Source organism: Vanessa tameamea, chromosome 4 (genome assembly GCF_037043105.1).
Source record: "Vanessa tameamea isolate UH-Manoa-2023 chromosome 4, ilVanTame1 primary haplotype, whole genome shotgun sequence".
NCBI lineage: Eukaryota > Metazoa > Arthropoda > Insecta > Lepidoptera > Nymphalidae > Vanessa > Vanessa tameamea.
Window position 1 is genome coordinate 13051251 of NC_087312.1, and position 64079 is coordinate 13115329.

At 31.8% G+C, this 64079-nt stretch overlaps 2 protein-coding genes across 2 annotated transcripts; one reads left to right on the forward strand and one right to left on the reverse strand.

Annotated features, from left to right (window-relative positions):
• Positions 1–24277: 24277 nt before the first annotated feature.
• LOC113395811 (transcription factor sox-2-like) lies at positions 24278–25272 on the reverse strand. Its single transcript, XM_026633503.2, has one exon. The coding sequence runs from the start codon at positions 25052–25054 to the stop codon at positions 24386–24388; it is 669 nt and encodes a 222-aa protein (XP_026489288.1). The 5' UTR covers positions 25055–25272; the 3' UTR covers positions 24278–24385.
• Positions 25273–37844: 12572 nt separating this feature from the next.
• LOC113395810 (transcription factor Sox-14-like) lies at positions 37845–54693 on the forward strand. Its single transcript, XM_026633502.2, has 3 exons — positions 37845–38293; positions 53610–53910; positions 54250–54693. The coding sequence occupies exons 1-3, from the start codon at positions 38091–38093 to the stop codon at positions 54412–54414; spliced, it is 669 nt and encodes a 222-aa protein (XP_026489287.1). The 5' UTR covers positions 37845–38090; the 3' UTR covers positions 54415–54693.
• Positions 54694–64079: the final 9386 nt, after the last annotated feature.

A 64079-nucleotide genomic window follows, 5' to 3' on the forward strand; every position in this document is an offset into this window, starting at 1 on the left:
TCATTGAATTGTATTCCGTTTCCATACCGACAAAGCATAGTTAGTTTTCTTAGTAATGAAATATAAACAATGTTCCATTTTTAAAAATGAGCCGTCATTTAATCCGTATGCTACCTTCAACAAATTCAATGACAAAATTGGTATTATCAGCAGCGACATAAATATGTGTACCGTTCAATCACTGTTCGCGTCCTTTAACATACAAAAATAATATTATAATGTTTATAAGTGCTTGTTTACATTAACTTATGATATTGCTTAGACCCGGCCCGTCTTAATACAGATTAAAAAGAGATTACAAATAATAATGGTCAAGTCTTGAACAACAGGTGAGGCGCTCCAGGTTTCTTAAAAATCTTTTGTTTTATGCTAGAACATTGCTTGCACCCGAGCGCTTATTTTACTTAAGTCGGGGCTGACCTTGGTCATGCTTATATTTTTAGACAAAACAACACCTCGATAGATATTCTACCAAATAACAGTATTACTTTAGCTTCCGTATTAAAGTATGAAAGATTTAGAAATATCGATGATGAGAATCTTCAACCATTAATGAACTGATATAAGATTTTAGGTATAAATATATAAACCGCGATCTTGCTGTCTCCGGTGATATTCTCACGCATACATAAGCGGGACATCCCCCAACATAAATTTGAGTAACATGGTGTAATAATGTAATATATATTTAAACTTTTATTTCGAGACTAGTCCATATAGTGCTTGTAAAACATTTTTTTTCTTAAAAATCTAGTCTTACTACAATTACGAAATTTAACAACAAAACAATTACATCTTTACTTTACAATTTTTAAAATACATTACAATAATAAATAATTATAAATTTTAAAACAATAATATTGATCAATAATATATTTTAAAATAATTAAATTTGACATTTTTTTTTAACATTATATTAATTTGAATTAAGCAATTATTTAATTTAAAACACACCATCGTTAAAACAAAGCGATGAATTACAATAATTCTTAATTAGTTAAAATAAAGCCTGCGCTCTAAACGATCTCCATAAAAGGTGATGAATTGGACGAGCAATTTGGCATTCATAATCATAGCTGTTGCTGCTATTTTGCAAATCAAATCAAATCAAATGAAATCAAAATATGCGTTACTCTTTTGAATCTTGCCATTTAACATGATTAAAATTAAATTTAAAGCTATCGCTTGTGTGAATTAGAAATAGAGCCGAGATGGTCCAGTGGTTAGAACGCGTGCATCTTAATCGATGATATCGGGTTCAAACCCAGGCAAGCACCACTGAATTTTCATGTGCTTAATTTGTGTTTATAATTCATCTCGTGCTCGGCGGTGAAGGAAAACATCGTGAGGAAACCTGCATGTGTCTAATTTCAACGAAATTCTGCCACATGTGTATTCCACCAATCCGCAATCCACTTCTCCTCAAATGGAGAGGAGGCCTTAGCCCAGCAGTGGGAAATTTACAGGCTGCTAATGTCTATGTGTGAATTCTACCGAGAAGAACTGGCATGAAACTCAGTAGTTACTCTTCTCCGACAACTAATAACATCGATTACTAAATACAACAATTGATACTTTACTACTAAGAAACCGTATTAATGTAAATAAATTGAACATGCGCCGACATTTATACAAATAACTTGCAATTTCATGACTGTGGCTGCAAATGTCCCAAATCATATTTGCACCTCGGTCTCATACAAAAAATCGACGCTTAAAGACGATATCCAAGTGACGGATATTCATTTTCTCTAAAATAAACATTAAAATCAAAGATGCGACAGTACCGGAACCTCGTTAAAGGAAAGCCTTTATTCCCATCGCGTGATATGTTATAAACTGTTCAGACAATATAATTACCCAGCCAAAGCAGCAATTCTTACCAACTTCACTGGGATTTTTGTCCGAACTTTCTAATTAACCCGCGAGCAAAATGAGTGTGAGCCACACATAAACAACACCGAGGGTGACAAGAAATGTTACTAGTACTTCCTTTAATTATATAAAACTATTTCTTGTCGAGCTAAACTAACTCCTATTCCCATCGCATAGAAACCAAACAGTGTTTTCGAAAAATATTCCACGCAGAACTGACGAAACTCCACATATTTTCAAAATGAACTCTAGTTAATGTGTTTTAAGGTTGATATTTCAATATGATTAGTTTCAAAGTTGCATAGGGTTGTCACAAACAAGTTCATTATGCACTTAGACAATTAGTGTACGCCCGAGGCCGATTCGTCATTGTAGACCCTGGGCCCTTCCGTTGTACCTTCCTAGACCCTACCACCTATTTGATTATGCTCATTAGGGGATGAGAAGCCCTGGGTATGAAAGACGCGTCAGAAATAGGAAGTCTATAGATAGGGCGTGACGCGGCCTTTTTAATTTTAATGTAAGAAAAATAAAAACACAAGAGTTTATGGAATTTTTTATGTGAAGAAATAATGTAACTATTTAGTATTGAACGAAAGATCATACAAATATGTATATATTTTTTTAGTTACATATTATATAACACCGTTTTATATTATTTTATATTATTAACGTTTAAAATGCATTCAATGCAAACATTGCATGTTTTAGCTTAGTAAATGATTCAAAATTATCTAACTTTTGAAATTCAAAAAAGATTATGTAGATTTCTTAGAAAACATTTGACTAAGGTTATTACAAATGTACTAAATTTTCATTTTAAAGGCCGCTGTAACCAAAATATAGTTGCATAAATCTAGTGTCAACATTTCCAACAGCATATCACAAGTTCCAATTTTCTAACCCGTATTAAAATGCACGCTCGGTGCACATCCGTCCTCCGTCGTATCTATCCATGCAAAATCCGGATATAACCGGCCCCGGATCCACCCGAAACCGGTTATAACCGGACAAATCCGGTTAACGGATCAATGCAAATAGCTTCGGACAGGCTGATGTATGCGGTCGTGTCGCAACGTGGAGATGCTGATATTTGTAACTTAAACTGTTATATTTAACGATAAAACGTACGTGTCAAGATTTAGTTTTATTTTTTCTATATTTTCTCATACATATTTCTTTATAATGGTATTGTTATTTAAATACATCTAAGTTGTATGATTATTACAAATAATTTTACCTTTATTCGTACAATCGCCTTAGGAACTTAGTATCCTTCTTAAACTGAAATCAAACTTTCGAAAAGAAAAGACCTTTGATTTAAATGCAATCAAAGCACATTCAAACATAAATAAAATCATACATTACATAGTCTCAGTATATAAATTATATTCCAACATCAAAAAATAAGCAATGAAGCAACAGAACAATTCAAAGTTTTTCATTCAACGTCAAGCGGTCACAAACAAAAGGTTAATAACAGGGTTTAAACCTACAATCTCATCTGGCGTTTCCCACCACCCAAACCCGCCCCCGTGCTAATCACAGTGTAATATGTGACGTATTTATGGCAACAAATCGAACTGCTGTTGACACAATACAGCGTGTTCGCGACAAAATTGCCTGTTTTCACACGCGACACCTCGGATTATGAGGTGACGCGTTTACATTGTTATAAGATACGATAAAACTTGTAAACGACATTGAAAAGTAATGCTAGCGGTTGTATCGGGTCATTAGCCTAAATTTATTTGCAAAGACAATTAAAATTAAACTTGCGAACATAGCAAATAGTTAAATATTATATCATAGTTAAAACTATAGTCATTATTATTTTGACGAAGGCAAAAAAGTAACGGCCACAGAAACACTCATACTGAGTATACCTATTTATAAAATATATTTATTATATTCAATCATGTACAGTTTTATCAGCACTCTTAAATCAGCCGTTTACAAATGTTTATTGTTAATTAAACCACTGCTTATAATTTTCGGATTCACACAATGGACGCGTGCTTCACAAATCGCTATGAAACAAATTGGTGTACATGTGATCGCAGTATTACGAGTCACGATTAGCTAATTTATAATCAACTTCATATGCGTCAGTTGCTCTTGTACCTTATCTTTATGACATAACAGATCCTTATTCTAAACTGAAATGACAGATCATTACTTAAAATCCCCCAAAAAACCGATACATTTTATGAATTCGACAAACAAAGTGAATTTGAAATTAGAACATTCGAATGTATGACCAATATAATAAATTAATATTTATTGTCTTTAATATATTGTTGTGTTTTCGATAAATAACCTAGTATCCAAAGATATGTACGTGCAACATATCGGCCTGCGAAGGAACGGATTGGACCGGTTCGGAACAAAACAGTAGCGAAGTAATCCCTTATCAACGGCATCTCGGATTAAATACAAAGTTTACAAACAGAGCAGAACAAAAACGAGTCTGTTATCAGATCGCCTTGTTAATAGGAATTGTTAACAAAGGGTTTGAAAAACAATAGCCAAGTCGAGTACAGTTCTCATGCCGATGTTAGGGGAAGCCACTCGACTCGAGTGCTCATACTGCCTGTGTAATCGATATTTATTATAATCGATACCTCTAATGATATTAGCGTTAACGATACATTAACATTCCACGAGGGATAAATTGATTGGATTGCATTTTGTCTTAGAATATTGAAAAAAAAATATGGAAAACAAAATCAAGATTTTTGTAATAATGTATGTGGCGTAAAATATCTTCGATCTCATATTGTATTATTAAAAAAAAAAATCGATTTCAATTTACATTTTATTGGTGAAAATGTTAATAAAATTGTTCAATCAAAATATTGTGCTATTTATTATAAAATTAGAACAGAATGTATTTAAGTTAGTCGAGATTACTCAATCAGCAGAACACATCATTAACAGAAGGTAACAAGTAGGTACATACAGAAAAAATTTGAATGACCACGGCAGATACCAATTCATAATTTCAAATTGTTCGTTTAATAATTAATTATAAAATTTTCACAAGTTCAAAACAAGGTTATATAACGTCTAAACAAGACGTTAAATTAGCGTGACGCTAATACTTGTTGACTTTCAGACAGGAAGTAGGTATTATATTATTTAATTATATTTGATTGACAACTTTAGATTTCAAATGTTGGAAAAGAGTAACTACTGAGTTTCTTGCTGGTAGCGATGCATCTAATCCAATTCTATTAAATCAGAAAGCATTTTTAGATTTTAATTGATTTTATTTCACTATGCCTATGTTCATGACGTATCCAACTGTACGTAGTGAAGGAATGTTCCAGAATTAGCTTGAATTTCAAGTTGTAGACATTTTACAGACTGATTCGTTGTATAAAATTATATCAATAAGTTCAGCTTCAAGTTATGGCTGGTTTTAAAATTATTCATATTGAATGATCAAATCTTTAACGATTGTATGTGAGAGTCAAATGGCGAATTTTGAACCATAAAAAAATTGATTAAATAAATCAAATTTTTTAGCTCTCTCCAAAAAAAGTGCCATGTAATTTCAAAGGCCTAATATTGATGGCTGATGATTTTTATATTTAGGTATAGGTATATCAAACGATCTGCTAAAATTCAAAACTAAGAAATGACTTGGACATTGTAAATAAAATAATTTTAAACAAAATGAACGCATCGGAAGCGAAGTGACAGAGAAAATGAAACGTAGGTAATACGAAAACCGGACAGTTTGACATTACGTCCAGATAACAACTCGCCAATTGTATATCCAGTGGCTGAACTGTTGGATGAAAGTCCTTATCTACTCTTTTAATGAAATGTATACTTTTACATCTATAGTATTTTATTATTCTATAGTTTTATCATACATCGAGATGTCATACTGACAGTAGCCACGTCCTTTCGATACAGTCATTCTATGATACCTTTATGTTTCGTAATTTCTTATACCAATTTGTTTTAGTTATTATTATGTTAACACCAAAAGTTTCTAGCTACCTTCTAGCTTAACTTAATTCATACACTATTAATGAGCAATTATATAGATATTTTCAACCACGAAGTTGCGTTCCTTTTCCGTTAAATTATTTTATTGGCGTGCATTAATGTGCGTACAAGATGTCTCAGTGTGTGTTAGACAACTAAGAGTACAGACAGCAAAGAAATACAAATTAGAAATTTGTAGATATATATAAATTACTGATACCAGACCGAACCAATACCACCAAATAAAATGTAAGTCTTGTTTTAATCGATCTGATATTGAAGATGTTATTTTTATTTGTTTCTAGTATATTTTTTATTGATTTCACCGCTACAAGAATATGCAAGAAAAATCAGCTGCATACAACATTTTTTTGCCATTTTCTTTTTACCCATTGAACTATTTGACCGATAAATTACCGAGAAGACCAATTTTTATAAAGTTTAAGTTGTCGTGCATATATTAAAATTCTACTGGCAATAAAGTCCAGTGCAAGGCCTTCAGAGTAGATACTCTAAGGACGCAATGAGCCAGTGTAATAACAATCACAAGACGCGTAACTGTTTGCAAAATTTTAGCGCAAAGTGCACCTGACTCTAATAACCTTTATATTTGCCGACAATTTATTTACATATGTAATAATGTATATCTATCTCCCTCACATTGCAATTGGAAAATGATTGCACGTTACCTTCTTGAAAATAAAACAGCAATAAATACCAAAACTCATCACGGTCAACTGACTGAAGGATCGTCACACAGGGTGCAAATCGAATCATCTCGCTTAATTGAGCGCTAATTCGTACTCGGAAAGCCGTCGAAACCGTGGGAGCCAGAAATCGTGGGGGCCAAATTTTCTTTAGAACAAGGACAAATTATTCGACGTCTAAAGAAGTCGCTAATACACGTAGTATTTGATAGACATCTTACAGGTAAGAAAAAATGCATCGTATTTCTAAAATGAGACCGTTTTTGAATCATTTTTAATGATTAAATTAAACTTAAGTATCCACAGGTTCCGAATGCATATTATACCGAGAAGGACTGGCAAGAAACTCAGTAGTTACTCTTTTTTTTTTTTTTTAATACAGTGAGTGCATGATTACTTATCATCTATATAATCCTTTAGCGAGTAATATTTCTTAATCAAAGTTTTCTTAACATGTGATTGTTATTTATTAATTGGAAAATTTTAATAACAAATATAAAAGATAATTATTAATTAAATGTAAATTTATTATTATTTCCTTTTAGCAAGAATGTGAAATTGTCTTACCTTACCCAAATACATACACACCCCAGTCCAAACGGCTCCCTCTAGCGATTTTACCAAAACATCACCCCATGAGAAACCGCGGGCACTACTCGGTACTTGAAGATGTAATCGCGCCTTTTTTGTTTTCTCTTTTTGAATTTCGATTCCAATTGTTTTTCTATGCAATACCGGCCAGTATTTGTAAAGTTTTTTCTAAAAGGGTCCTCAAGTGATTTTCAAGTGTCGAGGATATTCAACCTCTTTGCTATTAATATTTTTACTTTTGCGGTACAAAACGTAATTACCGATTGTGTTAACGAAAGCGTTCTTTAATTTGAAATGTAATGGATTCCATTAACATTTTGAATGGCTTTCTTGAGAACCAAGAGAAAATGAAGTCAGAACTCGAATGTAAAATCATAAATGATTGTTAATAAAAATATAAGTATAACATTACATTTATTATTTATATTTATGTTCACTCATAGCAACGCTTGAATGTGAAAATTACAACATGACGTATTGTCGAGTAATTCTAAAGATTTATATTTATATATAAGTATGAGTTATTATACCTTAACTCTTTTTGGGTAGCGACAATTTACCATCAGATTTGATACCATCAGATAGCCAATTCGCTTATCTTCACATAAAAAAACAGCCAAATATGAGTAAATATCGAACAGATTTTTTATTCGCTTGGTGGTAGGGCTTTGTGCAAGCTCGTCAGGTACGTATCACCCACTCATCATATATATGTCTCAATGCCTATGGGCGATGGCGACCACTTACCATAAGGTGGCCGATTTATCCTTCCGCCTGCCTAATCCCTAAAAAAAATATCATGTTGGAGACAATTTTTTTCAAAACCATGTCCAAGGTTGATACCTTATCAGCTTAATTGTCTTGTTGCAAACAAAAAATAAATTTCTTCAATAATTTTCAAAAAACACAAGCTTATGTATCACATTTATTACTTTAAAAACTTTATCTTAATAATTTATAAAGTATCATAATTTAATGTTTGCTTAGTAATACGATGTTTAAAGGTTTTTATATTACATAAACTAACGCCTGCCAAAAGTTATAAAGCAATAAGTTGCACGAAATCGCTAAGCTATTATGAATCTTATACTATTATTTTCTACTCTGAGAATATTTATAACGAATATTTTAAGCTGATTTAATGTCACAGAAAACATATGTATTTTTTAAATAAAAAGATAATTAGATAGGAAATTGGGAGTTTAGTGAGAGTTATATATAAAGTTCATATATTTTTCTAATTACAAGTATTATTACAATTGTTTCTTTTCATTATTTAGATACTTAATGCTCGAATTTTTATGCCATCTGTAATAATTGTTATTTTTATTGGTACAGCAAGTAAATCCAGCCCGTTAATGTCTCACTTTTGAGGAAAAGGTTCGGAGGTTACTCAATCGAGCTGTTCTAAAGCGGGTTGGTAGTTGACACAGATGTTTTCCTTAAAATATTGTGGTTGAAGTGAATCCTTGCCCGGGTTTGAACTCAGAATCATTGGTTGAGATTCATCACGACTCTTTTTATATTAGTATCTTCTTAATTATAATTATGTAACACATAATAAAATTACTAGGCATCTATTAAAATGTATTATTATTGCAAATAAAAATCAAAAAATAAAACAATGAATATTATACTCTTATCCTTTGAACCTAAACAGACCTATTAGAATTAGAGTAACACTGATTCCGATTCTGATTCATATGATGTCCTCTCGATCGATTTCGGCCACGTCAACTCATGAGAGAACAGCCAACAAATCAGGACATTTTATAGTGCACAAGTGTGTGCACAAACCCAGTGTGAGGGAAATGAGAAAAATGCAATAACTTTTCATCGGGCCCACCTGGAGCTTAAGAGAAAATAAAAATAAGTTGAACAAATAAATATCCGACGTCCTATCAGAATTTAATAAGAAAAAAAAAGATTATTTTTACTCAATCTTCTGACATCTTTGATCTTTTAATATTTTTTTTTATTTATCAAATCTTAAGCAAGAATTTAAAGTTAACGTTGATTAGAATGTAGCAACTAATTCCGAAAATGTTTTTAAAGGGGTTTTAAAAAAATAAAAATAGGGATAAATATTGACAATGGCGAGGCGCACCCGGATTTATTTTTCAACAAAACTCGAAAAGACGCTTTATATTCATTCATCCATTATGACATACAAACGTATTAAAATGTTTGATGCGAAATTGAACTTTATAGCGTTTGTATTAAGGTGATGTTGTTTAGGAAACGCGGCAGTGTCAACAATGACCGCTTTCAGTGGGCGGATGCAGGTTTTTTGACAAATGACCAGCTACGATTTGTCTCGCGTAGGGCAGATTTGACAAAGATTATAAAACAGACAACCCTATAATAAATAATAATACCCAGTAATTAAAATAGTAATATCACCAAAAATATTTATTAACCATAAGATGCATTTGTAGAAGATATATATTTAAAAAAAATATATTCATACGTTTCAAATACATATTATATATCCTTGTTTTGCAGTCGGCTTAAAACCAGCTGTTCCCCACGTCTCCGTGAGATGTTAGCACAGGTGGATAAAAAATAATTATTTAAAGTAAAGAAAAGTGACCGCCAGTTATAGCAAGGCTGCTCAGAGGATTTTTTCACTTAAAGATTTTTATTATTGATCCCACCACATTTACTGTATGCATTTAGAATATGAATATATTCTAATATTATCTTGTACTAGCTTTTATCTTGCTTTTAAAAATCTCTGAACAATGTTTGCCCTTGCTAACTTGGTGTCACAGTAACACAAACAACAGAAGCATCACCTATTATCACATATTATATTTCATTTATGAAGAAATTTTTCCTTTTTTTTTAAGGTATATTAAAGTATTTTAAACCCTAATAACTAACTGTACATTAATGGAAAATTAACCCCTAAATACGCAATCATTCGTATTATATTTGGCCCTATTAATTTTTACTGACTGTACACATCTGAATCACCAATCTTTGCCAAGGGCGGGCCGGTCATAAAGTATGTTATGATATTATATCACTTTCCTGACAAAGCTACGTGTGCGCCACCATTTCCGCCGTCTAATGCTTCCCCAGCATTAATATAATACTTTGCGAGGATTATTTTCATTTCTGCCCTTTTCGTAGCCCTTTTATGCTTGTATTAAATGTTGAGAAGTTATTTCGGTTTTTTTTTCGGATATTGTTTTGGATATTAGTCAGTATTTTTAGAAAAAAAAAGGCTAAAACATAAATATAAATGAAATGTGCACGAACATTGGTACACTTTATTACTTCATTCTCGGATAGAACAACACAACAAGACAGAGATCAGGTCCAAGAACGTTTTAACGTACTCTTGGAAGCACATAAATGTGCACCAGTACTACTTTAACACTCTGGACTATATACATACATCATACCTTCTATTCTTAATAATGTACTTAAATTAACAATGTAATATAATTTACTATCTGAATAAATTACAATTAATTAAAAAGCGACAATATTACTCTTTCCTACAATAGAAGGCACTCAAGAAAAACGTAATAAATTTTCAATACACTAAGTAAAACTTTATAACCCGACAATGAGCCATTTAGCCGCTAACTATGGAATAAAACCTTCATTAATGTGAAACGCTTTAGAGCCAATCCCATTCATTCGGTCTCGATCACTTAGCGTTGGTGCGAGTGAATGGAACGAGACAAAGTCGCTAACTCAATCGCGGTAACTCTCCTAAGGACATTGCTGCATTTACTTGATAATAATTTTATTGATGCTTAAAAATATGATTTAATAAGCGAATATTTTCAAATAATAGTTTATTATAAGCTCCAATTTATTAGTTACAAATGAAAATAATTGCAAATAGAGTAACGACTGAGCCTTTTGCTGGTTCTTCTCAGTAAACTCTACATTTTGAACCGGTAATATTTCAAAATGAATTAATCTTCTAAAATGAAGACCAAAAGTAAGCTAGTGAGAGTATATTTTTGATTTTGATTAAGAAAAAAAGGAAGAATAATCTTGTCAAGTACCAAAGACTTGAGAAGTACAAATTAGTTAGTTATACTTTGATTTACAGTATATTTATTTATCCGTATTAGGTGCGGGGTGGATTCATTTATCAATTATTTTACCGACATTCTGTTATACTGTGATATGAAGTAATTTCCTACAAACTTACTTAAGGTAAGTAGATTTATAGATGCAAGTGGTCAACATCTTGGACCCCGTAGTTATAGTTATTCTGAATATTTGATCTATAGGCAAAATATAGGACACATACCATGCAATGGGCTAGTTATTTATAAATCTTAAATGGAAAACCATTCTCAAGTAATAAACATACACGACGTACGGTTTCGTATAAATTAAATGTCAAAATGATTATTACCAATGTTCAAGACTATTCGATCTCGCTACAGTTCTTACTAGCAGCTTAAATCTTCGTTTAACGTCTCTATAAATTGACCAAGGAAGGAGCCGGGGAGGATTTGCATTTTCACAAGCGATCTAGTGTTATTTAATACCCTTTGTGCGGACGTTGTTAACTTGCAAAGTATGTATATTCTTTTGTAAGATATTATAAGAGTCCGTCAAGTTTTTCGAATAAGGTTCAATGCAAATGGGACGGCTAGAGACCTCATAGCTGACCTTTGCTGTTCATTAAAGTCCGGTTAATATATTGAAAATTAGATCTACGAATAGCAGAAGTGTCCAATTGACGTTTACATCTTTATATTATAATAATAATAAAGCTTTATTTAATTCCACATTCCAGATTCTGATTAATAAACGAGTATAAGTAAAATTCTTTTTAACTAATTTCAATATGCATTTTGTTCAGATTAAATTAATTCATTTTGGTAATTATTTTGTCGTGGCTTATATGGAAACCCTCACGTAAAATCCTCCTCCAAGAACTTCCTTTATATTACAAAAAAAAACGTGATTCATAGCTTTTCATTGTGTATTAATTAAAGCTTGTAAAAACACCTCGTAGACAATTTTACCAGCCGATACAAAACCAATCGTTTCTTGAATTTAGAAGCATAAGTTAGACCCAGTTAACCTATACGTAATTTCGATAAAAGTAAAGTTTATCTGTTATCGAAATTAGTAAACAAAACATATTAGAAATTCGGTTTGAATATGAGCAATAAAATCCAACTGAAATGAATATTTTATAATGAATCGCTTATTTAGTAATTGTAACCAGATTGCGTATTGGACATAGCTATTTAAAAGGAAGACTTACAACAATATATCAAAATGTGGACTGCAGTGCAACATACAGAATAGTAAGAACTCATTTCATAAAATTTGATACGATATTATGATCTGTGTATTGATTAAATATTATATTACCTTCGGACATTTCATATCTATTACTCTAAAAAGGTATAAATCTTTGCCACTTCAAAGTTACATTTTCTATTCGATCACAGATATATCAGCGATTCATTCGCATAGCGGTCGAATAAAATTACAAAACTGCTACGAATCAATGGTATAAACAATGAAGTTTCAAATAGATCATCACTATAACGAAACTGCCTAAGTCATCATCCTCCTGCCTTTACCCCAATTTTACTTGGGGTCGGCGCAGCATGTCTTCTTCTTCCATACGTCTCTGTCGGACGTCATCTCACTAGTAACATTCTTTCTAACCATATCGTCTTTCACACAATCCATCCATCGTTTCTTGGGTCGTCCCCTACCTCTATATCCATCCACATCCATTCTCAAAACCTTTCTCACAACATGGTCCTCATTCCTCCGCATAACATGCCCATACCAAGACAGCCGGTTTCCAGACAGCTTCTCTGTTACCGGTGCCACTTTCAAACTTCCTCTTATGTACTCATTCCTTACTCTATCCATTCGCGTAACACCACACATTCCTCTTAGCATTCTCATCTCCGCCACATGTAATTGTCTTTCAGTCATCCCTTTTATAGCCCAACACTCTGATTCATATAGAACAGCAGGTCTGACCATGGTCTTATAGATCTTCCCCTTAAGTTTAAGGGGAATACGGGGGTCACAAATTGTTACCGTAACCTGCCGCCATTTCATCCACCCTGTCTTAATCCTGTGCTTCACCGTTTGATCTATTTCGCCATCGCCTTGAATGAGTGAACCGAGACATATGACAATAAAATATATTTTAGCAAATAACATTTAAGAAGTACCATTACCGACAAACATATAAAAGCACTCAGCGTTTTAGCAAACATAATAAGATCACTCGCATTTACATAAAACAACCATCAAAGACAATTTGTCACTAATATACGAAATAAAGTTAACATAAATGCGTAAAGAATATTTCCCCTACACAAAAGACACAAAAGGATAAATATCCCACACAAGAAACATACGATAGAGATGAACGAAATTAATTGTGTACGGAAATATATTACCGGCGTGAAATGATTCGGAACTTATGTTCGAGGCGAGTGTCCATATTTGCCTTTGTTTATATTAGTGGAACCAACGATCTCGCATTCCTAGGACATGTACTATGTTCATTTTACATTTTCTATATCAAAGTGAAAGTCAAAAATCTTTCTTCGATATAGAACTGTTACACTTGCTTATTGGTAGTCAAAAATCTACCACAGATTCGGAAATTAACACTTTGGATCTGAGAAGAACTGGCGAAAGAAACTCAGCGGGATTTATTTTTTAAATATCATTTTTACAATTATTGTTTTCATACAATAACTATAAATATATTTTCGTTATTTGAAACAGCCTGGAAGCAATCATCTCATTCTCAAGATGTGCAATCAACTAACGAAGTCATTAGTGTTGTAATATCCTTTGGCAAACAAACCCTCTTTAACGATTCTTTATATCTTGGAAGTCCCGGTTTAATTAAGTAAAGAAAAGTGAAACCTATTTACATCCTTATTATCTATAAAAAGTTAATTTTTTAACGTCACATAAGACGTTTTATTCGAATTCGATTTAATAATTTACATCAAAAAGTATTCTTTTGTATAAATAACATTCTAGCTTAGATAATTAGGTAATAGAAATTAAATTGTGTGAGCCATACAATTGTTTATAATTTAAAATCATGGACGTGCAAATAGGCCACCTTATGGTAAATAATAATCATTCCTTACATTACACTGGGTCACCCATCCTTTAAACCGGAACACAGCAATTATTACGTTAATATATTACACAAAGCCACATCAAAAAAAGTTATATATATAAATATACATAAATACCATCTAAAAACATATTACTAAGTATAACATGAATTAGTATTTATTATCCAAAATTAATAAATATTTGCGTATTTCCTCTTAATTTTTATAAAAAATTCTAATATATCGTTTTCAATCCCCCCCGGTCTTGATTTTCAACACCAGTTCATGGCAACCCCGATTGAAATGAAGTGCGTGTAACAGAAGTTATGTTTATTATAACTCAGAGGGTCTTGATCACTTAAGGCCACTTTGTTGACCAGATTTATGCGTGTTTATCCTCTAAATGTACTAGATTGACTTTAATTTGATAAGCTGGTTTATATAGAAAAAAACATGTGTTTGTTTGTCCCACATTTGTTCCTATACCATTCATCCGATTTAGTTTAAAATTTTTAAGGTTGTTGTTAACGCTAGTGTAATGATTATACTTACCTATTTTTTAAATACCTACCCTATATTTTATTTAAAATAAAATTTTACTCAATTTTGTTCAATTACGCGATGTAATATAAATACTGTCCCACTGCTCCTAAAGACATTTTCATCCGACAAATTTCCTCACAATGTTTATACTACATCCGAATAAGAACTAAACACCTACATTCATATATCTTTAAAAATATATATATTCTTAAATATGTCTTTACTTTTCTTTAAATAAATATATCTTTATATAAGGAACTTCGACTCAGCGGTATTTACGAACTTTATGATCCGCATTCTAATCAATAGACCATTTTATTTCACGTTATTTTTTATATTAAATAGGTAGGCCCACGAGCAAATAGTCGACCTGATGTAAAGTTGTCATGACCGCTAATAGACACTTTCGCTATAAGAAATATTAACTGTTCCTTACATCGCCAATGCGCTACCATCCTTCGGTACTATGATGTTATGTCTCTTGTAGCTAAACTGACTCAATCAACCTTCACTCACATGACAATATAAAGTATAGATGTTTGCACATATCTGATGAGTGGGTTGTACCTACCCAATTGGGCTTACGCAAAGCTGACATCAAGTAGTTGATACCAGTTAATATAAATAATATATATAATCTTTTATATATGTATATCTATCAATAAATCATAAAATCAAAACAATTCACTTAGTGAAAAAAATAAAGAATTGATTTTTAACACCCCAAATCTTTATCGCGCCTACAAACAAACAATTAAATTAAACCGGCCTAGTGGCAGATGTTCAAATATTACGAACTAAGTCAATACTTGAATCGATCAGAGCTCCATTAACAAATGTATTCAATTAGCCCTGTGTTATTCAACGCCGTTTTATTCATAACTCCATGGGAAACACCATAAATTAATGCATTTCATTTCATTAGTATTGTATAAAACTTTTCGTTATAGTTAATAGTAAGATGAGCAAATGATATCCAGATGGGAACTTATTTATGAAGATCATCCAACAATCATAGTTTTAGTGTGTAAACAAACAAACGAAAAAATTAAAAAAAAAATTAATTTCGCGTCTATTAATAGGACATTACGACATGATAAAATATTTTTTTAAGGCTTTAGCTCTAAGAATTTAAGCTACTGAGATACAAAAAAAAAAAAAAAATAAATTTCAGAAGACAAATAATGCCTAAATTAAAAAGAAAAAGCTACATATGTTTTATTCAATTTGGTTTAGAATAGATAGCAAGTTTATTTGGATAATTAGTATTTAATTCAAATCTCAGTTTAATATATTTTATTCTATGAAGGCACAGATTATTTCGCCAACGTCACGAAGGATGGAGAAGACACGAAGGAGAATAATTAATAATATTAATCGTGAACCGAGAAAATGTGACGTCTCAAAGATATTTTAATACGATTATGAGCGATATATAATTCCTGGTTAAATTGATATTCTTTACACGAGTTAGCAGCAATACTTAGTATTATCGTGTTCCGGTTTATAAGTTGAGTGAGCCAGTGTAACTACAGGTACAAGGGACATAACATCTTAGTTCCTAAAGTTGTTGACTCATTAGCGATGTAAGGAATAGTTAATATTTAACATCAGGTGGCGCATTTGCTCGTCCGCCTACCTTACGTCTTTGACGATTTCGGTCGATTTCCCACAAAAAGTTCTTTTTTTTCTTCAGTTTGATGTAACATACTATATAACGCTACAGCACAACCACTTAAATACCGGTCAACAAATATAATCATTTGTATTAATACAGTAAACACGAACAGAAAAATGTCTGCTGGGTTTAAGTAGATGAAGTCATTATTAACAAGTTCAACGACCCCTTGTTTAGAAGTTACTTTCGATCTAAAAGTTTCTAATTATAACACTACACAAAAATGCTTTTTGTAATCCTACTGAAGTCTTTATCTGTTACTTTTTATATACCTAGTTCACAAATGAGTTTTATTTCAAGCCCGACGCCACGGTCTTAAATAGAACTAAAAAAAATACAAACGTTCTTTACTTAAACAATAAAAAAAAAACATTTTATAATCGAATCGCGTTAAATCGAAAGAAAGACGTCTGTTTTAGTACTTTAAATAAACTGAAGAAAATGGATAATAATTTCTGATTTCCATCTAAACATAGTACTATATTATATATATGTACCGCCTTTAAAATGTATATGACAAATATTATAATAATATAGACACACATTAAATTAAATAATGATGTGTTGCGTCAAGTTGATATTTACGTCATTCATATAGTTCATACTTTTAATGAATTTCATGAACAAGTCGAGTTACCGAGTATATCATTAAGAAAAGAAAACAAACTCATTCAAAAACAAACTCTCACCATATACTATTTAGCTGTTTGGTTTCATCCGCATGGATTATATAATTATGTCTGTTTCATTAAGTTTGCCATATTAGATTATGTTTATGGTAAGAAACACTTACTCAATTTAATTCAACTTAAAATGATCTTCATTTTTATAACTTAAATACATCTTCAACTATTGGGTTTTTATAGAAATGGTAGGTCACTACCCGTAGACGTCTACGATGCATGACCAATGCACCACGAACCTTGGGATCCCTTATGCCTACACTGGCATACTCACCCTTCACTAGGGAACGCGATAATACTTAGTATTATAAGTATTGCTGTTTGGCGGTGGAATATCTCATAAGTGGATGGTACCTACTAAGACAGGCTTGCACAAAGCCCTAATGATTGATGATTGATGATTCGTTTCATTTTATTAATATTTCATTGAGAAATGTGCCCTTCTTTTCTTACTATAAAGTTCTAATATAAGTGCGTATTTATATTGAGATTTAGGTACTTCCGTATTAAGTGTTTGATAACAATATGATAGTTAAACTATTGGCAATGATTTGAACAGAAATTGTTGTCACGGCAACATCCCAACAGTCTTTGCTAAAATACTTAAATTATAAGTGTACATATAATTTATTAATCAAACTTGTTCTAAATTGAATTTTTATTTAGAACATTCTATGTACAAAGAGGTCACTACGGTTTTACTATTTCTCATGACAACCATAAAACACAAATACTACGTCTTTATCTATTGTATATTTACATCTTCTCTATTTCATTTTTATTTTACGGTTATGAAAAATACACGCGTGATTTAAAATTTCAAAGTATTTCCACTTGAATTAAACGTACTATCCTAGGGAATATTTTCATTCTAGACCATTAAAAGTGTTTTTTTTATCCACGAAATATTTATAAAAGTGTCAACAAAGGCCTGCTCGAATGGAACCGTATACGTTTTTCAACCTTTAAAACGATACGGAGGTAAGTCGTTAAGTCGACAAATGCACAAGTATGGCGTGTAACAGGCAAAGTTAGATCTACTCGTGTCCAAATGCCGTGACGTGACGCTTAGGTTTTAACCTAGGTTTTACGCAACTAGATAAGCGATAAAAAATATAAATAATCCAAATAATACAAAAACATCTATCCAAAGTCTTTTAAATGAAGAACTAGACCAGATTGGCGTATCGGTCAATAGTCGTTTTGGCTTTAAAGAAAGTGTTTACGAGACTATAAGTATTACAAAAGTTTTAGTGTTTCTTTACTGATTTTTACAAACTTTAAAACAAAGTATTGTTACTTATCTGTATGTTACTGGGCATCTGGTTTTAATTATCAAGTAATTATCTAGACATTATTCAAACATATTTTTTTGTAATATCTAGATTGAGTTTTATACTGTATCAACTAGTATAAGCCAGAAAATTGTCCTAGAAACCAGAAGAACGGGGTAAAATATTTTGCCAGGTATTCGTACGTTTACATTAAGACGCATATTAGTTTTTACGTCAGGCGTACGAGAGAAATTTCGTGCCCAAGATCTTTGAAATCAAATCTCTTGAAGTGTTTGGTGAATATACCTGAGTGAGATCATAGAGCTTCAGATCGAGGTCAATCTTCGTCAAGCCCGTTCATCGCCGTGATGTTATAAATGCAAAATATAGTATCGAGACAACAAATTATGCTTCATCTACTGATGAAAACACGTGAATTATTTTAAACAATATTAAAGTAATTTTAATACATGAGTTAGTTGAAAACCGTTTTTGCTTAAGTCTTGTTACATTATAAAAAAACAGAATAAATCTTTGAAATGTTCTGGTCTTACTTCTTCATTGGACATTTATATTTCAGAATCTTTCGACGGTAAAAATAAAAAACTCAAAAGCACTAAACTAAGCACTACAATACTTCCAGTTTATCTTCTATACATCTTCGCACGTCCCATTTTCCGCATACAACTTTCGGCCCATTTGCAACTTGCTTGAACGTACATAGATATCAGGAAGACAACTTTAACATTTACACCGAGAACCCGAAAATCATCGTATCCCTTTGCGATAAGGCTTAAAATCGTCTGAATTAAATATCACGAGTGAAATCATCATTTGGTTCCACCATACGCAGGAAAAAGCTGGATTCTCTATGCGATTCATCCATCATTCATTCTTCGTGTTCGGTGTGAAAGACGCCGTGACGATTATGACGTTCGCTTAGGTGTGACAACTATTGCTTGCCAACGAGGTCGCTCTTATGCGATTGTGATAAACACTATTTTAGTATGCTCAACGGAGTCACTTGATTTGTAGTACTTTAGACACTTTTGTGTGTACACGGAACTGGAAACATAACTTCTAGGGTGCTGTTTTTGTAGAATCGTCTTTTGTTGTTTGTTTTAAGGGTCAAAATCGGATGCATTTTAGTGCAGTAAAGCTATTTTGTAATTCGAAATAAGACGTAACTAAGCTTTGATAATACTCCAGTTATTCGACGGAATTGTATTTGGATGTTCACGCGTCCGCGATATGGCTTAGGTGACTGTTAATACGGTTGATTATCGCTGAGCAGCGCTTTTCAAGGGATGTAGGGTAAATGTAGACAGTTGTGTAGTCTTTGTTCCCCTCGGTGATGATTCAGTACCAGCAATACGTGATAGAGACGCGCTAGAGAACCTGGGATGTGTTTTGACAGCTTTATCTTATAAATCAAAATGAGCAAACCATAATTATAAATCACAATTATATTTGTATCACTTATGATCAATATTTAGGGCACTACGATTTGTTACGATATAATTTGTTTGATTCCTGTTTAAGACAATTTCTGTACAATTTTGTACGTTTATTAATATCTTGATATTGCTTTAATTCTCAAAGTATTCACTGAAAATGTTTTAAAATATTTTTTTTCTTAGCAATTAAAATTGTATTATAAATACATAATATAATTTTATATAGGTATGTATAAATAGGCTAAGGTAGCTAGAATAGTTCATTTTCTCCAGTTTGTCAACCAATTTTCTTTATTTTTGTGTTGCTTTTATATCGATTTAAAAAAGAGTAAAACTTGAGTTCGGTACATACAAATTCATATAATATGGTTTTCTCAAACTTCCAATAATAGTTATGATCGAATTTCTACTACTGAGTTAACACTGTAATTATGCGAAAGATATATCTATGTTATTGTTATGTTTAAGTGTAAAAGGTATTTGTATGCGCAAACACATGAATCAAAACTATTAAATTCATTTCAATTATTGCTGTATTATTAACATACAATACAATATTCTAAAAGCACAGGTGACCATTTTACGAGGACGTTAAAATACTTCTCTCATCCTCCTGCCCTTATCCCAATTTTACTTGGGGTCGGCGCGGCATGTCTTCTTCTTCCATACTTCTCTGTCGGACGTCATCTCTCAAGTAACATTCTTTCTAACCATATCGTCTTTCACACAATCCATCCATCGTTTCTTTGGTCGTCCCCTACCTCTATATCCATCCACATCCATTCTCAAAACCTTTCTCTCAACATGGTCCTCATTCCTCAAAATGCTTCTCTATTATTATTATAGTATTAATAACTCCCAGAAGTTTTTACTTCATATATTATACATTATTGAATAAATATTTGTCCACTTTTCACTTTGAAATAAACTTTAAATTAACAAAGCAAAGAAAACAAATATTATAGACGGGTTAACTGTTGCTCTAAGTGTTTTAATTATTTCTACTGGAGTATGGTTTCATTCATTTATTTAAGGTCTCAATACAGTACTGGTGGCGAATATAGTGCTGTTATTACCACCTTCAAGCATTAAATAAACGGATGATATATTTTGACGTGCAGCAATAAGGTTTTATAATGAGTTCTTATTTGATATTGTATTATTTAAATATCTACTTAATACAAGGCTTTAATACAGGCTTAGTTCAATGCTGAGGAATTCCTTATGAAACATAGGCTAGCACTACGATATATATATAATAAATGTATATAATATTTATTTAATAATAAAATATTAAAATTAAAATAATAAAATATAATAAATATATATAATAAATGGAAAATATAAGTTTGTATGGATATTCGTTATTTTTGATATTTGAAATATAATTCGAAACAAATCGGTATTAAGGCTTCCGTTAATGAGATAAGGTAGATCTTACAGCGCTTTAGAAAATTCTTCCCTTACGAGTGTAAAATTAGTATGGACGTGTATTACCAATAAACTCTAATACTTAAGTAAATTCGTTCGGTTTCCAAAAAAATATTTCCGACGGGATGTCGGATCATATTATACCATTAATAAGATTATGTTTCATGTTGCGCTATTCAAAAATTAGCTTTAGTAACATAGCATGAAGGTAACGTAATTTTAGTATAAACCAAACAAATCAGTAGGTATTTCTTTTTCTTACTTACGTAACATTAATTATCATACAATTTTATGACGTAAGATGTAAGAGAGCTTAGTGAATAGAACACGAATTATAAGCGACGACGTCAAATTTAAATCCTTGATAATTCATACGGTGCTCTGAGAACATTGACAAATTTATATCCGCAGTTTGTTGTAATGTTATAATGTTGTAATATGCTCCATGACCGAGCAGCAGTAGGCCAGTATGGACTGTTATCATATGCTATATTAAATAATATTGTAATGCCAATTATATAACTAAGTATATAATGATTTAAAAAGAAAACTTCATAACAATTTATCAATCGAAATGATATCGAACTTATCTCAAAAAACTTATCCTTTGTATATAAATGTTTTGCTATAAGTGTAAAAGGTCGTATGTGAATATGAAGTCCTAATTACTAACTGAAAAGAAAAAAACAATCTCATTTTTCCTTTAAAGTACTCAATTAATACATACGACCTTTTACGACAGAAGGGATGTAGCGTCGGCTTCAATGTAGACATACATTTAACTGGCTTCATTTAATCCATGTTAAATGTGCTTGTTTTGCCTATAAATTATAGGCCAAAGCATGCATTTATAGCATAAGGCTATTGAATACAAAAGCAATTTTTCAAATTTGTCAGGTAGATTCAAAAAACCAAACGTAATAGAACGTAGAATCGTAGTAACAACTCTATGTATGATATCCAAAGACTTAACGATAAGACGGTCTATTAGAAAAACAATTTCGGTTTTCATAAAGAGCTGTAGGTCGAAGGGAAGCGTGACAATTTAATTAAACCCCATTTCTCGCTCACGAATTCGCAAACACGTTTGTGTGAAATCCAATCTTGGTAATTAAAGATTTTCATTCACGTGTCGATTCGCTTGTCGCCTATCGTTATTTATTAACTAGGCAATTAATTATTATTTAATAACAATAATATACGAACTGATTTATTATTCGATATATTAAATTTTATATTATATATTTAATAATGTTATGCGGAGGAATGAGGACCATGTTGTGAGAAAGGTTTTGAGAATGGATGTGGATGGATATAGAGGTAGGGGACGACCCAAGAAACGATGGATGGATTGTGTGAAAGACGATATGGTTAGAAAGAATGTTACTTGTGAGATGACGTCCGACAGAGAAGTATGGAAGAAGAAGACATGCCGCGCCGACCCCAAGTAAAATTGGGATAAGGGCAGGAGGATGATGAGGATGATGATTATATATTTAATGATCACCTATAAATTTAATATATATTATAATATGAATAAATAATTGACATATATAATAACCACATCATTATTTTACCAAAATTGGGTCCGATATCGGTTATTTTAAAAGTAACAGTTAAATGGGCTTAGAATACAAATAGTTTATTAGTAATTTGCATCAAGTGATATAATGCCGATAGGACTTACAATAAAATCTCGAAATATTTTTAGCATTAGAATTAGCAGCCTGTAAATTTCCCACTGCTGGATTAAAGGCCTCCTCTCCCTTTGAGGAGAAGATTTGGAGCATATTCCACCACGCTGCTCCAATGCGGGTTGGTGGAAAACACATGTGGCAGAATTTCGTTGAAATTAGACACATGCAGGTTTCCTCACGATGTTTTCCTTCACCGCCGAGTACAAGATGAATTATAAACACAAATTAAGCACATGAAAATTCAGTGGTGCCTGCCTGGGTTTGAACCCGAAATCATCGGTTAAGATGCACGGGTTCTAACCACTGGGCCATCTCGACTCTCTACGTAAATGTAGGTAAGTATAATTGCGTTATATAACATTTTAAAATCAAAATTTAAGCAATCCGCTCCACCGGATCGTAAACGTCATATCGTTGTAGGACATAATTTATTTTGCAATGCTTTTTGATGATTTCAATTATAATAATAGCGTTGTTCATGACAAATAATTAACCATAGAAATGCTGGTTACGAAACAGATAAACGTTACTTAAAACAAACAAAACATTAATTATCGCACAAAATACGAAATCGCATTCTAAAACGATGATCCGATCACAATAACCTTTGAAATCTAAATCCCTAACAGACACCCTTTCTGTAAACATTCAATCAATTACAGTTCTCCATCAATCCCTGTGAAAACGTCCCGTCATCTCGCGTACATTATTCCTACAGCTTCCGACGTGACGTTCTGCCAAATCATTGGTGAGCGATCTTTCTCTGATCTATTGAGGAAGTGACGGAATCCGAGTGGAAAATATTTTGGTCCCCCGAGATTGTTATGCAGCTTGATATATGTATAAGTAGATAATTACTGTAACTATATGTGCACAGTTTTATGAACCAGTGATATGACAGCATTCTCCTTCCTCAAATTAAAAGATATATAGGTATGTACTTAAACGATCTGTGACAGTTAAAATCGCATATCTTTCAGATCGAGATTAAAACAAAGGCCTCTATGGATATATATTTGAAGTTAAAAAAAAGATTTAAGTTATATAATAATAATAAAACGAATAATATTGATTACTTTAATTCATTTATATGTATATTTAGTTTAATTATGGTATCTACAATAGTTTAGTTAAATAATGCTAAGTTTTAATATAGTCTAAACCGTTATGAGCGGTTGATACATTAAAAGAAATACCATTCAATAATTTTTACAACGTATTTTCATTCGCAATTTAAAATTACATTAAAGTTTTTTATCAATATATACTTAAGAATGGTTAAATTATTTTAATTGATTAAAGAGCTTCTAAAAAGGTTTTACGGTAACCGAAAAAATATCTAATCTATTGAACACTAAAAGGGTAATGATATGATAATCTTGCAACATCTTCGGGTACGTAGTGTAAATTCGGGTATGCCTTCACCATCATCTGCTGATTGACAACCGCAAAGGGCCTGGGTGAAATACTCTCAATTGACGGCAATGGCCTCAAATCTAGACTCGGCAAATTCTCCTCTTTAGGCCTCATTGGTGACATGAAGGAGCCTTGAGATATCGGCACTGTGTAACTAATGACATTGTTATACATGTACTGAGGATCTGAGTAGTTTACTGGCAACTGGTAATTACTATCAACTCGAGGCTCGATCTCAACGAAGGTCTCTCGAGTGGAATATAAAGCTGGATTCCCATACGCGGAAGTATCGAGTCGGTTCTTTCGACGTGGTCTGTATTTGTAATCCGGATAATCATTCATGTGTTTCAACCTTAATCTCTTCGCCTCGTCTATGAAAGGCCTCTTCTCGGTTTCATCCAAGCTTTTCCATTCTAAGCCAAGTCGCTTGGATATCTCCGAGTTATGCAGCTTCGGATTCATCATGGATATCTTCTTTCTTTGCAATCTCGACCAGACCATGAATGCGTTCATTGGACGTTTAATGTGATAAGGATTCGAATTTCTCGACAATTTAGGCAGTGATTTTGCTGGCGAAGTTTCTATCGGATACGCCATTAGTTTAACGTTACGTGTTGTCTATCTAGTTAACATTATTCATTATCATAGTGAAAAGTTTAAGATTATTCACGCCACCAGTGACCGAGGGCCTATGTTAGCACAACTTTTGTTACAAGCTCACGATAAATGGTTTGATTTCTCCAACAATGGGGATCGCGTAAAGGCTATCAAGTCCGCGACCGGGCCCGCACTGATGACCGGTTCCGAAGCCGACTAAATCTGAACGCTGTCATTAGACCAACAATGGTCACCGCACAATAGGAATGACAATTTTCCATGTATTATTTGCCGTTGAATAAAGAGCGGCGACAATGCATTGATTGCTCACAAATTGTCAAATGATACTGGTGTATGTTTTGTGCGAGGCGCGCCTGCGAGTGATCTATTAAACAATCTCTCTTGTATTCTTGAACGTCCGACTGAATCTTCATTTTGCATTTACCCAAATAGCTATGTTTTCTTCGTGATTTACTACTGATTATATTAACATTTTCTGAATAAGAATGGTGCTTAACTTTGAATTGAAATATGCAGCTACAAAAATTAATAATATTGGTTATATTCAACATACTTATTGATAGTCAAATTTAAAAACTTCCATCGATTTGGACAAAGAAAATACCCTCACCCGAGAAGAAGCGGATAAACGAACTCAACCGGTACGATGACAATTGTTTGTGCTAATTTTTAATTTGAGTACTCAGTCCATTAATATATGACTTTCATTCGAAGCAATTGGTTAATTATTGGGAATCAATGGTTAAATTCAAATTAAAAGTATAAAAATGCATTTATTTTCCCCCGAGTTCTCTTATATAAATTAACCATACTTATACATCCCATCACATAGCTAAATTTAGACTACCTAACGTAGATATACATATAACATTATTAAATCACACAAGTAAGGCATAATAATAACTGTGTCCAATATAATTTCCATGTTAACCAGAAAGTCATAAATAACACTACTATAAATGAATTGGTGTTTATGCAATTCAATAGTAGATTAGTTGAGCATTCAATTACTTGTAGTAGAGCTGAGGTGTGGCTTAATCTTTGGTCATAATGCACTATTGATGCCATGATACGCCATAGATCAGTGATTGTTACGACCTAGGCTTGGCTGTTACGAATAGCTCAGTACCTGACCGCTTTATGCAATGTTGTATCCCATAGTATTTGTACCTGGAGTTCGTGTCGAAATTAAACAATAATCGAGTCTATTTACATTGAAAATAACTGATATAGATTTTTTCTTTAAATTCGTAATAATACCTATTTTTTAATGTCAATATAAATTTTAATTTTGTGATGATAATTAAATAGAATAGAATATGATTTATTGTACACACCCAAAGAATAAAAGACTTATAAATAATTGTCGTTGAATTAAACAATTATTCATTTGTTTATACATACTCAGTTAAATTTCTATATTAATAAAACTACCATAATAACTTGTGACCAATAAATGTAATTACTTTTTATATGCTATTATAATAATAAATTCTAAGTACAAATAAACTTGTCATATTATATTCGAAAGTACACTAGTACTGCCATCTTTATTCTGTTTGTATAAATTGCTCCAAGTTGAGACCCTTCGACATGAAAATATGTAAGTAGCGCCATCTATAAAATTTTCTATTAACTACGACGTCCGTGTTGCTCAACCCTCAGTTTAATCTCACTAAATATTTAGCGCGTGCAGCGGCATCTATTGCATAACTTGTGACCGAATTCTTGCTAGGCTTTAAAATAGATGGCACCAGTGAAGTAAAAGTTCCTCAAGACCATTTACCAAAGTATTTGATATTGTTCTGTTGGATGTTTTTAAAACAAGTTTTTTTAGCCCTATTCATGATTGGCAAATTTATACAACGCTGCAGATATTATGATAACCGAGAATGAAACAATAAAAATGATACGAATTTCCAGCCCGTCACGTCTATACCTTTTTTCCGATACCTAGCTTTGGAATAAATTTAAACTAGATTACATCCCTGGTCTTTAAGATATGGCTCATTTCTTTCTTTATAATATTTTTATGTGAATGTTTTCCTTAAATCTCTAAGACTCAGACTGACAGATTAACTATTTAAACGCTTACCTATTTTATCAATAAGTTACCCTTGTTATGTTTTAAAAGCAGCTCAAACTTATTCTCGCCTAGATAATGATGTACATTGCAAATCTAAATAGATTTTCTTACACAACAGAAAACATCGTACTCTCTTTTTACTAAAAGTAATCGTTTCAAAATAAATAACATAAAATAGTCCACTAGAAGGATATCGCAGACACACATATTGTTTTCAACTCCTTGTTCAACACAAAAAATAATCCTATCGAACATCACAAAAAAAAAAAAACCTATTTAGTTCAAGCTGACAAAGAGTACCTACACGTTAAAATTTAAGCCTAAGTAAAAACACTTTTCAATTTATCACGCACTCGTAAAGTTGTCGCGAATGTAACACGGACCTCTTTGTAAATCACGGCCGACATAAAGGGGGTATTTAAGCCGCCATATTTATGAAAATAAGATCCTATAAAGCTGTAATGTGAAATACAAAACGCGACCGCCCCGAATGTCGTCGGAGGGAAGAAGTCGTACTTACAATTTACGACACGATAATAACTTTTTTAAATCATTAATCGATAAAAATGTGCTGTGAGATAATATTATGAATATTTTCCCGTTGTTGTGCAAACGAGTCCTTTCCTCTTAAGAGTTCAAGATAATATGTTTCTTATACATCGTTTCTAAAATGCAGTTAATGAATATTACGTTCCCTTAATAATACCTAATTAATGTTAAGATTTTTATTCAATAATTAAAAGAAGAAGAAAACGATCAAGTTTAATAAATGCTATACTTCAATTAAATAAAGAATAAGTATATAAATTGATAATCATATACATAAAAATATAAGGCTTACTTAAATGATTTAAATGTAATTAGCGTGTTGTCTGCCAGAAAAAAAAAACAAAAACGTATCTATATTTTCATGCCACGTGATATGAAAAATAATGATGGCGGCGGACATAAAAACTACTGAATACGCACTGCATAAATCATTAGGGTTTTATTTACTTACATGTAACGCATCAAACTTCAGTAGCGCTTGAGTTATTCTAGACACAAAAAAAAAGCTATATTTTTTTGTTGACTACCTCCGAGACTTCAGTCTTGTAATTACTATGAGGGATACATTACAGGTAATAAAGTGTAGATGCAAAATCGGATTGTATAAAGAAGATATAAGCCGTAACTTATTGTTATTGCGGGTTTTAAGCCTCAGTTTTATGTTTTCAAACGGTCCGCCGTGAGTCTCTGCATCTATTTACGTTTATTGAGATTTATTACAGCAATAGGTGCCAAGAAAATTGAGTTCAAACCATTCGTATGTAAAGAAGTAAATAGAGAAGTGAAGTTTATCTCAATAATCTTATTTTATAAGCACACGTTTAATATTTTCTTGCGAGGCGAGTGGTTGCGAGCCCTTGCGTTTGTATATTGAGAATCACAAATATATTATTTTTATATATACTGGGCTGAAGAGGACGGCGCACATAAAGAACAGAAAAGGCACCGCTGTCAAGAGCATGCGTTCAGCGGTCAATTTAATTTATAAGCCCTTAGCCAATAGCATAGCTATCATTGGGCAAGGCGGTGCAGTGCACTACAACATATTGAAAATAAAACAATGACTTATTAATTAATATAGTTTATATAGCCACACTAGTAATACATACTGTTATTCAAAGTAAATAAAAGTGCAAAGTATTTCAAATTTGCAAAGAAACATTTATTTTTTAAATGCATAGATTTATAAATAGCATGTTAATTAATGGGGAGATCCGATATTTTCTCTATATCTAGTTATTATAATAACTAATTCTAAAAATGTATAAACGATTTCATAGCTTGAAATAAGTGAATTATAATTATATATATTAAACATCGAATTAGACGTGGACTTTTTTGTCTTTATACTAAAAACTTATGGTTTTTATAGATCCTGATATGATATGATCCTAGCAATATTAAAAAAATAAAAAAAACCTATATTTCTACCACACGCGCTATGTAACAGTTATTATTTTCATTTATATCTTGGATATGATGACTATACGAGCAATAATTTTAAAATTTATTTTCTTGATAAAATTTCTAACGATTTTAAAATTATTTATTTAATACAATATGTGAAATTTTCGGCTATGGATTGATCGAGATAGATATTATCTCGTGGAAAATTCGTCACGAACTAAACTAATTACAATGACGTAGTTCGACCGCCCGTCTACCTGACATCCTAGAAGAGTTATCGTAAAAGACGCTGATTTTTAATAAATAATGCTGGGCTAAGACCAACTCTGTTCTAGTTAATTTTTTTAGCTTATTTAAACACACAGTTCCAATGTGGATTGCGGCATACAAATGTGGTAGTTTTTACCTGATACATACTGATCTCTTCAATATGTTTATCTCACAGTCGATTGATTCAAAAGATGTTGTTTCAATTAATCAAAGAAAACACTGAAAACACAATTGAATTCTAATTTTTTTCCACTTTACTTTACTTTAGTGTTATGATACATTATATGTATAACTTATCATTATCTTTGTTTAACAAATTGCGTCCGTGCGAAGACGGGGCGGGTCGCTAGTCTTCTAATATAATTACACTTGTAGTATGATTACTCAAAAATATATATTTTTGATGTAATATTCTTTGCTAACTAATATTTATAAATAAAAGACCCATAAGATATTTCACAGTATTAAGAAAAAAACACAAACACGATACAGAATAGAGTGAAATGTCGCCCTCGATACGAATAATAAAACGTTCACACAATACGACACATGAGTCAATCTATCCAAGAATAAATCTCGAGATTTTTAAAAATATTAAAGGAAATGAAATAATATTGTACTGTAAACCAATTAGAGCCGACGTGGCTCAGGGGATGTCGATGTCGATCTTAGCAAATGACTTATAATTAGTCTCGTGCTTGGTTAAATAATAAATAATGTCTCGAATGCTACTAAACCACTCAGGACCACTATTTAACAAATGAGCGAGAAAAACTGAGCATTACGATGCACAACCGGAAATGACACAATTCGTCCGAAGTCGTTAAAATAACTTACTCATGTTTAAAATCGAATGTTAGATTGTTACAATACAATGTTCATAACAAACATAATCTATAATGTAAGATATTGATTTATATTTATTTTATTTAATTTTAAGTTGTATTTTAATCTAAATATCTCGCGGGATTGAGCTTCAGTCCTAGTATTACGTATGTAGCGACGGTCGCGAGACTTCTTTATGTCGCTATTGATACGATATTTTTATTTCCTTCGTTCAATACAGAAGGCGCTCGCCTCGCTTTGTGCTCCTCGCTTTCTTGTTAACTTTTATATGTACTTAGATATATTATTTTATATTTATACTTATATTAAAATAGCTCTGCACGCGTCTTCGTTTGAACTTGAAATTTATTTAATAACATCAGCTGTAGTTCCGACACTTATTATTTACTATTGGGTAGGTACCACCCACTCATCAGATATGTATTAGTATTAGAGTATTAGTTGTGTTCCATTTTGAAGGATGGGTGAGCCAGTGTAACTACAGGCACAAGGGACATAACATCTTAGCTCCCAATGTTTGTGGCGCATTGGTGTGATGTAAGGAATGGTCATTATTTCTTAAAGTGTCAATGTCTATCGGGCGGTGATGATCACCAATGATCATTGAAGCCGCATAATGCCTGGGTTACGAGTACTTAACATTTGGTTTTACTAAGACACTAACTAGACGCTATAGAAACAGGCAGAGGCAAGTATGAGCTCAGACAGTAATATGATAATGAATATTAGCGTGAAGAGTTGGAGATAAAGAACAGATAACAGATTTAGAGAAGAATCCTTGATCAGGCTCTTGAACCACCTTCGAGTATTTACTCAGATAATTATGTTGAGGAATCTTTTTCGTAGTAAATACATTTATTTATACATAATTGTATACCAAAAAATAATAGAACTAGATTTTTTTGTTTCAATTATTTTTACTGTTAATAATAATAATGTAAAATGATGTTACAAACGAAATATTTATTTCCAGACAAAGGAGAGAATTACAATAGAATCTGTATAATCAAATATTTATGTATGCCAAATAATAATATCATTATGTTCAGTTTTAGTTAAAGTTATCACAAAAGGTAGTTAATATATAATAAAATAATAATAAACTAATTGAACTTTTGTTTATCCTCGATGCGTCTCTAAGTAGTTTGTGACGAAAATTAAATCTAAGTAATTAAGGGAGGCTCCCAGTTCAAAGGAATCAAGATTTTTTCTTCATCTTTTTGTCATTCAATATAAACGTTTTACTCTTCCGGAGCGAAGACGGGACGTGCAGTTAGTGTAAAATAAATGTATGTCGTTCATCCGAAAGTGGCTCATTATTCCCAGATTTTGTATTAAGGAAAATATATTTTTATATAAAAAGGGTGTTTTATATAATTTTGGGAGACTCGCAGTACGTGTAGTCTCTAGCTATCGGATGGGAATCATCTTGACCGAAATTTAAGAACAGCAAGACGTACCGAACTACGCCACACATACCGTCATGGACCACAGTACATCCTTACTACACCTCAAGGCTGTATATAACACCCACATTCACTGTACGGCGTATACTTTGGAGCTACGGCGTAGCGCTGTGCTACGTTCATGGTAGTACAGTAACAGTACAATCTTGTATAATAGCTCTCTATTTTTTGTTTGATATTTTTTATCGCTTTTGGTCCAGTTTATAAGCCTGTAGTAGTATTTATTTTAATCTTTAAAAACATCAACTACAATCATGGAATATTTTTTGCAAAAAAATTATCGATCTCAAATTCTTTCTTCAAATTTAAAATAGAACAAACTGAAAGTACGAAAAAAAATATATTTTTTTCCTAATCAATGCTAATATAAAATGTCAAATACTAATGCGGAAGTTACTCTGTTTGTGAATTTGATGATATTTCATATGAAGCAAGCTCGATGGAAGTATATAGGCTACTTCTTATGCCTGACGACCAACCCCTAAAACTCATGTAATAAAATTTTACAACAATTATGTGATCTATCTTCCACCATATACATATATTATTTATCAAATATTATACTGAAAATACTTACAGCTAACTATCCTGTAACTATACAAGCTCCCTTTAAGTAGCAAGTTATACATAATCTAACACAAACAATCATGAACTGCAATGTCATGTCACCATGTTATGGACAACCTATATAAAATAATAATTGAAGTACTTAACTTAGAACCAGTAACTTCGGCGGCAAGACCAACATTGTCCCCAGAGAATAATCACCATTTTTTTTTTATATCTCGATTGACACAATGTAGAATTTATTTAAAATAATTTTACACCCGACCTCAATGATTGATTAGTACATTACACTTGTAATAAAGGAGTAAATATTCTTCACAAACATGATTCAATGGCCATTAAAATCATAATTATCTATCACGGGGTGGCCGCGTGTGACAACTATTCGTTTCATAAATGATCATGACCCAAAATCATGCTTGTAGCCTACCTGAATAAAGTATATATTCAAGTAGGCTACATACATATTTTCAGCGCTATCGAAACACGACCTATAACAAGGTTAGCCTCGCTGCGGCCGTCACGCGGCGAAAACATCTTTCACACTATCAATATCAACTATCACCTTTTAAACACTCATTTATGGTAAATACTAAAAGTAATATACGTATGACGTATGTGTAATAGAATACTTTACGTGAAATAAATTACAGATTTGTATTAAACAGCTTCTTTTCCCAGCACACGTACGTATCCATTTTTTAAATCTACATTTCTATCTAATCATCATACATTTATATCTAATAGACCAAAATACTAATTAAAATAATCTGCTTAAAGCGAAATACAATCGTTTGTAATTATTATTATATCTTACCTATGGTTTGAACTTCTGTACACAACTCCTGCCGATCCACGGCTCCATGAGGAAGATTGATTTATGCTGCTCGGGAATCTACAGTACATATGACTTAAAGTTCGTGACCTTGACCGACTACAACAGCTGCATTCTAACCGCCACTGGTCATCACCATTATTTTGCTTCGGCTCTCAAGAATGTCTCTTGAATAGTTTTTATTAATAATTATGTAAAACAACTCGCACGTCTAATGCTCCTTATCAGAAAATTTCGCGCTTAAAGTAGGTAATAGAAAAAATATATATGAGTAGGTACATTACAAGACTTACCGAGTAATAGGCCATTACTTCACAATACTATATAAATACATATTCAATACGTCTACATAATAGGCGATGAACTAATCGTCACCTCAAAACGTCAAAACATAAATGAAACATCACTGAAAAATAGACTTAATATGAAGGAATTAAAACAGGTTTTTCATTGAAAGGGTTTTGTAGTAAAGTGTAATGTGAGTTCAAAACGATAGAAGCGCTTGCGGCGAGGCAGCGAAGCGGCAAAACGGTGCATAACACGATATTGTGGCGCTGTACGCTGGAACGAACACGACGGATTGTTTTATGTACAGAAAATATAAGTCACAATATGCTTAGTAAACATTTCACTAAAATTGTATTTATATGTTATAAAAATACCTTATTTTTTGTATTGGAAAGGTTTTATTAATTGGAAGCAACTTCAGTGATTTTCACCATGCCTAGCATCGCCAATGCACAAACCTCGGTAACTAAGATGTCTCTTGTACTTGCAGTTACACTGGTTCACTAACCCTTCAAACCGGAGCACAATAATACTAAGTATTCCTATTCGGCAGTAGAATATAAGATGGGTGGGTGGTGCCTACAAATACAGTGTTGACAAAGCCAATTATCAAGTAACCAAGTATTTTTAAATAATGATAATATTTTTTGCCTATATTCTCTGATAATTTCAAATAGAATTAAATCTTATACGTCTGTTTGCATTGTAATTCTACTCACAAATATGACGAATTCATAACTTAACTTGCCTATTGATGTATTTAAATCGTATAGATGATACGATAATATATAAAAAAAGTTCATATGTTATGAGGTTGAATATGAATTTCATTTCAGGAAAAGACTACTGATTTTCTTAACGATCTCAAGCGTCAAAAACGCAACGGTCTACTAGATACCGAGAGGAAAGTCTCTTACCACAAGTTTTACGCTTAGGTAAAATTAAGTACAAGTTGGTATATTATTAAAAACACCGAACCATTTAATAGTATTTTCTTTTAAAAAAATCGACGTTTCTGAATTAAAATATAAACAAAGACACTGTGAGATGGACTACAATTTCCATATATTTGACTTAATTTTAGACCAATAATTTAGGCAATTTAGACCGGTACTTTCGGAGATATTACAAGATAATTGAATTTATAAACGCTAAGGAAAAACTGCAGGGGCGAATGGTGAGATGTAGCGCAGAACGGGCGAACAGATCGTTCGGTTCAACAATGATTGTATCATGACATTGGTTTGTTTTTTTTATTGCTACAAAAACTCATACCATGATATCTGAATCATCATTTACAGCCAAACTTATCTGTACTTTGAACGGTTTTTAGTGCTGTATATTGAGGGTTTAATGTATTCGATTACTAATGAAAAATACTCATTCGTAACGTATACCAACGTAATTCTTCGATACGTGTGTGTGTGTATGTTACTGAGCTTCTCCAAAACGATTGGATAGATTTCGATTGTCGTTTTTGTATATTTTAGTTTATGGATGGACGATTTACATTGGACTCAGTAGGTGGTTGGTGATTGAGAAGTAAACAAATTTATTATTTCAACAAGTATTTAATACGGGATATTTAGCATGTTTTTTATTTTTGTTTGGTGGAGCTCGATATTTCGACGTTATCTACGAATGTCTTGTTCACGAGAAAAAATTAAAAAAAAATCTTATTTCACCCAGATGAAGTCGGGACTCTTCCCAACTCGATTAATAATAAATATCAACCAGGATCATGGTCCAGCTCAAGCAGTTTCTGACCAATAACAAGATAACATTATTTCATATACCTAATACACAAATTTCATTTGATATTTTAATAAGTGAAAAAAAAATAATTTAAAAAAATTTATTGAACTATTTTTTTAATCAATCTTATAGAATAATATAAATAAGAGATGTATTTATTTGCATTAAATCGGAAATTATGAAAATTAAGATTTTTTTATAACACGTGCAAATACAGATGACCGACTGCGACCACGCTTTTTTACTAACAATCATAGTTGTTTAGTATATCACTATAAATATAAAGTAACAAAGGTGAGTGGACCAGTGTAACAGGCACAAGGGACATCTTAGTTCCCAAGGTTGGTGGCGCATTAGCGATGTTAGGTTTAGTTAGTATTTCTTACATCGTAGCGAGTGATAACTACTTACCAAATGGTTTATTTGCAAGTGTACCAACCTAACAATAAAAAATGTGTTTTTCAATAATGCGACCAATAACACTTAACTAAATTTACCTCCTTCCGTAACATTTAAAAGTATTTACTCTGTTCCCGTATAACACATGTGTCATATTGACAAATACATTTATACATAAAGCTAGAACTATAATGTCAAGTCCATTCAGCCCCTTGTACTGAATGTAGTTCCATTAGGGCGCATTGTGAGCTGATTGTTTGTGCCGCAGCCTTTAGTCCTCATGTAAATTCATATTTCAAGAAACCACATACCCAATATTGTATAATAATAACCACTATAACTATGATATAATAACCCCTCTACGTCGAATCAATTGGGTGTTTGTGTAGAACACATATAAACTATTCGGACTATATTTTTGGAATTAAATTATACAGAATGTCTTTTGCCGATCATATCCGCTATCATAATCATACTAGACAATCAAAAACGTATAAATTACACAAGTATGTTGTGCCCAATTTTAAAAAAGGTTGTATATCTTTTTTATGTTTGTAATCTCAGAACTTCTTTATTCATAAGCCGATTTTCTTTTGTTTGGGTGTGTGTCTCCTTTGGTCCCATTTAAATTTGAAGCAAAACTGTAGACTTTTTTGCTATTTTTTTTGTTTTTATTATTAGTGCTTAACTCGCTCGTAAAATTTCGAAAAGCATTTATAAAGGTTTCAGTGCTGACTTAATTTACGGATTATGAGAGTCAGTATAGAGATAACGTTACTGCGTTGAGGACTACGGAAGAATTGTCCTTGTTGTCGAAATCGATAAAGAAGAGTACTTACTTAGTGATAGGGCTATATGCAGGCCCTTCTGGGTATTAACACATTCTACCGTCAAATATAAATAGTAAATATTGTTGTGGTCCGGTTTAAATGGCGAGTTCGCCTGTGTAATTTCATTTTAGTTATACAAGGGATATCTTAGTTCCCAAGTTTGGTGGCACATTGGCGATGTAAGGAATGGTTAATATTTCTTACAGCGCCAATTGTCTATGGGCGATGGTGACCATTTACCAACAGGTGCCCTATTTGCTCGTCCGCCCACGATATCATAAAAAAAATGTAACTGGGTAGGTACTATAGGTTGGTACTAAATGAGATAAATGTATTTAACTTTCATCCGTCTATACGAAAACTTGATAATTATTGAAAAAATTTTGATAAAACTAACTAAATGTTAAACGAAAACGCTTGGCACGGGAATTAACGGTTTTATTTACAAATATTCCAGACTCAAACGTCGCATACAGAAACCGTGCAAGTGTGTCACTGTGTTAATGACCTGTGTTTGTTTTGTTTATATAAAAAAAGTAAAATTTAATTGAATTTTGGGTAGAAAAAAAACGAATTTCATCTTAGATCTAGGATGACAATTACTGATAAATGTATATAAAATCATTTATTAAAAAAACAACAGTGTCTGACTGTCGTCATACAATAGAATTAATATATTTGAAGAACATTGTCATGGGCATAAATTGCATGTTTCAAGATTATTATTAATCTCAGTTTTTAGAAACATCAACTTCTAGAAATACAATACTACAAAGTAAGTTACAAAAATATTATTGTAATAAGTATGTGAAAATATTGTAGTTATTTATTGAAAACAAGCAAAATAGCTGGCAGACGTTTGCCATGTACATGCACTAAAGTCTTATCGGAAACGCTAAGTTTTATGTACATATATTGTTTTAGCAGTTTTTACAGTTAGGCAACCCAAAAAAATGTGTCCTTTTTAGATCCAGACTAATAGATTTTTTTTTATTTTCATTACTTGTAAAAAAAATATCAAAACACAAATAAAAACTTAAAACATACGATAATTAAAATTGTTACTATTTTTTTAAAAAAATTTATTACTATCATTTTCTGACAATTTATATAATGTGTACGCGCCTTTACTAACTACAATCTCCACACGTGTGCAGTATACTTTATAAGACAGTTTTCCAATTCGCACACACCTCGCATTACAAATCGAATCCATCCAATTACCGGAGCACGCTTCTTTTTCAAACCAAGGTTGCGGTTTAAAAACGGAATTTAATCTCGCTAATAAACATGCTAACAAGAACACACGATCACCTGTTGCGGCTTGCGAGACGAACAGCGCCTCAGCCAATCTGAAACCAGCGGCCGCCCACGGCGCGCTCTGATTGGCTGCCGTTTCTGAGGGGGGGAATCGCTGAGGGGGAAACCGGTCAGGTCTAAGCGTTAAACATGACACTGTCAAGAAAAGCGCCGCATTGAGCTTTCGGGAGCTTTTCACGGGCGCGCGGGAATTAAACACGATTTCAATCGTTGTCTAAGAATTTGACTCATATTTAATATCTGAGTAAAATAAAATAAATTAAAAATCTTTAGTGTTGTTAAATTGTAGAAGTAAAAATTATTTTAATAAAAACCTATTATAAAAATGCTAAGTGACATTGCGGACTAAATTTGAATTGTAAATTGCATTCCAAATTTAAATTTACCAAAAATAAAAATGTCACTCGGAAAGCAACCGTCAGACCACATAAAGAGGCCAATGAACGCGTTCATGGTATGGTCGAGAGGTCAGAGGCGAAAAATGGCACAAGATAATCCTAAAATGCACAATTCAGAAATTTCAAAAAGGCTCGGTGCGGAGTGGAAGCTCCTTACTGAGATGGAGAAGAGGCCGTTCATTGATGAAGCAAAGAGGTTACGGTAAGTTCTTACTTATTTAAAAAGTTAATAATAATAGATAAAAGTATGTAATAAGTAAAAAAGCCCCTCAAAATTATCTACATAAAAAAACTTGAAGTATTTTTTAAATTAGGTAACTGTTTTTATCTGTAAAGTAAATATTAAAATTATATATTTTGTGCTTTTCAAATTATACCTGCAAATTAGAGTAAAGTAAATTAATATCTTTTGAAAAAAAAAACATCTTTATTTAATTTAACTGGAACTAAACTAAAACTTTAAAAAAAAAACTTATTGCTTCTATTTAAATTCTTGTTTTCTTGTGTGCCTATTACGTATAATGAAATAAAATAAAAGATTTTATTCGCACTGACATTAAATATGGAAATTTCTTATATGAATATGTATAAATATATTGTTAGTACTCGTCACGTGGCGTCTTATGAAAAATGAGAATGAAAAGCCACATTAAAATACATATTTAACAAAACATTTATAACTAGAACCATTTATTACCAGATTAACAATATTTATATTAACACAATATTTTAAGCGGATCTTGTTATAAAATCGTGTTTAATTAAATTTTGAGCAACTTTGTATTTTCTTTTTTCAATAACATAAATCACTTCTCTCTTAACATCATATTTTACACTTTCTTAAAACGGTTTGTAATTATTTTTTTGATTTTGGTAACTTTAAAAATATATAATAGCACCGTCTCATTGTTGATGATCTTATGAGAATATTAATACCTATCGAAATAAACCAGTGCTTGATGAGATTAAATATTCTAAGATGTTAAATGATGAGATAACGATGATCTTATCTGAAGGTAGCTGGTTCGAAACCGTGTAAGAATCTTGTGTTAAAATATTTGTATATTTCGCAATGAAACTTCAATAAAAACATTTTTTTTGTATGTTGGTAACATTATATAATGTTGAGTTTATTTTTACATAAAGTATTGATGATTCTTCACAAAAAGGAAACATGACATTTGTTAATGAAACTATTGATTTTTGTAACAGATTTGGTTCTTTTCTTTTTGTGTCGGCCGTGCCGTTGGGTGTAACTTTTTAAATATGTATATGAATTTTCTTTATTATTAATGTGACCGCCTGTTTTTAATTACGAGCAGCATCACAAACAAAACTTTAAGAAGCTTGTGTTTTAAAGTAATTAAGTCTTTTACTTTTGGTATTTAATTGTGATAGACGTTATGGACTTCGGAATATAATACATACTACATAAAGTTAAAGAAATATAAACCATTTGAGTTGAAAAAATGTTTCAGTTTATGGTAATCGTTTTCAATAATAATATTTTAAAAAATCTATAGAATTATCCTATTGTATGTACATATGTATGTAAAAATAACCTTTAGCGTGTATCGTATTGACATACAAGATTAAGGTAATCACGGATAGTTTCTATAAAAACTATTGAATGTTAAATAGTAATTGTATTATAACAGTAATAACGTATATAAATAATAATTATATATAAAATGCTTCTGATACAAAAACACATCCGAATATGATGAAATTAAACAATAATCTTAATAAACCCCAATCTGAAGACTTTAGTCAAAAACTTATTGAGTAAACATTTTAATTATGTTTTTTTCGGGAACACTTTCGGCCTCGGAGACCATTGTCCAGGAAAACTGGGCAACGACGTAGAACATGATAGTGAAAGTGTGTACGCAAATTCAAATGCTCTTATTATGTAATGGAACAAACCGAAACGTCAGGTACAAGGTTTGACGCAGGAGTATGACAAAAGCAAATAAAATATACATATTATAAAGACATAATCATTTCCTTGCTCCGACCTGCTACTGAAATTTTCTTGACAGAAAAACTCAACAACTTTTTTTTATTGGTCAGATCTAGAACCAATAAAGTATAACACCTTTTTATTGATAAACAGATTTTTGTCACATAAGACACAATTATCTCGTATTTCATTACGCACCGTTGAAATAATTTAATATTCTTTGCATATTACTTATTATATAAATTAGTAATGTCTGTGTCTATTGTATTGTTATATTTGATGATCATGAAGTATTACAAGATGTTATTGCAAAAAATAATAAAATTGAAAGGTTACACGTATCGAAACAGCGTGTCACTGTTAACCTTTCACGTTAACAGTGACCCGCTAGGAGATACATGCATTAGCATTAGCAGCCTGTAAATTTCCCACTGCTGGGCTAAAGGCCTCCTCTCTCTTTGAGGAGAAGGTTTGGAGCATATTCCACCACGCTGCTCCAATGCGGGTTGGCGGAATACACATGTGGCAGAATTTCGTTGAAATTAGACACATGCAGGTTTCCTCACGATGTTTTCCTTCACCGCCGAACACGAGATGAATTATAAACACAAATTAAGCACATGAAAATTCAGTGGTGCCTGCCTGGGTTTGAACCCGAAATCATCGGTTAAGATGCACGCGTTCTAACCACTGGGCCATCTCGGCTCAGGAGATACATGGGGAGTTAGCAAAACGTATAAGTCGTAATTTTACACCATTAAGATAAAGGATAAAACGCAAATTAATTCAACTGAGATGAGAATAATTAGTTAGATGTATGCAGTGTTGAGAATGAAGAGTTAATAAATACATACAAGTTTTAGAGTAGGACAAAAACTGATTTTAATAATATCAATCTGTAATATTAAGGCGTGAACGAAAGAAATATAATTGGACGATGCAAAAAAGAACATTTACGAAAAGGTTGTATCGACCAACGATAGACATGGCAATTGCAACCTTCATACTCTGCAGGAGCACAATCCGTTTATTGAAACATACGCTTTTTGCGTAGCCAAAAACCAATATTTTTACCCTGATCGACAAAATTGTTCAACGGGAGATCTTCTGGCATATGTCACGCATATTTGGAGTAAGCCTATTGAAAAAACACAGAACCCTATTCTTCTTTTTAAAGACATCAAATGTATTTGATAGGCTTGAGTTAAGAATGACAATTACAAAAAGGGTTATCTCCATGTCAAGTATCATGTTTTTCCATCCTTGAAACCAACGATATCCTGCTGGACCGATACGGCTTACGTAAAAACCGTTTAATAAGAAATCTCCTAGATCTCCTGTGTATACTACGAATGTTTGGGACGACTGTATTGAAGAACACGTAGAAGACATTGCCTCCTCTGATTGGAGGATATAAACACGCTGTGCGGACCACAAACGAATGCGAAAAGGAAAGGAAGCGTTCTTATGAAATTAGCAATGTTTAAAAATCGAACGCTATAATAGCTAAGGTAAAAAGCTTTTTTTTTTCTCGCTGGAAAAACGCGTTACGCGCTTCCCCCACGTGATGGAAATTGGGGGGTGTGTGTGACTCCCCGGAGCCCTGGACACCGAGTGCGCCCAGGTACGCCGGGTTTACCCACTAAAAAACCAGCGGTGCCCTCTCCGTCTTTCGGCGGGCGCCACGGGGTCGCTTACGCATGCTACCGTGAAGGTAAAAAGCTAGCGTAACTGAACCTAACAGCGTAGTATACAATATATTATAAACTGGTTGAATCCTTGATTATCACATACCTTTAATAATGTCATATTCGTGCAAACAAAACATAAAATTTTAAATTTCAAGTTCAATGACTCCTTCGATATTGCTAATATTTTGGTGCCGCTGTTTAATAAAATATAACCTTCATACGAAAATAAATAACTATTGTTTATCCAGAGTATCCTTCAAACAACAAAAATGAAACACATCTAATTTTGTAATTAAACAATCCACGTAGGTCTCTAAGCAAACTATTTTATCTTGTTATTTTACAAACATTTTTAATTTCTTATCACAAAGTCGACAATACGAGCACCTGCTAGATATCAGCGTGAGACAAAAACTTTTTGAGGGTTTTGATATTTGGGATGCTGGAAGAATAAGACGGATTAAATAAACAGGCAAATACAAGGACGGATGTTAGAATACTTATCTCTAACTTGTTTTTATCTGTACGTATAAAAGAAGAAGCTAACTATATGATTGGCTGAACAATATATACATATATTTAAAAGAACACACACATGTATCTAAATAAAATAAATTATATTCGGGTGCCTTGCAAAAAATCAACGTCAGTAACTCGCAATAGCACCTAGAATATAGTACAAGTCTTGTCCGAAATATTAAAAGATCTTGATGTAGAATAATGAAAAGGGAAACAAGATAGAGACATATTGACGCTCTGTTTACAATATAACTTTTCTTAAAATTCTTCAACAAAAAGGATGGAATTGAGGTTGAAAGTTTGTATCAAAGTACGTCATTATCATCATCATCATCCTCCTGCCCTTATCCCAATTTTACTTGGGGTCGGCGCAGCATGTCTTCTTCTTCCATACTTCTCTGTCGGACGTCATCTCACAAGTAACATTCTTTCTAACCATATCGTCTTTCACACAATCCATCCATCGTTTCTTGGGTCTTCCCCTGCCTCTATATCCATCCACATCCATTTTCAAAACCTTTCTCACAACATGGTCCTCATTCCTCCGCATAACATGCCCATACCAAGACAGCCGGTTTCCAGATAGCTTCTCGGTTACCGGTGCCACTTTCAAACTTCCTGTTATGTACTCAAAGTACGTCATTAGACACATGGAATTCCGAGAGGTTCAAATAGATAAAAACACACACATATCTACTAGATAGTTCTATCATAACAAACTATACCGAAAAAAACGTCTGAAACTAGTACATGATTCTGTCCGTAAATAAAATACGGAATTAGCATTGTGACTCGCCATTTATATACTGTGTCGAAATATTTTCAATTCAATGTTATGCAACTTTATTGTATCGAGTTTTTTATCCATCTTGTTTCCGATTTATAAACATTCAACAAACTTAAATGTTCTCAATGAAATTCTGTCACATATATTATTTATTCTTTGAACATGTATTATTTTATCTTTGGTGGTAGGGCTTTGTGCAAGCCCGTCTGGGTAGGTCCCACCCACTCATCAGATATTCTACCACCAAACAGCAGTACTCAGTATTGTTGTGTTACGGTTTGAAGGGTGAGTGAGCCAGTGTAACTACAGGCACAAGGCATAACATCTTAGTTCCCGAGGTTGGTGGCGCATTGGTGATGTAAGGAATGGTTAATATTTCTCACAGCGCCATTGTCTATGTGCGGTAGTGACCACTTACCATCAGGTGAATTATTTGCTCGTCCACTCGTCGTACAGATATCATAAAAAAAATTAATATAACAATATAAACTTCTCATGAGTTTCTGTTAATATTATCAAAAAATATTAAACAGAGGATTTACTTCAATCAAATTATAATAATGTAAGTATGGACAAATAAGAAAATACTACACAATCTAAATCATAATCAAACAAGCTCATACAAATAATTTTAAGTCATCATTTATAAAATTAAAATCATTGTAAGGCCATCACCGGGTTGTAATATGAACTCTATCGAGAAGAACCGGCAAGAATTTCAGTAGCTGTTACCCAAATACAAACATTCCAAAAAAAACTAAAAAATGCAAACGCGATAAATTCTCAACCACTTAATAAAAATCTGAATATCAAATCGACTCCACTAATAAGTATTTCAGAAAGATGATTATCTATACTTATATGAAAATACATCTTTAATCAAGCGTAATATTTGTACTAGAAAATCGGATGAAAATATTCTTAAACACATCACATACCTCGTGTAAACTATTGAGAAATTAAATATAAAAGCAATAAACGTAAAGTATACTTATGTAAAAATCAATTTATTTCTTTCATATTTAAAATTAAGTGACTTCATTTCAAGTTTTCAAATCTATACACGCCATTTACTTATCAGTGAATCTAACTATACCGAATGTGCAAACACTCGTAAAATATTATATTATATTATTAAATAAAGCGTTGCTTATGTATATATTGCCACCGTCAAATGTTCATTGTATTTTTTTCTCGACTTATATACAAGACCAACGGCTGAACTAGCGAAAAACAAAGTAACCGACACTCTTGTACTAAATACTTTATTAAACTGTAGACAGTTTTACCACATCATTAAAATTTGTATATTTGTATATACAATCCATTTTCTGAGATTCCATTTCAATGAATAAAGTAACTGCAAACAGTTTCTCAGAATAAAAACGAAAAAACAAAGTAAACAACGTAATCTACACAAAAACAAAGTAAGTACATCCTAAATGTTTTTAGGTTTGTTTTTAAATTGGGTATTCGATTTTATGTATTGTCAGGAGCTACACAGGAATATGGACATAAGTTATAACGCTAGTATTGTATAGAAATGTACACTTCAATAACGCATTTTCGTTGTTTCCGCTCCCTTAAAAAATATTACTATTTGTAATTACTTTGACCGTCGATAGAGCAGCTGCCAAGGACTGGCTATGTACTTTATTCACTCTATGAAGAGATAAAGTTGGTGATAAACATAACATAACATAAACATAATCAGCCTGTAAATTTCCCACTGCTGGGCTAAGGCCTCCTCTCCCGTTGAGGAGAAGGTATGGAGCATATTCCACCACGCTGCTCCAATGCGGGTTGGTGGAATATACATGTGGCAGAATTTCGTCGAAATTAGACACATGCAGGTTTCCTCACGATGTTTTCCTTCACCGCCGAGCACGAGATGAATTATAAACACAAATTAAGCACATGAAAATTCAGTGGTGCCTGCCTGGGTTTGAACCCGAAATCATCGGTTAAGATGCACGCGTTCTAACCACTGGGCCATCTCGGCTCAGTTGGTGATAAAGGGATGTACAAATTCATGAAGCATTTTCGTCACAATTGATTTCCACGTGCGCGAAGCCGCGGTTTCCGCTAGTATTCTATAATACAATTATTTTTCCTTACTTCGGCATAAATGTATGTTTAAAATTAATATCCGTTAAAAGAAATATTTATAGAGAAACATGAAAATATTGTTATTTACTTTTATATAACTACGTTAGTGTTGAATGTGGGAATGTCGTCTCACGATATAATAAAAAATCGTCATTATGATTAATAGAACATCACTAATTGATAAATACAATGATATAAAATATGATTACAATAAATATTGAAATAAATAATAATTAAAGCGTAGGTAAACTTCCAAGACAAGAGTTCTAACTTCCTGAGCCGAGATGGCCCAGTGGTTAGAAAGCGTGCATCTTAACCGATGATTTCGGGTTCAAACCCAGGCAGGCACCACTGAGTTTTCATGTGCTTAATTTGTGTTTATAATTCATCTCGTGCTCGGCGGTGAAGGAAAACATCGTGAGGAAACCTACATGTGTCTAATTTCAACGAAATTCTGCCACATATGTATTCCACCAACCCGCATTGGAGCAGCGTGGTGGAATATGCTCCATACCTTCTCCTCAACGGGAGAGGAGGCCTTAGCCCAGCAGGGGGAAATTTACAGGCTGATTATGTTATGTTTTTTATGTAAACTTGACGGTCCAACCAACTGGACGGTCACAAATTAATGTTATCTAGTATGTCGTCAATATAAATTATACGCGTGTATTCACTAAGTGTAGTGTAGCAATTATAGTGTCAGTAAATATTTGTATATGCAAATTATAGTATGATGTCGTCCTTAACTCTAACCTCTCTATTCTCTCATTCTTATAATCCGATGGGACGCCAAATCTGACAAGACCGGGAAGAGTTCAGGCGCAGGACCAACGGCTCTACGTGCTTTCAGAGGCACCTGAGTGTACATACTTCCAAGTTGCAAACTCCGGTTTGTTACTGAGAATTTTTATTTTGCCGACCTAGGGTTTGAATGAGTTTTACTCACGGCGGCCTTAGTTAAGATAAACTAAAATAGCCAATTATCCAAGGAGATATTATATAGTTCAGGCGAATTTGCGCAAACGCAGGTACAGCCCAGTCTTTACAACCAGTTTTACATACTTTCCGAATCAAGGAACTAATAATAAAAATCAATCAAAGTCAAAGTATTATTTATTCAAATAGGAGCATAAAACCGCACCATAAAATCGTCATGTATAATATTGATTTAAATGTAAAGGTACGATCTAAAACCACCAGTTCGGAAAATAGATTTTACCGGGAACGTTACTTAGCATTTTAATTAAAGAGTTTATATGTCAATCGAATAAATATTTTTGTAATACATTTTATCCTGCCTTGTTGTGAGAGACCAAATACTAAGTCGCTTTTTTATCATTCATATAATCGCGTGTTGAGTAACATGCCTTATCAATGGTTTTTTTAGAAATAAGATTTAAATTTATTGATAGGCTAGGCTAAGTAATTTAAACCAGACCGAACGGGAATTTACAGCCAGGTCCTTAAGATCTACAGCATTGACAGGTCCAACCTGTCTGACGAGTAAGTGTATAGGGACAAACACTGTTTGTATTAAAACAATTATATATTTACGCAAAACGGATGATATTACGGTTACGCACAAATAAGTACTAAAATGTTTTATTGTACTAGCGTGACTGGGTTCGCACGTTAGCATTTTATGAATAAAGAAAATTAATGTTGTTTACACCTTTAAAGACGTGTCACTTTGTATGTTACCCAACAGACATTAATTTTAAGTGCTTAGTGATAAGTTGATGGTGTAACTTTTCCAATAAATAAAAAACAATAAATAAATAAATAAAATAAAATACATCTAAATGCAATTTATTATAATTTATACCATACAGTGTTCAGGAGTAATGTACCAGCGTCTTTTTTTTTTTAATATGAAACAAATTTAAATTCTTTATGATATTAATATAGATTTTCTTTTGAACTGCAAACACCTATTTTTAAATATTATTAATTGTTTTTATTACATTTGTTTTTCGAGTAAGTCGAAAATCATCAAAAATGTTATGTCATAGATTTGTCTTAATTTACATTTAAATGTATGTATATTCTTTACGGAACGATAAAATCTTACACCACAATATTATAGCTACTATAATAAAAATATTTAATTACATTTATTAATTTTTAAATATGTACATCTTACATGAAACCTTGTTATTACAGTATCAGTATATTTATTTTAATATAATAATGAGGCAAGTTTTCTCGAAAATACTAACTAAGGGATGGACAATGGACACAGGCTGTATAGTATGTTAATGCGCCAGATATTTTTGAGATATAATTTAATATGTTAATACTAAAACTAAATTCAAACATAACAGATAAAAAAAGCTTTACAAAAAAGGTTTATATAGATAACCCAACGACAGTATATACTTACCTTTTACAGATAACAAATAATAAATTATTATGCTTAAAAAAAAACTTTCACATTTTTTTTTACATTAAATAATAATTCTTATCACACTAAATAACATACTCTTTTTAATTTTTTTTATGTAATATCAATACATATGAAACAGTTACACTTTTTTTTTCAAATAATCATATTTGGTGAATTTTACCCATCACATGTTTGGAATGCCTTCATGTTTTTATTTCCAGGCAACATTATAAACTTTATAATTTTAAAGCTACGACATCAATTTCTTCACCGATTACTTATAAACGCTTATATAAATATTTCATTAATTATTTTATCACACTATATCACACATAACAACGACATACTATCAGTCGAACACATTATACAAGTAATAACAATTATACACTACGATGTGTTAATAATTGTGTCTAATTACACCCAAACTAAATCCTCTATGATAACAAATCAATTCAAAAAGACCCGAAGACAATTATCTGGTCTTATTGTAATAATATCTTGCATTGTTGGGGTGAAGCGTTATCGGGGCGCGCCAGAGCTATAAAAACAAGCTTATGCCTTCAGTCTAGCTCTTTGTAAAAGATACGTATAACGGATATACGCGGTCGGATGCCGTTTGTTTTGACCTTAGAATACGTTGAAATGGTTTAAGTGGTTCTGGTGCTATTGCAACTGTCATTTGTTTTTACGTTAAGGCGACATATTTTACTATAAAATACATTATTTAAATACATGTCGAAACGTGTATTATAAAAAGTAATACTTAATTAAATTTTTTGTGTTATTTCAATTACAATTAATTCATTGTATACCATATGTAACCTATATACTCAATACTATATAAATAACATTATAAATGGGAAAATAACTCGGTCTGTCGCTCTTTAAGTACCAAACCAAAGAACCGAATTTGACGAAATTTTGTATGACGCAAACTTGAATTCTAAGGAAGGACATAGGCTACCTTTTTGCCTAACACATGACAACCAACCCTTAAAACGCGACCCTTTTTACGTTAAGGCGACATATTTTACTATAAAATACATTATTTAAATACATGTCGAAACATGTATTATAAAAAGTAATACTTAATTTAGTTTTTTGTGTTATTTCAATTACAATTAACTCATTGTATACACTATGTAACCTATATACTCAATACTATATAAATAACATTATAAATGGGAAAATAACTCGGTCTGTCGCTCTTTAAGTACCAAACCAAAGAACCGAATTTGACGAAATTTTGTATGACGCAAACTTGAATTCTAAGGAAGGACATAGGCTACCTTTTTGCCTAACACATGACAACCAACCCTTAAAACGCGAGCGAAGCCGCCGGCGACAACTAGTTATATAAATATCACACGAACTAATTGAACTGATTGCCAAAGTCATTTGACAAAGTCATTGTTGACTTTCTAGTTGTCCTGGTGGATGAGCGGGGCACCCAGTAATACGGGTTTGCACCTAGTACAGGGGCCCTTGCAACTTGTTTGTAATGTAATCCTTAAGTCAATAAAGTTTATTTTGTTTTTTTTTTTTGTTGTTTGAACTAATTGAACTGATTGCGATTGCAGTAATGTTATAAAAATAGTTTCATATATTATCTTGTAGTAGATTTACATTTAATTCTATACTGTAACATGACGATTCAAAGATGCCTTTATGAGCCTACTTGAATAAATAATACATTGAATTTCATTTTTTTTTAAATATGTTATCAAAGATAATTCAAGTACTATATAGATATCGTTTGTTATTTTCCTAAGAAAATATCAATAGGTATCAAATCGTTTAGACATAACTAATGTGGACATGTAAATTATTATCAAAGCGTCTGTAATTGAATTTAAATTTGGAAAATGTTGTAAAAAAATATATATATGTATAAAAATTGTAAGAATATATATGTAATTGATATATTGATTAAAAAAAAATCATCGAAACTGAAATACATAGACCGCTACTAAAATGTTATATTTTAATCATATATAGCAACTTTGTATGTTTAGTTTAGTTTATATGTTTAGTTGTATTCAGTTGAAAAAAACTATTGCGTAGCTAATTTGGTTGGTATTGAATACCTTGCTTAATTTCAACGAGCGATTCGGAACACTTTTTTTGAATAATAATAATGAAATCAAAAGTGAAAATCGATATTATTAATAATTACGTATTTATTTCCAATCGATTTTTGTAGTACCTTGTAACTTATGATTAAAACAAAATAGTTTTATGAACATTATAAACTCATACCTAAACGTACGTCTCAAAAATAAGAAAAAATGTAGGTACTCCATAAATTTAATAGGATGAAAATGATTTATACGCAAGTTGCGGGCAAGCGTAGTGAAAAAATAATAGGTATATTCCGAGTGAGACATTTTCTCGAGTGACACTCGTGTGTATCTACGTGTCACTGGTCTACCCACATAGTAGCTGGGGGCGTCCAGAACTTAATTTCGACCGCACTGTTTGTCCTCTGCTATCGGTCAATACTCATACAATACGCTAAGGCGCGTCCGTATTTACATTTATACTTATTTTTTTATCATTTATTTGATCGTTCGATAAAATACCATCACAAACAACGGTCTTCGTTTTATCTACGAAATTTGTGACCGAACAAATGACTAAATGTAATCTTTTGTAACGTTCTCAGGCGAGCATTTGAATGTTTTGATATGAATATTTGTTATTCAAAAATAACTGAACTTTATTGAGGTTATTTCGTAACATTTATTGTTTGTTTTTTCATCGTAGTTTTAGCGCTAATAAGTATAAATATAAAATCAAAAACATGCGTTTATAGTATAAAAAAAGCTTGACTAACCTGAGATTTTTGTATACCATCAGTATTTAGTGCCTCAACATTTGAAATGGCGACGAAAAACGAACCAGCAAGAGCATTGCCGATGAGTGTAAATAGCGTCAGTCAACAGCCTGCTGTTAAAATTTTCTCTTCTAGTCCAAAACTACGCTGGCCACAAATAAACGAATGATGACGTAATCAGGCATAATTGTTAGAACAACATTCATTACGGGCGAGGTTATATTCGTGTGCAAGCCCTCCGGTGTTGCAAATGTCATAAAAAAGTATATTTATAGAAAACATCGACATGAATATTTAACAAATAGTAAAAACTTTAATTTCTATTTTATACATTTCTGTCACTGTCCACGTGTGACGCGGATCACGCTGGAATTAATTCAATGAAAATTATAGGATTATGATAGCTTATTGTTTAAATTAATACCTGGTGTAGTGTTGCCTTTATTTATATTTTTTGTGAATAATTTGCTTTTTTACATAAAAAATATCTATACGGATAAACTTCAAAAACAAAACCCTATATAAATACTATATGAGAGCCCAAACCTTCGAGCCATTTATAGAGATAGAAATGCTCATTTTATATTATAAAACAATATATTTCAACTTTAAAAATAGAAAAATAAATGGCAATAAGAAAAATCGAATAATAATTCAAAATATATAAAAAAAATACTACGTCTTATATAAAATGATGAAACAGACCGGATACATTGAACACAATACTAACACACAGTCCATTCGCCTTTAAACAGTAACCAAACATTAGTCACCTCTAAATCCAACCTCTAATAAAAACCAATATGTAAAGACACTCAATATCAAAAAAATAATATAAATATAAAGCGTCTTTTCATATCGAGAATAGTATCGATGTATCGATGTTTACCGAAGTCGATTAAGTCAGTCGAATATACGCCAAAAAAACGTCCGATAACAAGAGTTTTTTTTTTCTTGTGATATTCTGTTTTCGTTATCTTGTTTATTTAGTAAACAGTAATGAAGGAATTGATAGTGGACGGTCGACGACCCCGACTTTTTTTGTTATTTCCTAAAACTTTTTTTTGTGATTATTGATATACTTATAGGATTTTGTGAATGAATATAATAATGATCATATTTTCAGTAGCGATCATTCTCCTTATGAATAAATAAACACTGGAAACCGCATAATAATTGTTATATAGCTATATATTTTATATAGTTTGTGTGGACGTTTATATGGTTTAATATATGCGATAATCTTACACACTAAGAGATTGGTGGTAGCGTGTGTATTTTATATGAAGAAATTATAAAGATAAAATCAAGTTAATTGACGAACAACTAAAGAAATAAATATTTTCCGACTTGGAAACTTTAAATTACATAACTCTTGAATCAATCTGTTTATTGATGAAACCCGTATTAATGAATGTAAAAAACAACAATTTAAATCCGTTTATTTGAAAAGAGCAACTATGCGAGTTTCTTGCCGTTTCTTCTCGCTGGAGGCTGCTTTCCGAAACGGTGGTAGTATTTAAATATTGACGATTCAAAAACGCTTCATTGTGAAGTTTACTTGAATAAAATTGATTTGATCTGATTTAAATTAAATTGTGTACTTTAAAAGATCCAAACGTACAGACGACTGGCGGCGACATTGTTATATACTATGTATGATGCGCTGCCTACCTCAGGCTTATACATTATATGTACTTGAGTCTCATTGCACTGGCTCACTAATCAAATCGAAATACATCAACGCAAATATTTAATTTAAAATGACATTGTAATCTCAAAGTCATTTCATTCTTCCTGAGAGTTTCGCATGTAAAAATACAGTTATATAAGTTAGTAACATAATTCAATAATCGCTCTTATGTGTTATAAAAAACATGAAGATCGGTTTCATTGGATTCTAAACAAAATATATAAAGTTATTTGTGTACAATTGACATTGTAATGTCAATTCAAAATAAAGCAAATACCGAGTTTCAACGTCGGTAGAATCTACATTAATGATTGTAGTACATAAAAGTACTAATAAGATAGTTAAATAAAGTATATTTAGATTTGTTCCGAGTTCACACTAACTTATCCTATCGATATTTATTTTAATTATTTATTGATATAGTTACTAGAATATCAGATGTTTCATGTTTAACGGTGCCCGCACCGACGTGGTAATCGTCTCCTCACAGTCCAGGAGCTGCAATTTTGTTACAAACAAAACAATTCTTTTTCCAGAATTATTTTTAAAATTTATCAAAAAGAAACCTAGGTTATGATGTATATTACAAGTGTGGTTGACTTTAATTGTTTATTTTTAAATAACATTACATAAATATACGATATATTGATTATAATCTTAAATTATATAAAAGTACATAGAAAATAAGTATATTGCAGGTAATAAGATGACACAAAACATTAAATACATAACATACTTATACAATAATATAGCATCAACGCATCATATACGCATCAATCAAAATCGAAACAGTTTCTGATAAGAAATCCGTTTCTCAGTCATCGTGTACAGTTAAAACTTCGCACCAATTTTTTATTCAATAGTAACTTTATAATCGCATTCAAAGCTATAAGTTTAGCAACAAAACGCCACAATGAAACTCCACTGGGCAGAATAACATTATTATTTATGCAATAAAGCGTACAATTGTCGCGAACGCCCGCCACCCTTAAAACAACAATGTCAATTCAACAATACGTGGATTATTGCATTGTCCCCGTCACAATCGACTGTTATTCCATACCCATTACTATGTCGAATAGCAAACGCGAGCGATATTGAACTCTATTTTTTAGTATTAAAGTTTAAATTTCGTCGTAATGATGGCACGTTGCGACGTTTAGTTACGCGAAACAGTCGACACAGCGTCCGATTATGCGAGCTTTGTGATAGAATCGCGATTGTCAGCGAGTCGATCGTAATTATTCGAATGGACCAAGGGCGGATGATAGTTCGTATGCTGAGGTTTTTGAACGCTGTTTGCTGAATATCAGGCTTTCATATCGCTATGGATTTATATTATATGTAAAATTAAAAATAATTAAAAATTATAATAAAAAAAAAAGTAAACCACGTTTTGCTCCGTTAACCACTAGATCTAATATATTACATTAATAAAAAAAAATTAATAAGCTCAAGTATATATTATAATCTTGTAGACTCTTATCATATAATGGTACTGATATTTATATTGACGATTGAATTTTTTCACCAGAGCCCTGCATATGAAAGAGCACCCTGACTATAAATACAGACCGAGGCGAAAACCAAAGGCACTCGTTAAAAAGGAACCAAAATTCGGCTTCAATATCTCCGGTCTCATGGCACCGGTTCCTCGGCTGGTGGCGCCCTCGATGCCGCAGCCGATGCCGCAGTTGTCATTACCTCACCATCTGCTACCGGACAAGTCGGACCTGGGACGAGCACTTTTTCCCCCAATACCGTACCCGTTCTATCCATTCGCGAAGATCCCCTCCGACGATGGGAAGCTAGCTGCTGAACTTGCACACTTGCAGGTATGTTTCGAACTTCTAATTAAAAAAAAAACGTCATTGGAATGCATTTCTATAAAATATCTTCCTCCTTATCCTAACATCAAAAAGGTTTTCAAATATTTAGAGAAAGATTATAACGAAAAATTAGGAGGTTGTAAATGAAACGAACAGGATTTGACGAATTTTGGTTTCAATTACAGTACAGACCATAGCGATTCGATGATTAGATATATTTTTGTAACATACAATGTTATATTCATGACGATTAAAAAATCATAAAAAATCTTGACAGTATACAAATAAATTTAATAGTTGATCGTAATTGGATAATAAATTTAAAGAACAATTTTATATTCGCAGGCTCTATACGGAGGTGCTTTATACAGTTCAGCGCTATACAGCAGCGCACTGTCTCCCTGCGGGTGTCCACCACGACGTTCCCCCTCCCCTCCGCCAGACGTCAAACGCCCCGTCGCCTACGTCCTCATGAAGAGCGACGAAGAACCGCCCCAGCACGTTATATGAAGGCCGGTGGCGCTCCCGGCGCGGCCCTACCCGCTATGGGAGCAGCCTTCAACGTCCACTGAAAGAGACAGTACACCTGACAGCATATAAAAATATAGTGCTGGAGTTTTCAAAGTGTTTTGTCAGTGATTTCAATGTTACAGACTCTTCAACAATTACGTAATTTTTTAAATTGAACTCGGTCTAAATGTTTATAATAAGTTCATCATTGTTAAGTGGAATCTTTTTAAAGTTAGTATTCATATGTTAAATTAAACCGTAAATTAAAAAATCGAATCTTGTGACAAAGATCCCGATACGTGCAGCCGAGCGACGCGCGACGCCTGCAAAAAGAACTGTTTAAATGGTGAATTATTTTTCAATATTGTGTACAAGTGCAATACCGTTTTAAAATGATTTTAGGTTATATTAACAGGTACTTGAAGGTGCTGTGATTTATGATGTGAAATACAGATAATCGCGTCATTCGGATTTTTTTTAAATGTCATACGTCATTATAAGTTTCAATTTATAATGTCGTTCGACATAATAAACCCTAATGGTTAAAATCGAGGACTGAATGGGTCTTGAAAAATTTTAAGGCTGAGAAGCGAAGATCTTGTTTTGGGATATAACTCAAAAATAAGTACAAAAAAATGTACTTATAGTTTATGCAAATCATATTGAAAATATCAATTTTATAACCTAATCATTTTATAATGTAAATAATAACATATACTATAAGTCTTTAAGAAATTAAAAAAAAAGATTTTTGTAAATTGATATCTTAGACTACTTTACGTTTTTAGAAAAAAAATAATACTAAGTATAATTTTATTCACACCCTACAGCTCGTCTTTCTTTATGAAATAATAAGTTGAGTTTTTGTAAAGGTAAACTTATTTTTCGGGTTATTTTTTATAGTATTTTCTGAACCTTGTACATACAGTTCCGTGCAATCCCATTAAATAGTGCAATGTAAATTCATATAACTCGAATAGATAACATATCATAGTTTTATCAAAATGTAATTAGTAAAACCTAGGATTAGTTAGGTGAAAACATTGTTATGTCAATTTGTAAAAATATTAAAGATTCAACCGTTTTATTTTAATTATAATTTATTTTATTATTATTTAATAATTTGTATATTTTTTATTTAAGTTGAAAATTCGTTTTGTTAAGTATAACACTTATGGTTTATAAATATTGATACGAGAGCAATAATATGACAAATCAAATTGCAAGCGTATTCGTATCATGTTATATTAATTAATACATAAAACATAGAAAGAATTATATTAAATAAATACTTATAATTAAACCAGTACGTTAATTACCGTTGTCGCACATCGTAGATTTATTTATTTCGTCCAACCGCTAACCCGCATAACGTACAGTATTATAACACTCGTAACTCGTGATCGTCGTAATTATGGTCATGACCAGAATTATATTACATTATTTTTTTAAAGTATATATTGTACGAGTTGTCCGTCTCGGCTTCGAAAAAATCATACAAATTTCCCATTTCTCCCAGCCTTGAAGTTTAATTTTTTCAACGAAATCAGTAACTTTTGACAAATTTCAAGTAAGTCGTACTTATAGTTTCGGAGATTTCGTGATGACCATGTCAGTGGTATTCCGCTTATACTTATAAATCTAAATATAAATCAAGATTAGAAAATCATTTCAGATTACAATCAATGAAACATCATGTATTGATTAAAAAAAACTTACAATAAATCTACAATGTGCGGCTACAATTTATTATAAATTTGTTAGCCGCTAATTTTGTGCTTGTATTCTGTTTCAATGTAGTTTAAGATATGTTTTGTTATAATAATAATTATTGTTAATGCATTTTGTTGTTATTTTTAACGTTTTATATTATTATGTGATATTATCTCGTTTTCATATAATGTAATAATTGATGAATTATTTTTAATTTTCTACTTTTTTGTACCAAAGGTTTCAGTTACAATTAAAATAATACACCAATAAATTGACTTTGTTATTTTAATGGAATATCATAATATTTGTTCATATCTTGTTTTATTAAAAGGTCGTATATGCCCCATTCCTAGACGAATGTCATTCCTGTCGAATATTATACGCGTGTCAGAATTTGGAACACATCATTAATTATTGGTGCTTGCACGGATTGTAAACCACGTCCTTTAGTGAAAGGCATGCGTACCTAGGCCACTTTGGCTATTTTCAATTAACATTACACTTATTTCGTATTTATTTAATATTTATACAAACTTTCATTAAACTTCACGTTTATGAAAAGTAAAAGCAACTTAAAACACTTTTACTTCCCATATTAGGAAGGTTCGACACCTTGCCACTGAATGTTATGCCAGTCCTACACAACTGATTAAGTCATTGCAGATTTAGCAGACGAATCAAATAAAATGATGTCCAGTCTTAAAGAACTTATTTTCAATAAGTATATTAACTTACTAGCAATCAAAATTCAAACAAATTTAAACGTACTTCATTTTATAATAAACTCTACATAGCCCGTTCACAAGCCCATCCTATTCACGATGAATTAAAAGTGTAACAGAAAACGACATGTGCACTGTAGCTCTACAAGAGATCCTCGAAGCCCTTAAGAGGCCCTCAAGAAGTCAGTCACGCGGACGTCAAACAACGGGGGTCTAATCCGGTAGCACTCGATTATTGCGAATAAACATCGAATAATAGATCCAGATGTTTAGTTTTGGCCAATGAGGAGAGCCGGATGAAATTCAGACCATAATAATCTACCCTATAGTATTAGTGTCACAAAAAACGTCTATGCCGCATAGTTAATAAATGATTATCAAATGCCAATCAATAAATATTAATTGAAGTTTAAATTGCTAATTTAACTAACTATTTGTTATGTGATATATGTTTTCTAAATATAAAAAAAGGTAAGCCGTATGGCGTCAAGAAAACTTACATCATTTTTTTTTTAATTATTGGTATATAAAATGTTATGCAAATATAAAAATCAAATAATATATCGCAATATAATCTATATTTGAGAAGGTTTTTTATTAGGTTCTATTGCCGGTTAGTCACACATACCGACAAATTCTTGTAGGGAAACATATAAACGCGTTTTAGCAGCGGGGAAAAGTAGGGTCTATTGAAAATAAGAAGTTAATTTTTCAACTTCAGTAGTTACTTTTTGCATCAATCATATATGAACTTGTAATAATCATAAACAAATATATTAATACGTCCTTCGTGATATACTATATATATAGAATTTAAAAAACAATAAATACTACGTAGCTAACTCAAACAACACTAAAGTATTTGTATGTCTGTGTTCGTTGGTTGAATATAAATATATTTTTATTGTATTTTATTTGGTACATTTAAAAATATCTGCAGTATAATACACTTATTAATGTATATATTTAATTTATACATAATTATATATTTAAATCAAGTATAAAAATTTAATATGATAATATATTCATGGTACAAGATCCCAATTTTGCTCTCTAATTCTGAATGGCGATCAATTTTTTATTGTAGCCGATAAAAAAACAATAATGGCAGTTTATGTCGCTTCGTTTCGGTCCCGTTTAGCGCGATTAGAGGTGATGACGGATGGGGAGCGCCCGCGGGCGTAGCGTCCCCTAAAGGGTGACCATGAGACATACAAATTTAAAACATACTGTAGTTATTTGTAATTTTATCGTTTAGGATGGTAGATTCGCTAAAAATAAATGTCATGTGTTAATTCGTTTTGTAAATTGTATTGTATTGTGTTTTTAATTGTATATATTCTCTCTGATACAGCCTGGACGGGGTTCTTACCAAAAAAATAATAATAATAAAGCAAAATAAAAGTTTTATACTATTTTTGTCTATAAATTATAAATTAACATAATAAATTATCCAATTTTAAAATAGTGAATGTATATAATTAATGAAATTTATTTTATTTAATTTATTTCATTACATTGTTAAATATTATTATTGAATTCTACATCTAATAGATACATTAAACATCTATTTGTTGTAAAAAAAACATATTTAATTCGTGGACAAAAACAAATAAGACAGTCCGAACATCCGAAAGTTCTAGTCCATGAATATCATCAGACGCAAGATTGTATAAAAAAATTTAGCTCAATCACTTTAAAAGTAAATTGTCTTAAAAAACAGTAATGAGATTCGATTCACACCTGTGAAGATTCATTCTATACAAATTTGTAAAAAAAAATGATTCTTAAAAAATCTTTAACGTAGTTTAGACTGATCCTCATGAAGCACGATTTCATGGAGTTAGTACCTTACTCCCTTTAAACAAACACCCTTTGGCGACTAATTGTAGAGGTGGCAATAGCTTTCATTATTGTAGACTCTTCGGAGCGTACAAATCATTTATATAAGAGGTGCATCAGATAACAAGTAAGTATTTCTAAAGGATAATATTACACAGTAGGATGAATGTGGATTTAAGACGATGGATACTCGCGAGTTCAGAGTCTTAACACCACGGCTTTTTTATACCCCTCTCTTTTTATTTTCATACTCAGTTAAGGAGGAAAAAAATGAGGAAAAAACAAATGTTGTAATACATCCAAAGGCAGGTTAATCAACTGCCCAGGCAGAGGATTAATGTTAAGCTTATTTCTTTAAGATCACCGATTTTTTTCTTCAAAAATCTCCTACACATTACATTTATTCATTTAAACCTCGAGACACAAGGTAATAATTAAAATTAACTCTTTTTTCTTATATAAAACATGAAGCTAAAAAATTTATTTGTATAAAATTTGCATAAAAACTTTTTAGATTTAGTCCATTTATTGAAAATCAAAATCAAAATATACTTTATTCAAGTACGCTTTTACTAGCACTTTTGAATCGTCGTTTTACAAACTATATTAAGTGAAGCTACCACCAGTACGGAATGTATATTCTACCGAGAAGAACCGAAAAGAAACTCAGTAGTTACTCTTTCACAATATTTAAAATACAAAGTTATGTAGTGCCTAGAAGTCAACAACTACAATATGTAAGTAAGTACTTATCTAAATATAGTAACTATGTAAAAAGGTTATTGTCCATATAACAGCACCCTACGAGCCAGGGGTCAAAGCAGCAACGTTAAACGCAGACAAAACCACGCGGTGCAGCCTGCTACTGATTTACATAACTAGCTACGATGTTATATACTAAGATAGGCAAACCTTTCTCAACAAATAGGACATCTAATCTTAAAAAAATCGGTAAATCCTTATGAGCATTAACACAAATAATATTTTAACCTTTATCTAGTATAGCGAAATTACTGAGAAAATAAATGCAGTACTAACTACTAGTAGGCACACCTTCAAAGGATACATTGCACTTGTATATAAAAACATTTTATGCCAAAGGTTCGTGAATTTCAAATAAACTTTCAAAGCAAAATAAACTTTATTCAATAAGATATACAAGCACTTTTTAATCGTCATAATATAAGATTAATTAAACTTAAAGCTACAATAATTTCGGTATGTAGTTTCTATCGAGATCTTTTTTATGTAGGATTATTGTTAATACTGTGTGTTTCATTTTGCGTTCACATATTCATTCATTGATTACAATTTAACTATTTGTATCCTGTATTAAAATCAAGGAATGCTAATTCCATTTCTTGTCTTACCATGGTTTAAGCTACAATTATATAGGTTTAAGATACAATTATTATAATTAATAAATAGACTATTATAAATAATATAGAAAAAAATTTAAAAAGAAAGTTTCGTTTATTTTTTCTTTTCGAATTTATCGTAAAGGCAAAGTTACATTTTTCAGTATAAAACGCATTCTATTATAATTTCTGTTGATATATAATTATTTAAAAATATATCATGGAATAAAATCATAATTGTGTCTGTGTGAAGTCAGGACTAGTAATAGTGTATAGGATAGTAGAATTTATATTACTCTTTAATACATATCTTTATCTTCTTGATTAATTCCCACACGATAATACCTCTCCCACGACAGCCCTTCACATTCGCCTGCGTAATATTATTTTTGCTAAAGGGAGTCTAGATTGCTCTATAGACGGAATACATGGATCGTATCTGGAGAATGTGAATTTAAATCCAGGCAACACTGAGTGTTCATATATAACTTGTGTTCAACGACGAAGGAACACTCCGTGAAGAATCTGCTTAAGCAGCGCCTCGGACTATATAAGTTCCTGGACTACTACTAAACAACAGAAGTGTAACTATAGTATTGTAATTTTATTTTGAAAATCGAATTTCAACTACAACAACTAAAAATCTAGATATTGTGCATATTTCACCATTAAAAATAACTGAGCTGAAATTAAAAAATAAAACAGCAAAAATTGAGTAAATCTGTTAACTCTAATTGAAATGGCCCGCGGTCACAGACGGACAAATTGAAATTTAAACTGTAACAACGTTAATCTATGTTTATAATAATATTTCAGACGTGATATTTCATCGGTCAATTAAGGTAATAATGCTTTGAATGTTCGGACTATTTATTCGACGTAATGTCGAATAAATAGTCCGAACATCGTTTTAATACATAATCTTTTTTGTATAAATCAGTGTGGTTTTGCGTGCACATTAACAAAAACTAACTAAAAAAATTGTAAATACATAAATATAATTTTGTAAATGAATAATTATGTCTTTTTATATTTTATATTGAATTGTAAGAAAAACATATTGACGTTATTAAAATTAATTTGATCTGAAAGCCTAGTGGTTTAAACACATGAATCTTAATCGAAAGTTCCGGGTTTGAGATTGATAAGCACTACTGGTTTTTTTTCGTGTTAATTTATCCCGTGATCGGAGTCGAAGTAAAAAAATACGGAAGTCTACAAGCATCTGCTGCTAATGCATCGGGATAGTACGACTTATCAGGCCAGTAACAAGCTTCATTAAAATATGCAGAATACTTTTCTTTTGTTTGTAACAGTTAAATAAATTAGACGGTTTTATGTCTTAGTTTTTAAATTTACAAACACACGCAAAATAGTCTGAAGAAATATTAAAATAAATTAATTTAAAATTAGATAACAAATAATATCAAAATGATATCGATTATGAACACCATCTGCAAATTGATGGACGTAATCAAAATTAAAGTTGTCTCAATTGAATTAATATCATAAATTCAGTCAGTTACATTCACACAGCCGTGTACAATCAGTGAAACAATTTCATGTAAATCCAGCCAAGATATACGCGGACAATGACTGTGATTCAGTCCGATCTCAGTAATTTGAGCCGCTTACCTGACCATCGGACATTCGGCGCATATGTATTTAACAGTATGCACGTTTAAACCTGAAAGATTTATTTAAAAGTGGCGGAATGTTTCGCTGAATCTACGATCTGTGTTTGTTACATATATATGTTGTAATGTAATTGTTGTTATAGAGAGGTATGGAAGAGAAACATTTCTATCGTTTCATCTTCTGGGTGTGATAAAAATTCAAGGTATGACGAGTAAGGAATAAATAGTATACTTACTCTTCCGGTATGACGTTTTTATTTCAGTTCCTGAGCGAGCGAGCTTTGAACGGCTCTAATATTATTATTTTTTCAGGACCACGTGTATTTACTCCGACTCTGTGCTAGCCCGTGGGAGTAGGTTGTGTATAAATAGGTACATATTCTACCGCCAAACAGTAATATTGTAATATTGTTATGTTCTAATTTGAATGGTGAGTGAACCAGTCTATCTATACAAGAGATATAAAATTTCACTGCCCATGCTTGATGACAAATTGGTTATGTAAAAAATGATAACCATTTACTTACCATCAGGTGGCCCAGTTACACTTCCGCCACATGTTATAAAACGAATGTCGATAAACTTAAAAACATAACCTTATCTAAATACAAAATTTACACCAAATCCTTAAAACCGTTTCCGAGACAAATTAAATAAATTTATGAATGAATTATTATAATATGTAAAATTTGAAAATTAGTAGGAATGGAAAAGAAAAGTAGGTATCACTTAACTACATTCACTTTTTAAAATAAAACATTGATGATTGGTTGATAGAATTCAATCATAATAAATATTATTGATGATCGAAGCGATCGAATGAAAAAGCGTTATTATCTCATGTTAAAAAAAAAAACATTAATGAGTATCCAAGTAATTACTACTCAATAAAAAATTACAAGTATAATAATAATAAAAAGCGTCGTGTAAGTATTGGGTGATATTCATGAGAGATATAATGTTATTGTATTTAATTAACAGACCTGTGGAATTTAATTTAGCAAGTGGCATTTTAATGATATTTACATTTTCATAGAGGACTGGCTCGATTTTTTTTTTTCATAAAATGATTTTATTATTCTAAATTTAAGTTTTAGAACATAAAGGTTGCCTTTGAATTTCAGATCTACATTGATTAAAGTTTAGCTTATACGTTCTTTCATTTTGATGTATAACGTCATAACGAAAATCTATTGAATGTCCTCAAATGGTGAGAGAAGGATCAAAATAGTTTCATATAATTCAGATTCCTACTCCATCGCCGTCCGCTCGGGGCACGGGCCGCACAAACAAATAACTCTACAAAGTAACTTCAGAAATCGCTATGATTGAAGGCCGGGTCTTATTACATGACTTGATAGACGATAGATGACAAGAAATCTATCAAACATGTATATATAATTAGGTACATTTTTCTTGGAAAAATATGGAAATTATAACTATTATCAAATTATTTATTTGACTATAGTCGAGCAGAGATAAATTTTAATGGTTTTTTGAGACATTTTTTTTATCTTATCATCCTTTTCTAATTTAGCACATTTAGTTGAAGTTGATTATTATTTACATCATATATATAACATCGTAACTACAGATTAACCTACCTAAAAACTTAAATAAATATGGACAGATAATTAATTAAGGAATATTAAACATAGACAAAAAATTGATATTTGACATAACTTTCAGTTGACGTTCTTTTTTTAAAATAATTGTTTTAATCGTTAATTTATTTAAAAAAAAAACATCCTTTTTGTAATACATAAAATCTTATTTAATTATTTTTATATAAAAAAACGAATATAAAAAAGTGTTTACAGTGTAATCATTCGTAATCAGAGCCGGCTATCGAATGCCAGTCACGCGCGTCTGTAGCGAGGCACAAAGGACACAAATTTGCACGTCGCGGCCCGTTTACGCGACATCTCGCATTCATAGCATTCAACGCGCTGTATGCGAAAAATTGCCATTATGGCGTCGCCCCGGGCGGCCATGACACCCGCTTTGTTGGAACCGAGTTTTTGTTGTCTATTGTAGAGTGTTTGCGGACTGAGAGTCTTAAATGAAAATGATTGGCAGTTATAAAAATTGGTTTTATTATTTAAATCATTAAACGTTTAATAAATTACGTTAATACTGAGTTGGTTTATTGAGAATATTGTATTTAGGCAAGAATTGTTTGTTTGCAGTGAAGAACTTTGCATTAACAATTCAATGAGCCAATGCTCAACATAGCAGCTTGGTAGTTAATGCTCCAAATATTAACCCTTCCTTGGAGAGAATATACCTACGTATGTTTACCTGTAGAACATTAGCTCACTTTACATAAACTCTTTATCTGATGAACGATTTAATTGATGGAAATCAAAGGGAAAATCTTAGGATTTCATTTA

Excerpts from the sequence above, each read along its gene's own strand:
- LOC113395811 (XM_026633503.2), bottom strand. The coding sequence starts at position 25,054 with ATGGCGTATCCGATAGAAACTTCGCCAGCAAAATCACTGCCTAAATTG.
- LOC113395810 (XM_026633502.2), top strand. The coding sequence starts at position 38,091 with ATGTCACTCGGAAAGCAACCGTCAGACCACATAAAGAGGCCAATGAAC. Across the intron at positions 38,294-53,609 it reads GATGAAGCAAAGAGGTTACG|AGCCCTGCATATGAAAGAGC; the intron begins GTAAGTTCTTAC and ends TTTTTTCACCAG. Across the intron at positions 53,911-54,249 it reads CTGAACTTGCACACTTGCAG|GCTCTATACGGAGGTGCTTT; the intron begins GTATGTTTCGAA and ends TTATATTCGCAG.